The sequence below is a fragment of the Peromyscus maniculatus genome, chromosome 7, assembly GCF_049852395.1.
Source record: "Peromyscus maniculatus bairdii isolate BWxNUB_F1_BW_parent chromosome 7, HU_Pman_BW_mat_3.1, whole genome shotgun sequence".
NCBI classification, from domain to species: domain Eukaryota; kingdom Metazoa; phylum Chordata; class Mammalia; order Rodentia; family Cricetidae; genus Peromyscus; species Peromyscus maniculatus.
The window spans coordinates 31,226,262-31,298,350 of record NC_134858.1 but is presented as its reverse complement, the minus strand read 5'-3'; the positions used below and the strand labels follow the sequence as shown (position 1 = coordinate 31,298,350).

Genomic DNA, 72,089 nt, shown 5'->3' with positions numbered 1-72,089 from the left:
CCTCTCCCTCTTGGCCTCCCAGTTCCTCCTCAATTCCTATCCCATCCAGAGCTTCTCCCTTTCTGTTTCTCATTAGAAAATAAACTAAGACATCTAAGGGATGATAATAAAACAAAACATAGTATGATAAAAAAAAAGAAGATATCAGAATAGGGAAAACAAAGAAAGATGAAAAAAAGAGCCCAAGATAAGGCATGGGAAACAGGTATGAACACAGGGGAAACAGTTATGAACACAGAGACCCACTAGTTTGCATGTTCAGTCATCTCATAAAAATACAAAACTGAAAAACAGTATATACGCAAAGGACCTGTAAGGTAAAATAAAGAAAAAATAGAAAGAAAGAAAGAAAGAAAGAAAGAAAGAAAGAAAGAAAGAAAGAAAGAAAGAAAGAAAGAAAGAAAGAAAGAAAGAAAGAAACGAAGGAAGCAAGCAAGGAAGGAAGGAAAGAAGGAAGGAGGGAAAGAAGGAAGGAAGGAAAGAAGAAAGGAAGAAAGAAACTAAGAGCCCTGGCATGATATTATGAGACAAAGAATCTCCAAAGACACCATTGAGTTTGTTTTCTGTTGGCTGTCTACTGCTGGGCATGGGGCCTGCCCTTAAGAGCAGTTTGTTTCCCCAGTGAGATTCCCTCGGAGGAAACTATTTTTTTTTATTTGCAAGTAGTCATCAATGCCTTGCTTAGCTATATCAGAGAAGCTTCCTCCTGCAATAAAGAGACCCTCAGTCAGACAGGATGCAGAGTAAGAAACCTGGGAACACTCAACCCTAAAAGACATGTCTCCATCAATCCCTCCCCTCAGAGCTCAAAGAACCTTGGACTAGAGGAGGCAGAAAGCGTGTAGAAGCCAGAGGGGATGGAGGATGCCAATAAATCAAGACCTTCTGGACAACAGGACTGGCACACATAAGAAATCAAAGAGTCTGTGGTGGCATACACAGGGCTTACACAGGTCTGCTCAAGATGGGGTCACACACACCCATCCCTAGCCCAGAAACAATCTCCAACTGATGACCACTTGTAAGAGGAAGAGGTTTTAAAAATCAATTTGGGTGTTTATTGTGGTTTTTTTTTTTTCAAAAATGTTGAATGTTCTCTTTAATGATGAATTGATATTAAAATTATGAACGATTTTGTATTTGTTAAGGTGATTATTTGTGTTCCGTCAGTTTTCTATTAATATGTTGAATTGTATTGATTTTTCTTTAGTGGTGAAGTGACCTTTTTTTCTGTCTGGAATTAATACCTGGATGAAATGCTTTATTTCTGCCTTTGATTTTTATTCTTCAAAAGTTTCCCAACCACATTTATAAACTAAAATTGCCTTTATCTTTCATTTTTAAAATTTTAGGACAATCTTGATGCCCCTTAAAGTCATGAAATTTCTTTAAAGTGACTTTTGAAATTATGTTATGAGGTGTTCTTCATTCTGTGGAAAACTTTACGAAACATGTTTTTCTTCTGTTAAAGTTTGGAAACATTTACCAGGAGCCATCTGGGCTTATGGTTTTCTTTTTTGTTTCTTTTACATCCCAATCACAGTTTCCCTTCTCTGCACTTCTCCCAGCCCCTTCCTTCCTCCTGTCTCTCCAATCTGCTTCCCCTCCACTTCTATCTATTGCAGGCTTAGGGTTTTCTTTGGAGAGAAGTCTTGGGCTGAGGATTGACCTGTAAGAATATTCAAACATCTATTTGAGATTCCAGTCTGGGCAACTTGTTCTTCATGGAAAATTTGTTAATGTTTTTTAAAGTTGAAATGAATGAACACAAATAGCTCTGGTTTTCTTCCTTACTTTATAGTGCCCGTATGTGTGTCTTATCATTTCTTCTTTCACAGTCTCACTAAGAGTTATTATTTCATTGGTCTCTTTAAAGTATTAACTTACACATTTCATGACATTTTTGCTGATATTTTTTATCCCTTTGTTACTTCTTTGCTGATACTTTTGTCTTCATTTTATACTTTATTTTCCTGTTATGTGATGTTTCTGTTACTGATTTTGGTCTTTTGTGTTTTCTAATGTATATACATATATGCGTATTTGTATTTGGTTGTAAATTTCCCTGTGAGTACTTAATTTCAGGAGTTTTGCTATAATTTACTTTTCATCTTTATTTACTTTAAAACATATTCTAATTAGCATCAGAATTTGAAATGTATTAATTTTTAAATATTTGAAAAATTTTTTTTGAATTAAGTTTTCCCTTTGCAGGTCGGGCTTGTCTTAAGCTTGGGATTGTCTCCTTCAGTGTCCTAAGTAATGACATAACAGTTGTGTATTGCCACATCCAGTCCTTCGGGGATTTTCTAATTAACATTTGGTAGTGGCTCTTAACTTATTCCCACTATGGTAAGTAAGACAGTATATTCTATATGAAAACAATCTTTCCATAGATTTTCAGACCTGCTTTATAACTTAAAATATGGTGTGTTTTAGAAACATATTTTGCTTGCATTTGAAGTGTAAATAACAAAGTCATCACCTGCAGAGTTCAATGAAAGTAAATCTGGGTAACTTTGTTAGTCTTCTGCTGGTCTTCCTCATGGCTCCTGAATTCTCCTGCTGTTTATAAGGTGGTGAGATAACTTTACAGCTGTGCTGTTTTTTCCCCCTTTTCTTTGTTTGATTTTTTCTATGCATTCACCTTTATATTAGACATGTTAAGCTACATTTTCAAGTACACACAATCAACAATTGTCATAGTTTATGTAGAATGGACCTTTATTGTTACATCTCTAGACTTAGAATGCTTTAAATCTAATTTTTACATGACATTCACTTTTTCAATTATTGTTGCATTAAACATATTTCAAACATTTTACTTAAGATCTTCTTGTGCTCTTTTCTTTAAATTGTGTCATTATAAAGTGAACCTAGTGAGATCTAGTTATGCTATTCAGAATGATAATCCTTGTAGATCAATAAACTTGTTATGCCATGGCAATATGCCATTCCTGGTATGTTTGATTTTGTATCTGAAAAGACATTATCCACTGCACATATATGAATTTTTTTCAGCTCTTTTATCCCTGCTATTGCCTTCTTTTGGAATCGTCAACTAATTTAATTTGCCACATTTAGTTTCCTGACATTTTTCACATATATTATTCCAAAGATGAAAATGGTACCCATTAAATGCCATGCTTTATCTAATCTTAAATTTTTTTCCTTTTCATGATACAAACTGCTTCCTGATCAACTTTGATGCTGTGTGCTATGTTATAATTTACATCTATATCCTAAATTTCACAAACCTTTTTATTATGTTTTGAAAGTTAATAACTGTTTAGTTTTATCTAAGTACTCACTATTTTCTCTTTTTCATAAAGGTCATCCAACTAAATAAATTAAGTTTTTCTATAAAAATCCTGGTTTTAGGATTGATTTCTCTCTAAAATATTGGTAATAAAATCCCTAAGCTTTTTAAGTTTCTGAAGTGATTATTTGGTTTTTGGTTTTGGTGTTCATTTTCATCTCTCCTAGAACTTTATTATGAGGTTCATCAGTGCTCTATCACTTTTGTAGATATCACTACACTGCACTCTGGCAGATGTCATTCTCATGGCTTCTCCTTGGAAGATATAATATCTTTCTCCCATGGCTGCTTTTAACATTTTTCTCTGTTTTCCTTTTTTTTTTTTCAGAAGTTTTATGATATTCTATTCTTTGTACTTAGAACTCAGGGGGTTATGGATCTTCTGGAATCTGCTCATTCATATTTTTAAATCTACATTTTGAAAGATTTTTATCAGGGCATCTTAAAAGTTACTCCTTCCATGGGCACTCTCTTCCATTCTGGTCCACAACTGACAGATTCTAGACCATCCATGATGAAACATCTGTTTCTCCACCATTATCTTCATTTATTTATCTACCTTTTATTCTTTTTCTCTTTTCTTTTCTTTTCTTTTCTTTCTTTTTTTTTTTTTTTTTTTTTTTTTTTTTTTTTTTTTTTTGAGACAGGATTTCTCTGTGTAGCTTTGCGCCTTTCCTGGAACTCACTTGGTAATCCAGGCTGGCCTCGAAATGAAACCAGGTCTTATTTGTGGGAGATTTCACATAAAATTTTTTTTTTTTGCTTTATGTCTTTTCCTTATCTTTGTTTTTTTAATTTGATTATTTTGTTCTTTTGCTTTGATTAGAAACTTTTCATTAGCTTCCTAGTAGCTTTACATGGCTGAATGAATGATTACTTGGATGACGGGATAAAGAGATAGATATATAACTGGTTGGTCTAATGGTAGATGAGAAATGAATGTTTAGGTAAATGCATAGTTATTTAAGAATGAGACAGTGAAATATAGATTAGAGACAGAGTGTAGAAGCAGATTGGTGTGAATTTGAAATCGTCTTTGCAGATCAGTATGTGCCCAAAATTAATTTATTTTTTTGTTGTTTATAGATCTATATATTCATTCACCAACTCATTTGTTCATGTATTTATAGTGTTGACAGTTAAAGTTATGTATGCTTACCATATGCAAAAATTATTTTTGAGCTATGTAGACAAGGCCTTTTTAAAATTCTAAAGATACAACTCTATCAGTATGTCATTTCTTAGATTTTCTTTTATTTTTTTCCAAAAAAAATTTTTTCCTTTTCCTCTTGTACCTCCTAGGAGGATACACCTGCCTCAAAGTTAGTATTCCAGAGCTAATAAATGAAGGTGGTTGATGTTCTCCTACACAAAATATAATATTAAGTTAATATTTTTCTTTCTAGATTCTCATGCATATTGCCTTCTATATTTGCTACTTCTAGGCCCACAGCCTCTCTGGTTGGATTGCTCTATAGTAAAAGCCAGTACGGTTGGAAATGAAATAGTTTTCTCTTTGCTAAGAAAAATATGGGGACCTTGGAACTTAGAAATACATTCTATGCAGTGTTGCTGGAGTTTTCTCCAGTCCTGCCTGGCCCACAGTCAGGAAAAATCTCTCTCACCCGCCAGTCTTGCAGCCGCTTAGACCCAACCAAGTAAACACACAGAGACTTATATTGTTTACAAACTGTATGGCCCCAGCAGGCTTCTTGTTATCTAGTTCTTATATCTTAAATTAACCCATATCTATTAGTCTATAAGTTGCCACATGGCTTGTGGTTTACTGATACCTTACATCTCGCTTTTCATGGTAGCAGCTGGCAGTGTCTCTTGACTCAGCCTTCCTGTCCCCAGAATTCTCCTCTCTGCTTGTCCTGCCTATACTTCCTGCCTGGCTACTGGCCAATCAGCATTTTATTTATATAGAGCAATAGCCACAACACTACAGTTTTTAAAATAATATTTTATGAATTCATTGAGAATGTCACACAACATATCTTGATCATATTTACCTTCTCAACTCCTCCCAAATCCACCACCTTCCCATTCAATTTCCCATCTTTTTAAGTCATTTGTAACTAAATATGATTACATCATTTTCCACTTTCTCCCTTCCAACCCATCACGTGTGCAATACCCCTTGATCTCTCCAGAGTACATAGCCTCTGCCCCTCCCCACCACACACATACTTTTCAAAGTCTTTCAAGTTCAGTTTGTGTTGTTTAAATGCTTCTGGGTGTGAAGTCAACCCCTGGAGCATGGTCAACCCATCAGGGGCCACACCCTTAAAGAAAACTCAGTGTCTCTTTTCCCAGCAGTTATCAAATGCCAAACACCTTCTCAGCCAGGAGTAGAACTTCTTGCCTACATTATCTATTCTTCTATGGTAGTTTGAATGTAATTGACCCCTATAAACTCATAGGGAGTGGCACTGTTAGGAGGTGTGGCTTTATTAGAGTAAGTATGTCCTTGTTGGAGGAAGTGTGTCACCCTGGGAGTGGGCTTTGAGGTCTCATACGTGCTCAAGCCACACCCAGTGTTTCAGTTCACTTTCTGTTGCCCGGTAGATCAAAGATGTCAAATTCTCAGTTCCTTCTCCAGCACCATTTCTGCCTGAACAGCACCATGTGACAATAATGTGACAATAATGGATGCAACCTCTGAACTGTAAACCACCCAATTAAATGTTTTGCTTTATAAGAGTTGCTGTGGTCAGGCCAGCCTGGGTCCTCACAGTCCAGGCTGGTTGTAGACACCCACAGGCCAGCATAGGTCTCCAGAGTCCAGATGTGCCAGGAAGGTAGGTACTATTATGATGAACAAAGTTATAATGGAGAAATGGGAGAGAAAGAGAAGCAGACAGTTCATGTGCTGTGAAAAGAGGCAGAAGTGGAAGAACAGGCTCATTTGGGTAGCCTGCTTGCAACTTGGGGACAGGGTGACATCAGGTTTGGGTTGTTGCCATGGCCATATCTCGGTCTATGGCCTACCACAGCCAGGGGCTATGTTAACATCCATGTCCCATGTTGCCAAAGAAGGCCACAAGGATGCCCAGCATCTATAATACCCCCTGTGGCCATGTTGGTGTCTGAGGGCTACACCACTTCCAGGACCATGCTGACCTAAGTGGCCTATGCTGCTACCAGGGCCATGATGACATCTGGGCCTGAGTTACTGCCAAGGGCCATGTTGGCTCCTACCACAGCCAGGGTCTGTGTTGACGTCCATGGTTCCTGTCACCACCAAAGACATGCCAATACCAGGGGTCTGGGCTGTCACTTGAAGCCATTTGGTGTCTGAGGGTCATGCTGTAGCCAGGGCCATACAATTCTGATTGGTTTGCACTACCATAAGGTGCCATGGTGATGTCCAGGCCAGGGCCAGACTCACCCTTCATTGGCCCTGGCATAGCAGGCCCTGCCCCTTGCTGGACATTTCAGGAAGAAAGCAGGCCCCAACCCTCATGGGGTAGCTGGCTCCTCACACTCAGGGAAGATGGCCCAACCCCTCACCATGGGAGTGGGAGAACTGGTCCTGATGGCATAAGTATAGGAGACCTGGCTCTGCCCCTTGCCTAAGGGGGTCAGTCTCAGAGGCACAGACTGACCAGCTCAACTACCACCTGGGCTTACATTCTCAGCCCTGAGTTGGCAGACCCTAACATCTACTCTATGATCTCATGAAGGGACTGGTCTGTAGCAGGAATCTTAAAAGTTCTTATTAATAAAATCAAACCTGAGGCGAGTTATTGGGGTCCATGCTGGTAGATCAGAGAGACAGAACAAGCCACAGCTATCTCACCTCGCCGGATCCTCAGCTGGTCTTGTCTCCTCAGACTGGAGGCCTCTGAGTCCTCATCCAGAATGGGTCTCAGCTGAATTACTGCTCAAAAGCCTGAATTCTTAACCAGCCAAAATCTTCTAGTTTCTGATCCTCACGCCTTATATATCTTTCTGCTTTCTATCACCACTCCCTGGGATTAAGGGCTGGCTTTCTGGGATTAAAGGCGTGTGTCACCATGCTTGGCTATTTCCAATGTGGCCTTGAACTCACAGAGATCCAGGGGGATTTCTATCTCTGGAATGCTAGGATTAAAGGTGTGAGTGCCACCATTTTCTAGCCTTTGTATCTAGTGGCTGTCTGTTCTCTGACCCCAGATAAATTTATTAGAGTACATAATATTTTGGGGAACACAATACCACCACACTGGTCCTATGGAATGATAGCTTCAGGATCTCCATGACTTGGTGACAGCAGGATATTTGAGAGGAGTTTTGGTGAGGGTCCAGTGATGATAGTATGCCAGAGGTCAGAGACCTTGAACCAGACCAATGATTCATTGCAATGAACATGTGCACCTGGGGCTAATTGGACAAAAGGGTATGCTATGGGAAACACTGCAAATCCAAATGCCACTAAGACAAAAGAAGATGTGTTATAGAGGCAGGAAAGATGAAGGAGTGAGGTATTTTTTTGTTTGTTTGTTTTGTTTTTATTTAAGTTGGGAGGTTGTCTTTGGGAGAAATGCTGCAAGGGTGAGGGGCAGATATGGAGGGACTGGGAGGTGAGTGGGATTGGGGTGCATAATGTGAAATTTTCAAAGACTCAATAAAGTGTCACATTAAAAAAAAAGAGTTGGCCTGGTCATCGTGTTTCTTCAGAGTAATAGAAACCCTGTCTAAGACAAAAATTGGTGCCGGGGGCTGAGATTTTGCTGTGATCAGTCTGACCATTCTTTCGTTTGAAGGAATATGGATCGTGGGACTGTAGACTTGAAAAGTAGTTGAATGCTTTAAGTGCTGTTTAGTGGGCCATACTGGTAAGAGAATGGAAGACAGTGGTGCTGTGTGATCTGATGAATTGATGGGGCCTGGTTCAAAATGGGGACATACTCCAGACTCAGCAAGCAGCTTCAGCCATGTGGTTTGGGCTTTCGAGTCAAGGACAGAAGAAAGGGGTTATGGAATACTCCTCTGTGACTAAGGAAAGCTGCTGAGGCCAGGCATATATCAGAGGTGTCTCTGAATGGAGGCCCAGAGAGGCCTTTGTGTGAAGCTGTGAAGGAAAAGCCTGAATCACTGAAAGATCCCACAGTGTTAGAGATGCCATAGTAGTGAGAAACCTGCCAAGAAAAACAGCTAATGGGAATGGAACCAGCCTGAGAAAGAAGGGTGCTGCAGTGGACAAAGCTGAAAGGAGTTGGAGATCTGAAGAGCTTTTTTACATCGGACATGGCGATGAAGAGTTTGGGGCTTTGCCTAGCTGGTTTCTGGCCTTGCTTTGCTCCAGGATTTCCTCACTATGCTCCCTTCTCTACGTTTTGGAATAGTAATGTATATCCTGTGCCTTTATATGTTGGAAGTATGCGATCTGTACTGTAATTTTGATTTTATAGGGGATTACAGTTAAGAGAGCGCATGAATCTCAGATGAGACTTTGAACTTTGGACTTCAAAACATTGTTGAGACTGTGTTAGACTATAGGGACTTTTGAAGTTGGACTGAATGCATTTTGCATCATGATATTGTTAAAAGCCTATGAGGGCCAGGAAGTGGAATGTAGTTTGAATGTAATTGTCCTGCATGAGCTCACAGAGGATGGCACTATGAGGAGGTGTGGCTTTGTTGGAGTAGGTATGGCCTTGTTAGAGGAAGTGTGTCACCGTAGGGGTGTTCTTTGAGGTCTCATTTATGCTCCAGTCACACCCAGTGTTTCAGTATACTTCCTGTCACATTCAGATCAAGATGTAGCTCCTTCTGCATTCTCAGTTCCTTCTCAGGTATCATGTCTCCTTCATGCCACCATGTCCTGCCATGATGATAATGACTGAACCTCTGAAACTATAAGCTGCCACCCAATTAAATGTTTTCCTTTTAAGAGTTACCATGGTCGTGGTATCTCTTCATAGCAATAGAAACTCTAACTAAAACATCCTCTATGCTGGGGTGTTGGGTGTTGTCTGGCTTGAGCTTGCACAGTCTTGTGCATGTTGTCATAACTGCTCTGTTGTATCTCAAACCATGGTTTCTGCGTGGTCATCTACTACAGCCCCCACCATACTCACTTCTGCAATAATCCTTGAACCTTAGGAGGAAAGTTGTAAGATGGATGTCCTACTTGGGGCTAGGTTCTCCACAGCCCCTTAATCTCTGGACCTTGGGCAGCTGTGGGTCTCTTTGTGAATCACCATCAATTGAAAGAGGAAGCTTCACTGATGAAGGTTGGGAGATAGAGTAATCTATGCTAATAGCACTGAGTCATTAGAAGACAGTTTAATACAATGTTCACTTAGCAAAATAATAGTAGTAAGTTCTTCCCTGGGGTCTATGACTTATCTAGCCTCATATTCTTGGCCCCAATTATGGTACCAGCTATGGGTTTCATCTTGTGGAACAGGCTTTACATCTAATCAGAAAGTGTTTGGTTACTTCCAAGACATATGTGCCATCATTCACCAGTGGGATTATCTTACCTGGCCAGTTGTTATTGTAGTTTGCCAGTTTCACAGGATCTCTTTTTACTCTCAACCCATTTTCTGCCATCCTTACTTTCCCTGGCACCTGGTACCTCTGGTCCCTGATTCTGCCCAAGATTCTGCATGAATATTGATCTGATAGTTTAGTTAATATTTTTATAGTCTCTTAGTTGTGATCTTTCTGCATTTTGCCAAATTGTGATGCTTCTGCCTGTAACAGAATATAGTGGTAGGAGTAAAGATCTCCCAATATTTAGAACCAAGGCTCTAGGAGATAGTCGCTTTACTTTCTATTAACTGGTACAGGCATTGCAGTGCACTTTGAGGCTAATGATGACTATCCCACTGCAGCCCTGCATACCCAGACAGCTTCCTCTTCTGGCTCCCTACCGACTGTCCTCAGTTTTCCCCAGACTGTGTCATAGTTTGTCCTTTTAAAGAGATTTTTCTTATTACACACACACACACACACACACACACACACACACACACACACACTTGATCATAATTTCCCCATTATCCTTTGTTATACTCATTCCACTCACTGAACACATTCTTTTTCCTAAGACATCTCCCTCCGACTTACATAATTTGTTTCATTCTATTTAATGTACTTGTGACCCACTGTGATTAATTAGTGTGTTTTTGTCTGATTTGTTTTGTTCTCTCATTTGTTTGTTTTGAGTCAGGGTCTTGGCCCACAGCCTTGGCTGGCCTGGTACTGGCTATGTAGGCTGATCCCAAACTTCCAATGAGCATCCTAGCTTAGTTTCTTGAGTGCTGGTATTGCAGGTGTGCACAACCATGACTAGCTCCTTTTTTATTCTTTAACACAGATGTCAGGGTGGAGATGGGGGTGGATCTGAAGCTGCTTCCAGTGTCATGCATTTGAGAACTGTCAAAAGTCAGACACATGCAAATCTACAAATGTCAGAGTTTTAACTACCATTAGTCGAGATCAACAGGATATGTCTATACTGCCCACTGACTGGAAATTCAAAGGAAGTAATGACTCCTTAAAATTAGTTTACAGATTCAAACTGGGCTTCCAGGTTTTCACTAACATAGATGTTTGTTGGGTGGTAGACACTGTGTGAAGAAGGAAGATGATAAAAAAATGGTAAAAACTACCATGGTTGCTACTGTTACAGGCATTAGTTTAGATTTCCAAAAACTGATACACTGCTTTTAATTAGATAATGAAAAATATTGTTCCTTAATTTTTTAAATAAAATGAGGTCTCACCCCAGACTTCTCCAAGGGAGAATAGAGGGAGGTCCTAATTGTTTCCTTAAGGAGGTTTGCAGGGAGGTCCTGTTTTCTTAAGGTGGTCTGCAGGGAAGTCCTGTTTCCTTAAGGAGGTTTGCAGGGAGGTCCTGTTTCCTTAAGGTGGTCTGCAGTCACCACTGTTATAACTTTAGTTTCATTCAGTGAGCCACAGAGTAATAGAGCCATAAGTGATGCATGAGTCACAAAAAAACTTTGTTTTCTTTAAATTTTCACTCTCAAATTGGTTTATTTTTATTTCACATAGTTCTGGTTGAAAGTAAAAAAAAATATTTTAATTAAATATTTTTCCAATGAATGATTAATTGCTTAAAAACAAGTAGAGAGGTGAATAGTGCATACAAGAAATCTCATTTTTATGCTAATAAACTATAAAAAGGGTCCCTAGATAAAAGCCTTATGCTAGGTTTGAGTGTCAACAATTATATCACCACTTAATATTAGAAACTGACTAATGGATAATCTAGTGGGAATGGCTTAGATTCATTTGCAATTATTTTTAAAATCCAAATACTTAGACTAAGAAGCAAGTTACCTTTGATATCATAGATTTTCCACTTGTGGTTGGCATATCCCATCCTGCTCTGCACTTGGGGACAAGGAGATGGGGTATGATATGGGTAGGACACCTGGGATAAGCTTTCTCATGATGAATACTGAGAAGTCCATGATTAGAGGTACAAATATTAACAATTGTGTGTTTTACAGTATATATCCACCCATATCCTCAGTAGTTTGCCTAAATGTGTGGTCCACAATGATGTTGGGCCTTCCCTTTTAATAGGCCAGATCTCTAAACATGTAGACAATGATGTTGGGTGGATCTCAGGTATAATACTTGAAAACCCTAATGTCAGAAGATAGAAGAGGACAGGGTGGGGAGCTGGCTAAGAGAACTGTTCTATTTGCCAAAGTGAGGAAGTGAATAAGGGACATGCAAATCCCTGTAGAGCATCTGGTAGATGCTCTCTAATCTCTTCCCTATTCAGACCTCATTTCCTTTCTCAACAATGCCTTCTGCAGCAATCAGGAACCATTCACAGAGACGTTTCTTAGGTTATTTATTATTTGTGCCTATCAGCTTGATGAATAGAGGAGAGGCTCAGGAGCAGATGCACATGACCTACTTTTCTGTGCCAGCCTCTCCTGCCTTTGCTTTCCCCGGTGGGCAGATCTGCAGTGGGCCATTGATTGGGAGTAGCTTTAGATTAGTGGTGACAAAATTAGTCTTCATTTACCCTGTATAGCCCTATTCAGCACCAATCAGGAAGGGCAGCATGAAGAGCAAATATATTTGCCTCTTGCTGTCCCCTCTCCTGTTACACTAAAGGATTACATGTTACCAAGAAATACAAGACAGAGTCTCCCGATTTGCCCACCCTGCCTCCAGCCTAACCAGCATCCTTGAACTGGACTTAATGTCTCTTAGAGAACTTTACTTTTCCTTCTCTTATTTTTAGCTTCAGACTTGTGGTCTTTGTTATTGACCTTGTGAATTACAGCCTCCTGAAGCAATGGGAGCTTTTAGGCCTCTCCGAGAGCCTCTTTATGCTGCTCTCACAGACATACATTCTCACTAAACCCTGTTTCTCACATTCCGGGAGCAAGCAACGTCCATCCCTTTCCAATCCTCTCCTGCCTCCCTGGATTTATGCATTACTTGAGTTCATCACATTCTAGCCTCTGGGTGTATTTCCTAATGAAATTTTAAAATAGGAAGGCCTTCCTCTCTTGGTTAAGGGATCCAATGACTTTTTGTTTTTGTCGCAACGCACCAAAGCTCTTGTGTAACGCTGACAAGAGGAGAGGTTGGGATGGATAGCAGGTGATGGCATTTTGTGTGTCTACAGAGGCAGCCAAGCAGTGAGTAGCCTTTAATTCAATTTTAGGTACAGTTCAGGAAAAAGAAAGCAGGACTAGCTGCCATCGCAGACCATAGAGCTTAAAACTTATGTTCTCTTTGCCCCAAAAATTGGACTTGCAGTGACGTATGGTTGCCAAGAATTTGAGCTCTGCAGCCAGATTATGTGGGTTGGGGAGATTCTAACGAGACCAAGGCATATTATAGGGCTGTGGTGTCTTGCTTAACACCCTTATTCTTTAGTCTCTTGTGGTACAAGGTAGACCTTTATTTCTGCTTCTTAGGTTCCTGAGATTAAATAAGATGGGTTTCAGCATCCAGCACATAGTAAACATCTGAGTCTGCACGAGTCTGGTTCTGCTGATAGCTGCTTTGACCTTGTTACCAACTACAGTAGTCATATTAATCTCACCTTTGGTACATACAAGCAACCATGTAGCCTCTGATGCTCTAGCATCCTAGCAATCCATTGCCAAGTACATTATATAAGGTGCATGTGTCTGGATGGGGGTTGGGAGAGTTGTGCTTAACTCAAACCAAATAGGGTCCTCTATTAAACTTACACTTGCCTGCTTCAGGTGGGTCATGAAGAGACTCAGCACCATAGCGATGTCTTACCAGGTGACTTCTTGCGGGGAAGGATATTTGGATTAATCCTACTATATGGGAGTGAGCAAGCTGATACTACTGGCTAGAGATAAGATGCTTTTCTGGGCAAAGTAGTGATTTCAGGGCTCAGTACCCAAAGTGTCTTCAGACTGTCCACATAGCCACATCCAACTTTTAAGATTCCACATCTTTCCAGTTAGTACTCTAATTTTATAGATAGCTAGAGTGGAAGAGAATTCAATTTGCATTATAGCTTAACTAGTCTGAGATTCTGGGTTTGATGTTTTCATTAATCTTGGCCTGTTGGCTACAGAAAATAAGCACATTCTAGGCAGGTATAAAGTCTTCCAGGTCCTGCATGCAGTGTGTGAGCAGAGAATTTGAAAACCCAAGCACCTCCTCTCACTTACTTTGTTCATGAATATCAGTAATAACAAGCTAATCTCAGTATATTCTTTAGTTTGATGAAAGTGTTCAAAAGCATCACACACTGGTTTATGCAAACCCTGGCTTCTCATAAATGTCCATTAGCAATATCTCTGGGATGATTTGTATAAACCTGTTGCCAGCTCATGCCAGGGACCACCAGTGCTCATTTCACTGTGTGTTAACATTACCTTTAAATGGAATCCGATTTGAAATATCAAGAATCTCTAGAACCATTTCAGAAAATTCAACTTCAAGATTCCTTCCTCAGAAGCACCTTTGGTACCCAAATCTGTCTTAGTCAGCTAAGGATGCCATAATAAAATAACACACACTGGATGGCTTAAGCAAGACAAATGTATTTTCTGATATCTATTGAGCCCAGAAGTCCAATATGAAGGCCGTCTGTGTACTGTGCTCTGGGGAGGCCTGTTGGATCATCCAGGCTGCTACCTTCTCATTTGGTTCTCACTCAGCCTGTTTTCTCTCTGCGTGTATTCTCAGCATTTTCTTTCTTTCTTTCTTTCTTTCTTTCTTTCTTTCTTTCTTTCTTTCTTTCTTTCTTTCTTTCTTTCTTTCTTTCTTTCTTTCTTTTTTCTTTTTGTCTTCTTAAAAGAACATCAGATGCTGGCCATTTACAATCAATTTTATTTGATCCTTACAACTCCATTTCACTTTTATCATCTTATAAGCCATATTTCCAAACATAGTCACATTACAAGTTAGGACTTCCTCTGTGAATTTAAGGGGATAAAGTTCAGTTTCTGAGAAATTAAGATGTTTCAGTGGGTAAAAGCACTTGCCACACAAGACTGGTTACTCGATGTTAACCTCTAGAGCTCTAGTGGAAGAAGGGACTCCTAAAAGTTATCCTCAGACCTATGCATACACACACACACACACACACATACACACACACACACACACACATACACACACCACTCTTTCTAGCACACACTAATAAATAATCTTAGAAGTTCAGCTCATAACATAACAATGTGGTGCAATGTTTTGATAATCAATGAAAGTGATTATTGGTGTGTCACTACCTCTAGGAGATACAGCTGTGTTCTGGTGGCTGTATACTTTGAAAAAAATCCCCATTGGAACCAATGGAACTTGAGGTCTTGACTTTTGCTGCAGGAAAGAATTTCAGAATAAGTTGGTATGCAGCAAGTTGGTATCTGTTAAGATAAAGACAGCACATACTTAGATTCAAGTAAAACATTAACAGAATGAGGCATTTGCCTAAGGGCCTTGCTATGTGATTTGGGGGTTTCTAATGTTGTATTGCTTGAATATGATTTGCAGCCATGTTCAAGGTTAAGCAAAGCTTAACACTTACATTAAAAATCAGCGCTGGTTTACTTATTTGTCTTATTGCAAAGAAATTCCTTCATTAAGTGAAATTGCAGTGTGTTGATGAGGAGTGCTGTTCAGGTGTAGGAGTGAAAGAAGCTCTAAGAACGTCAAGGGTCACCTACACCTTAGTCGTCAGCGTGGTTGTCTGCTTTTTTTTTTTTTTTAACACTCTTACTTGAAGCATCTTCCAGGAAAAGGACATTTCCCTCCATGCATCATGATGTCCATGGAGACAGTCTTCACAGCTGTTTTAATTTTGCCAGGTGTGATGAAATTCTTGGCTCTCAACCATTAGGAAACATGAAGTGAGGTTTTCCTTTCCTTCCTATGCCCTCCCATTTTTCCCATCCTACTTCAGGTTAAATCTCTTTTCAATAAATCGTTGGCAATGTCTGAGGCTCCTGATCTTCTGCTTGTTTGTTTGAAATTTTTAAGATTTATTTTTAATTATATGTATATGTATTTTTCACATGTAGATATGTGCATTCGAGTACAGGTATCCAAGGAGGACAGAAGCACCATATGCCCTGGAGATGGAATTACAGATGGTTGTGAGCCACCTGGTATAGCTGAAGGGAACCAAACTTGGGCCTTCTGCAAGGGCAGTTTCTGCAGCTCCATGACCTCTCTTTTTAAACAATTATTTTATCAATCATAATGGAACAAGTAGTGAAGCCGATGTTAACAATATACTTGAATATACTTGCCTGACAACTAGGGACTATTAGGTCCATGGCTTGTAGGTTTTCTTTTTATTTATTTTTTGAAGGTGTCATACATGCCTACAGTGTATCTTGATCATATTCACCCCTCATTTCCACCCTCCATCCTCCAGCCCCCTTCATATCCATTCATCATATGTTCCTCCCAACCTTATGCCCTCTGTTTTAAAAAGTTAATTAATCAATTTTAACCAACTGAATCCAATGAGTACTGTTCATATATGCACAGGTATGGGGCTATTCAATAGGGCATGAAGAATCTACCAGGGACCACACTCCTAAAAAAATGACTCCCTCTCCTTGCAACTTTAAACTGCCAATAACACCTCAGGGAGGGGTGAGTCTTTAGGAGCCTGTCCCCACTTTATACTGAAATTTTGAGTGGCTTGGTCTTGTGTAGGTAGCAATAGCTGTTGTGAGTTCATATATGCAACAATAACATTTTGTGCAGAGGACAGCATGTCACAGAATTCCTCCCTGTACTTCAGCTTTCATATTCATTCTGCCCTCCTTCCATGATGTTCCCTGAGTCTTGGAACAGGGAGGTGATACAATTGTACCATCTCTAGCTCTGAAGGATGTTAGGTAGGGTACTGGGAGAGAAAATTCACCAATAGCTCAATAGTCTCATCTAGCATCTCACCCTGCATTCTAAAACACTAACCTGCCAGGCAAGATGTGCTCACTGGTCAAACAGTGGTAAAACAGAATATGGGATAACCAACTGCTCTCTTGGTTGGATCTCAGGCTTGTTATACAGGAAGGAATTAATGCCTGGTATTATAAACATACTTAAAATTCATAGTTAGGGATGTCATAGGCCCTAGGGAAAAACCTATAGATATTATTTTTCTAAATGGTCTTGTTGTCAAACTATCTTCTAAATATTTATGTTTCTATCAATAAACATGTGTTCTCATATGCTTAGTCTGAGAAACTTCTTATTGCAATTCCTAGTGGTTAACATAGAGATTCACTACTTCTCAAAGTGGTTAGAATAAAGACTTGAATGCTTATTCATCCCTATGATTTTGATTAGAGAATGCTAGATTTTCAGATCTCTATTATTAGTTTTCAACATTTATGTACAAAGTAGAAATTAACATAGAATGTCATTACATTCTCAGGTATGACTCAGGATGAACTGAAAACACTTCACTTGTTTTGACTGCATCATGACTGCAAGTTCAATAACTAAGTAAAATTAATCATGATTATAATATGTCAAGGATAAACGAGAGTTTACCTCATGCCACACTTTGAATACACATTTTCATAAATAAACCATGTTTCTTATAAAGAAATCTTACATAAAACAAACCATAGCTAATATCCAGCTCTTCAGTCCCAGCTACTTGGAAGACTAAACAAAAACATTAAAAGTTCAGGGCCAGCTTAGACAACAACATAGTTAAAGAATGACTTCAAGACCAAATGGCCCTTACACAGCTTGTGTGTGAAACAAATCCACACAGGTTAAGGGCCAATTCCAGGGTGTAAACACCTCACATTCCCTCATTTGCTGAAAGAATTCTTGAAAGAAAATGCGTTTCCTCACATTCCCTTGTGATACAAAATTCACACATTGTTTATTTCATATGATACTTGGAATCCAATGGCCTCCCTTACTGTCTGCCAATACATTTTACACATTTAAAAAGAAATCAGTCTTTGAAAAGAAACTATGCTGCATTTGCCTATCAATGTCTGCCTTTTCCACATAACTTCTTGTGTTCTCTGTATATCATCAAAAGGAAGCACGCTTTTTCTAGAAATCACCATCAGCAGTAAACTGACACCTCCCCACCCAAAGCTAAGGTATTCTATAAAACTGTGGTTCTCAACCAGTGGGTCACAACCTACATAGGGGTGGCACGTCAACCATCTTGCGTATCAGATATTTACATTATGATTCATAACAGTAGCAAAATTATAGTTATGAAGTAGCAACAAAAATAATTTTATGGTTGGGGATCACCACAACATGAGGAACAATATTAAAGGGTCATAGCATTGGGGAAGTTGAGTATCTCTAACCTATATTCCTATCCTGTACTTTATCACTTTTCCATCTTGAGATTCTTTTTCTGAGTGGATTCCACATCTTTTTGGTTGTGTAATTTTCTAAATATAGCCACAGACTTCCAAAACATGTTCTGGTTCTCATATTCCTCACCTTCTTCTTTAGGACAAGATCTCACATATCAAGACTTGCCTCAAACGTCATATGTAGTTGAGAATGACTTGAGCTTTTGATCTGTGAGCATCCTGAGTGCTGGGGTTATATCTGTATGCCAACACACACAGTTTGCATGGTACTGGAGACTGAACTCAGTGCTTGGTGTATGCTAGACAAGCACTCTTCTTTAATTGAGCTCTATTCCAACCCTCTATTTATTATTGGGCCAAGCTGCCCAGAACTTTTGCATATATCCTATAGCTGATTAGTTTTGGTCCACATGACATAAATTATAATTATCTGGGGAGATGTAACCTCTGAAGGGTTACCTCCATCAGACTGACTTGTAGGTGTGTCTGTGGGGCATTTTCTCAAGTAATGGTTGATGTGAAAGGGCCCAGCTCACTGTGGGCAGTGCCATCCCTGGGTCTGTATAATAAGGCGGACTGTACAAGCTATGGGAACAAGTCAGTAAGCAATGTTCCTCTGAAATTTCTGTGGGGAGCTTCTTCCTTGGGGTCCCACCTTGGTTCCCCCAGTTATGGACTATAACTGGTAAGATAAGTAAATTTTCCCTACCTTTCCAAACTGTTTTTGTTCAGTGTTTTATCACAGCAACAGAAAGAAAACCAAGACTTTTTGCTATAGCCAACCTACTTGCTGGTCTCCTTATTCATTTTCAGTACACAAATGAGAATGTTCATTTAAAAGCTGAAGACCTCATCATGTTGTTACATGCCTCCAATAGCATTGCCAGCATCAGTGGCATTGCAGCTCACTCGAAATATAATCAAATTCCTCACCCAGCCGCAAGTGGCTGGCCTCTGTCTCTAACCCGTTCTTCTATCTCTACCTACATCCACTTACCTACATCCACTTACCTACATCCACTGCTCTAGACACACTGGAGGTAGCTCCCTCTCTTGCTGTTCTCTGATATATCAAGGCAGACCCTGCCTGTGACTGGGCCTTTGTCTAGTTTCTTCCCTCACCTCACTTAGATGCCGATGAAGATATCATCTGGTCAAATAGGCTGCTAATGTCACCTCCTTTTGTGAAGCATCCTGTCCCATCCAGTCAGTCTGGGTTACGTCCTGCCCTTTCTCTTTGATAGATTTATATATTTTCTAACCTTATAGAGTTAATCCTCTCTTAGTGTATATTGTTGCCTATACTTGTTTTCTGTTTCATACCATATAGCCTCTTAGAGAGCAGAGATCTTGTATTTCTCTTTACATCTATATCCCTGTGACTGGAAATGTTTAAGATAGAGATTTTGACCTTGTGAAGCAGTTAATGAGTAAATCAATGAACATGTTTACTTGTGAGTATAGGAAGTATGTGTATTACAAAATTTACATGAAGTAGACATAGAACTTCCTTTTAAAATATTTTTATTAATTTGTTCAGAATTTCATACAGTATATTATGATCATACTCACCCTCCACTCCTCTCCATAATTCCTCTTAGATTTACATACCCTAGCTCCCCACCCCCTCTCAACTTCATATCCTCTTTATTTTCTTACTGAATCCAATTTGTGACACCTATGTATTTCTAGATTGAGGGCAATCTTCTGGAGCCTGATTAACCTACTGGATTAACACACCCTTAAAGAAGACTGACTCGCCTCTCCCAGGAGCCATCAACAGGCAATGGCTCCTCAGTCAGTGATGGAGGGTCAAGAGCTTCTCACTCCTCCCTGCCAGAACACTGACCAACTTGATCTCGTGCATGAACATGTCACAAAATTCAAGTGAAAGTCCTGACATTTTCTCATTTTTATGAATGGACTGATTTGTTCACCTGGATATAGTCTAGAATACAGAGAGGTCAAAGGGCAGCGGAGAATTCCCAATCCTTTCTGTTCGGTTAGCTTGCTTTGTACAGCAGTTCAATTACATGTTCTCTTAAAAATACTTTTTTTGTCTCCAGCTCATAAAATCTTAAAAATACAAGTAAAGTCATGGATAATTCAACACTCAGGTGGGTCTGGCTTGCTTCTGATGCTCTGAATCTTGTTGGTCCTTCCCCACACTCTTTAAAGTCTGACACGTGTAAACTAGCCTCTTACATGGCATTTGACCTCTAGGCCAGCTTATCTCAGGATGAAGTATTTTTTTTGTCCTCTTTGAAGCTTCTGGTATCTCTTTTTATCTCCTGGCCTTTCGTATCTGAGCTTGACCTCTTGAGTCAGGTTCTGGCCTGCTTTGAGTCACTCTCCTATTCCTAACTGTGCATTCCTTCCCCTTCTGATTTCCATAGCTACAAAGAAGGTCACTTCCCTCATCCTGTCTACATAGACAACGTCTTCAGGGCTACTCACTAACGCTAATGAGGAAAAGTGGTTGAAACAATTATTATTTTATTTTATAATTTAGAATATTAAAATTAAGTGGGAAACAAGTATAAGACAAGCTTAGAAAAAAGAAGACTGGCCACTAGACTCACTATTATTTTCATTTTACCTTTTATCAGAAAAACACAAGAATGTCATTTTAAAGTATTATTTTTTATTTTTTTTAAAGATTTATTTATTTATTATGTATACAGTGTTCTATTTGTATGTGTCCTTGCAGGCCAGAAGAGGGTGCCAGATCTCATTACAGATGGTTGTGAGCCACCATTTAGTTGCTGGGAATTGAACTCAGGACCTCTGGAAGAACAGCCAATGCTCTTAACCTCTGAGCCATCTCTCCAGCCCAGAAGAAAGGCAGTATTATTTTTAATGCAGGAAAAAAACATCTATTGTCTATAAACCTGACCTTTATGTGATACTTAAACTTTCTGATTTATAAACTCATGTGTCAAATGGAAGGATTTTCTGATAGACCAGATAGAGAGAGAAAATTAGACCCAGGAAAGCCTTAATGACAAATTTTCATCTGTAGTGTTCTAGATTAAGAATGGCTCACTCATAGTGGAAGCAAATTCAGTTCTAGTATAGAGAAATGTTGGTTGTAATATAGTCTTCAAAGTTCCAAATGGATGGTGCACCAATAAAGAAGCCAGCAAAACAGACAGGGAAACAGACCCAAGAGAAAGAACAATCAGAAAGGGTAGATCGTAAAATCAGACCTAAAACCATTATAAAGATTTTAAGAATAGCTATAAAACATAGTGCATATGTTAAAGATAATAAAAAGACTATTAAAATACATTGAAGAACAATGGACAATTACAAAAAGACAGCGTACTTGGTTAGGAACCAAACCTAACAACTAGAGAGGAATAAGATAATCACTGAAATAAAAATTTACTGACCTGGCAAGATCACAGATGTGGGAATTAGTACTCATAGAAAGAGTGAAAGAAATAATTTAAAATATACCATAAAATATCTTTGAAAGCAATGAACTGCATGAAAAATAACAGACAGAGAGAATAGAGTGTCCTTGTTTGAGGAAACGATCCAAGAAACAGGAGAAGAGAAGCAATCTCCAAGGAGTAAATGACCAAAACTGTTCCATGATGAATGAAAGAGACGAAGTCTCAGATTTAGGAAGACTAATGGATCACACACCACAACATATACAACAGTCCACCTCTGGAGCCCTTAATAGGAACGTTTAGAACAGGAAAATATATCTTGAAAATCTGAAAAGTATTTCCAAGGAAAGACAGATTCCTTTCACAGGGCTAAGCATTTTGTTGACAGATGACTCTCAACAGGAACAATAGGAGCCAGGAAAGACTGTTGAGAAGAAGCCGTGACATCCCAGAAACCTGTCTTCTATAGACAGAGGCAAAAGAAAGATATTTTCAGGGAAAAACAGAAAATGCTCAGCCAGAATCAATCTATTCAAGGAATGCAAATTCATTTCCTTTAGAAAGATGAAACGAGGTTGTAGAAAAAAAAAAGGATATATTTAAAAAAAAATGGAAAACACATTTACGAATGTCCAAAATGACAATAATGAAGTTAAACAAGTGACAGCAAGCTGATGTGTGAGGGAGGAGCTATGTACTGGGTTAAGGGCTGAAGGTGTGTTAACATTTCTAGTGTAACAACTAAAATGAATCAGATGTGAAGTTCCTGAACTAAGAAGGGAAAGTAAAACAGGACACAGACTTTACATCCTGTTGATTGCAGAACATGAAGTGGGGAGGGGCCAAACCATGGAAAGCGAATATAAATGTAAGAAATAAAATGAGGGCACAAACTATGTTAAATCACTTAGTAAGTGATGCCTCTCTAGTTGAAAAGCAGCCTTTTGCAGAAAAGAATATTTTAAATAATATTTTTCTTTGAAAATTTCATGCATATACACAATGTGTTTTGTTCATACACACCCATGCTTCTTCTCTCCAACTCACCCCAACACATTTTTCAAATCCTATTCCCTTTTTAAGATGAAATGCATTGCTTCTAGTCAGTGCTGCCCTTCTACACATAGGTGTGTATGGTCTAGCCACATATGCAAACATAAGCTACCCAAATTTACTGAACACTAATAAAACGGGAAGGAACTGTCTAAGAAAATACTAACAAAAAGACTTTCTGCTATGTTGTTATCAAACAAAAGAAAGTTTGTCTTGAAAAACAATTCTTCAGACAGAGTCATTTTATATTGTTTAAAGCTGAAATTCATGGGGAAGATCCTCAGGTTGTATGTTACAATGGCATAGTTTTATAGTTTCAAAGCAGTCCTTCCTAGAATTGTCAGTGGAAAGTGAGAAACTAACCATTGTAGCAGAGAGTTTAACATTCCTATCTCAAAAAATCAATAAACTAAGCAGATGGTTTCACAGTATGAGAGGAAAGAAATATGTGTGTATAGAAGACCATACCCAATAACTAGTTAGTACACTTTCTTATCATATAAGCACAGGATCTTTTAATATCGAAGAGTCATCATTATTCAATCCATTATACTTAACTCCATAAGATTAGGTGGATACATATGAAAGGAGAATAATTATTTCTTATTTGCATGTGGTAGTTCTTGCGTCAGGATCTCATGTAACTTAGGCTGGCACCTAATTTCCTATATACCCAAGGATGGCCCTTATTTCCTGATCCTCCTGCCTCTGTTTCTTCAGTATTGGAAATATAGGTATGTGCTAATACACCCAGGTGAGTATAATTCTAAAAACAAAGGACTGCATTACTTGAAAGTATATCATAAAATAAGTTATGACTGAAGGAGAGATTTGGGAAATCATAAACAGTGAATGAAATGATTATAAAACCATTCTTATGAATTTTCTGTTAAAGTAGTAATTACAGATCTTTAAGTTAAATATTTGTAACAACAAAAAAACAAGTCTCATATGTTGGAGAAAGGGGTCAATTCAAGAAACTGGAGTTAAGTAACAATAGCATAAACTAAATGTGAAGAAAGAGAAGTTAAGAACAAAAGTTAATAACATTGAAAATTAGCTCAAAACAGAAGGGGCTTACACACCAAAATTTGGTATGTAAAAGCATAGTAAAGTAAGGAAAGTCCAATTGGAATAATCAAGATTTATTTTAAAAGACAAATGACATAAGAATAAATACAGCAGAATTTAAAGAGAAATAACCCACAGAACTATGGGCAAAAAGGAGAAAAAAATGGGTCAGAAACAAATTATGGTTAAAAGACACAAACTAAAGAAATTAATAGTTTTTTAAACTTCCTGAATAGAGAATGATGAGATAATTCTGATCATTTTCCATTTCATTCAAGAACAGGAAAATGAAAAATATTTTTTAAATAAATTTCAAAAGTTGAAAAACATAAAAAAAGAAATCCTTTGCAAACCAACCACATTCCATGACACAGATTCAAAGCATTCAACAAAACAAGAGATAACAACCCCGGCAGTGAAGCTAAGGATACAGTACAGTAAGTCAAGACCAAGGCCAGCCAGACAGTTCAGTTCACTAATACCTCAGAGGAAAACCACACAGGGATGTCAAAGGAGGGAGTAAGAACTATGGGTAAAAATAAGCATATGCTCATTTTAGAAGTCATAACTACTTCCCAAGAGGAACATTTGAGTTTGATTAAAGACACTGCTTTAATGGACTAAAAACTAAATCAGTTGTAGGGACAGGGAGTGGGGGAAATGAAAGCATTCTCTTGGAATGCAGGAAATGTTCAGGATGTCGAACATTAGAGTTCAGTTTCAAGTCACACATGGGTTCTCATACACACACACAAACAAAAGAACCTATTTAAAAAGTTAAGAATTAGGAAGACGGACAAATTTTCCATTATTTGTAGATGGCATAACTGTCCTTTTAAAAAAAGACAAAAATCAATCAAACAGGCTGAAGAGATAGCTCAGCAATCAAGAGCACTTGATGCTCTTGGAAAGGACCAGAGTTCAGTTCCTAGCACCCACAAGGTAGCCCACAACCCTCTATAACTCTAGTTTCAGAGGTTGCAATGCCCTCTGCTGGCCTCTATTGGCATTGCAAGCCCATATAGATGCAAGCACTCATACACATTAAAAGCAAATCTTTTAAAAGAAAATCAAGTAACCAAATAGTTCAAAGTAATTTAGCAATTTTATTATATTTAAAATCAATAGAAATGAACACAAATAGGATTATATGTTAGGAAACACTTTTACACAGGCAATAAAAATAAAACAAATCATTCTTAAATTTAATAAAATGCAAGAAACCTACAAGTAAATATATTTGAGGTCAATGTAACATAAAAAATTTGGTCAGCCATTGAATCAGCCTGGGGTAAATGCCTGTATCAACACACCTTCAAAGTGCCCATTCCTTTATTTTCAGCTCAGTTGTTATGACGCAAAATGAGCATGCCCGGAGGGATTCTGTTCAGCATGCTCACCTTACAAACATATGCTCTATGAACTTTAACTGAACATGCTCAGAAGTGGGCAAGTCCCTAAAATGCTTTCCCATATATCCATGTATGGGAAAGCATACATAAATACATACACACACACACACACACACACACACACACACACACACACACACACACTCATGCTCCCTGTATAAGTCACCTTTTTCATTACTGTGAGAAAATGCCTGACAAAAGCTACTTAAGAAAGACAAGGTTTCTTTGGGTTCACCCTTGGAGGGTTGTTGTGTGCCAACATTCATGGAAGGCCCAAGTAAGTGTTCACTAACCCCAGAGAGGGAATCAATGACAGACTGAAGTCAGGATACCAACAGAATATGACTTGGTGAACTATTGAGTTTCTTGGAATTACTTACGGAGTATGGATGAAGGGCTATTCTCAGGAGCATGGTTGACTCAAAGGCAACTGCATCCTCAAAGGCCCACTCCAGCATGGGCGATGACTCATTGGAATCCTGAAGCCTCTGCATGACATGCAGGCAACTAAACAGGTTAGAGTGCCCTCTCCCCTCAGCAGTCCTTACTGCTTACACAGCCTATGGAAGGGATGGGTCTTGTGCATCAGGTAAGTTTCCAGGACTTTCTGAGACTTGTAAACTGTTTATTTTGTTTATTATTTTCTGAAGGGTTTTTTTTTGCATGAAAATTTTTATATTCAATTTTACTTAAATAACATCTTTTCATTAATTGTGCATAATGACAGCAGTTTTCCCTCCCTCTTCTCCTCCCATCTCCCCACTCACCCACCCCACCACCACCTCACCCTCACCACCTCCCTACCCCTGCTTTCCACCTACCCCTCTCTTCTTCCATTCCTATTCTCAGTCTCCATTCAGAAAGGGGCAGGTCTCCCACAAGCTTGAACAAAGCATGGCACATCAAGTTGACACAGGACCGAGCTTCTCTCCTTGCTTCAAGGCTAGGCAAGGTAACCTAGCATGGGGAAAAGGTTCCCAAAAGCCAGCTAAGAGCCAGGGAGAGGTCTTGATCTCAAGGCTAGTAACCTTACAGAGAGACCAAGGTACACAACTGTCACACACAGGTAGAGGGACTAGGTTGGTCCCATGGAGGTTCCCTAACTGTTGATTCAGAGTCTGTGAACTCTACGAGCTCAGGTCAGCTGTTTCTGAGTTCTCCCATCATGAACTTGACTGCCCCCCACCCGCCCCCGGCTGGTACAATTCCTCCTTGCCTTTTTTCAGCAGGATTCCCAGAGCTCAGCCCAGTACTTGACTGTGGATCTCTGCATCTGCTTTCATCCATTGCTTGATAGAGTATCTCTGATGACAATTAGGGTAGTCACCAATCTGATTACAGTAGATGTCCAGTTCAGGCACCCTCTCCACTATTGCTTGGAGTCTTCACTGGGGTTATCCTGTGGATTCCTGGGGGGAAGGGTTCCCTGGTGCCAGGTTTCTCCCTAACCCCAAAATGTGGCCCCATCAAGACAACTCTTTCATTACTTTCCCCCTCCATCCTGCCCCCAACCTACCTCCTACTCCCTCAAGTTCCCATCCCTCCATCCCCTCCTCCTCTGCCCCCAGTTTACCCAGGAGATCTCATCTATTTCCCCTTCCTAGGGAAATCCATTAATGCCTCTTTGGGTCATCATTATTTAGCCTCTCTGGGGCTGTGGATTGTAGGTTGATTATTCTATACTTTACTCCTAATATCCACTTATGAGTAAGTACATCCCATGTTTGTCTTTCTGGGTCTAGGTTACCTCACTCAGAATGATTTTTTCTAGTTTCATCCGTTCGCCTGCAAATTTCATGAGGTCACTATTTTTTTTTTTTACAGCTGAGTAATACTCCATTGTGTATATGTACCACATTTTCCTTATCCATTCTTCAATTGTGGGGCATCTGGGTTGTTTCCTGGTTCTGGCTCTTATGAATAATGCTACTATGAACATAGTCAAGCAAATGTCCTTGTGGTATGCTTGAGCATCCTTTGGGTACACACCCAAGATTGGTATGCCCGATATTAGTATAGCTAGGTCTTGAGGTAGATTGATTCCCAATTTTCTAAGAAACTACCATACTGATTTCCAAAGTGGCTGTACAAGTATGCATTCCCACAAGCAGTAGAGAAGTGTTCATTTCACTCCACATCCTCTCCAACATAAGCTGCCATCAGTGTTTGTGATCTTAGCCATTCTGACAAGTGTAAGATGGTATCTCAGGGTGGTTTTGATTTGCATTTCCCTGATGACTAAGGATGTTGAGCAATTCCTTAAATGTCTTTTGGCCATTTGAGATTCTTCTGTTGAGAACTCTCTGTTTAGATCTGTACCCCATTTTAAAATTGGTTTATTTGGTATTTTGGTGTCTAGTTTCTTGAATTCTTTATATTTTTTGGAGATCAGCCCCCTGTCAAATGTGGGAATGGTGAAGATCTTTTCCCATTCTGTAGGCTACCATTCTGTCTTATTGACCATGTCCTTTGCCTTACAAACGCTTTTCAGTTTCAAGAGGTCCCATTTATTAATTGTTACTCTCAGTGCCTGTCCTATATTGAGGTGTTGTATTCAGGAAGTGGACTCTGTGCCTATGCACTTAAGGATACTTCTTATTTTCTCTTCTATCAGGTTCAGTGTGACTGGATTTACATCAAGGTCTTTGATCCACTTGGACTTGAGTTTTGTGCATGGCGATGGATATGGATCTATTTACATTCTTTACATGCACACATTCAGTTATGCCAGCACCATTTGTTGAAGATGCTTTCTGCTTTTCATTGTACAGTTTTGGCTTCTTTGTCAAAAATCAGATGTTCATTGGTGAGGATTTATGTCAGGGTCTTGAATTTGATTCCATTGATCCACGTGTCAGTATTTATACCAACACCAAGCTGTTCTTATTACTATAGCTCTATAGTAGAGCTATATCAGGGATGGTGATGCCACTGGAAGTTCTTTTATTGTACAGGACTGTTTTAGCTACCCTGGGTTTTTTTGTTTTTCCATATGAAGTTGAGTATTGTTCTTTTGAGGTCTGTGAAGAATTGTGTTGGGATTTTGATGGGGATTGCATTGAATCTATAGATTGCTTTTAGTAAGACTGACACTTTACTATGTTAATCCTCCCTATCCACGAACATGGGAGATCTTTCCATTTTCTGATATCTTCTTCAATTTCTTTCTTTAAAGAAATGGCTTGGAGGGTTAAGAACCCTGGCTACTCTTCCAGAGGAACTGAGTTCAATGCTCCACCCCCACCCTGCCTGCTGCAACCAAATGGTGACTCACAAGCATCTGTAATGAAATCTGGTGCCTTCTTCTGGCATGCAGGCAGAACACTGCATGCATATCTTCTGAGTTTTAAGAAGCCTCTTGGTAGAACTTTCTGAGCTTCCCACCATGGTGGAATGTTTCAGTTTAGAGGAAAGTGCTGCACTTCAAGCACATGGCACTCTTGGTGAAGTCATGGCAGTGGGAACACCAGGTAGCTGGTCACATTGCTTCTTTTGAAAAGGAGCAAAGAGGGGTGGAGGCTCACTTCCCCCTTTTTATTCATTCTGGGATCTCTGCCCATGGAATGGTTCCACTATATTCAGTATGGGTCTTCCCTACCAAAAAAACTAATAAAAAATAAAAACCTCTCAATAGATACACCCAGAGGTATGTATGTTTTGGGGGTGATTCAAAATCAACTCCTTCATGCTAATGGTGAAAATCAACCACCATCCTCAATAAATAAAATATCTATGCTTCTTTTGTTCATGGAGGGTGTTACTTTGGAAATAATTCTAATGACACAATGTTTTCTTTATTTGCTATCCGTAATACCTATTTTTCCACTCCAATTTCTGGTTGAGTTTGTTATGGCTTTGTGCTCACCAATATACAAACCAATAGTATTTACTCCCATTAGTAAAAATCATTAAAGAAGTGTGAAATAAGTGGAGAAATGCTAGCAAATAGAATAAATATAATAAAAATATCAAATCACATCAACCCTTAGACTGAATGTGATTCTTATTTAATTTTCACATGTATGTGTGATGTGCTTATATGTATTTGTATTCACATGTTTGTGGGTGCATGGATGTGTGACTATAGAAGATTAGAAGCACACGTCTTCCTCTATGACCTTCTACTAAATATGAATCAGAATCTCTCACTGAACCCAAAACTTGCCGGCTAGTCTTGTCTAGCTATCCATCTTTCTCTCAGATACCTTGTGGCTGCTTTCCAGGACGCTGAGAATTAAAGGTGCGTTGCCAAACCACTTGATATTTACATACTGCTGGATACCCCAACTACTCCTCCTGCTCAGATAACCCACTAAGCTATGCTCATAGTCCCATGATTTCTACAAAGTTTCCTTTTTTAATGACATCTGAAAAGGAGACTCTAGTTTGCATTTTAAAAATGAAATACCAATACCTAATTTCCCTTCTGTCATGAACTAATTATCCCAGAGAAGTTGACAGTAGAGCAGAAGGAATAGACTCATGCAATTAGGTGTGGAAACCTAAACTACAGAACTGTCACTGTAGGGCTTAAAACAAAGGCGTCGGCCTCCAGAGATGGAGCAGTTCATTATTTTTTGGAAATCCAAATGCCATGACGACCCTATTGTGAAACACAGAGCTCTAAAGTTTAGGAGAGAACTCCAGGGAGATCTTTTAATATCTCATAAAGGGAGGGCATTGTGAGCAAGTCCCAAAACGCCACCGTAAAAGAACATTGATGAACTTTACACCATTAAAGGGGGAAGTTTTTGTTGGTCAGAAGACACCAGAAAGACTGAAAGGACATTGCTGGCCCAGAAGAACCTGTTCCCTGTGCAGGGCAGTGAGAAATGGGTCATCTACAGATCACAAGGACCACTTCTCAGGGTAAACGGGTTAACAGGAAAGTATCCTAAGAGAAAAATAACCTAGAAACTAGGGGATGATGTTAAAACAAACAATTCATTTGTTCATAAAGAAAATGACCCATGGCTTCCGCAAGATAAGGAGAAGAAAATTAATACTATACTATACTATACTGACATAGATATATAGGAGGATATAGAGATAATAAGATAAAAGGGTAGATTAATGAACCTACTTTTAAAGAACAACTTGTTTAAAATGTTTTACATTGGTATAGATTTTAGTTTATGTTTAAAATGTTTTACATTGGTATAAATTTTAGTTTATTGATACAAACTTAAAGTTAATTTTGTTATACTATATATATATATATATTTCTATTCTTGTTTGAGATATTATGTTTATGTAACTCATTTAAAATTGTAATGGATAATTAAAAAATAGATTAATAATTAGTCATCTATGATAATCATATTTGTAGCCATGTTAGTTAAGTCTTTTAGGTATACATAGATATATTTCAGATAGATAGGTAATCTTCAAACACTTCATAGACCTAGAGAATATGGCATTTAAATAACTTAGAATTCTGTTGACATGAGACACAATTGCTCCTGGCTGCACCAATTTGATTCCGAGAGAATGTTGGGCTTCTAAGACATTCCCATTTGGATGTTTGTCTTCTTGGCACAAAATGGCCTACTGGGCAAAGAACTGCCCTTGCCTTGATGGCTGACAGTACGAATACAATGCTGTCCTTTCTGGACAAGCGGGACACAAGGAAAGCGACCACTGTACTCTGCCAAGACAGGGTAAGATGGTCTTTCAGAATTCCTGCTTCTAAAAATGGTCTGTCATATACTCTAGGCCTGTAGTCAATTTAAATGCACCAACAATGCTGAGAAACATTAGGTGACTGTCCAGGCTGCCAGCTGTCTTGGTCTACTTTTGCAAGATTCCCGAAAGTTGCTTGCATCCATCTACCATTTCTCAGGTACCATTATGTTCCTTCTCAGGTCTTTGATGTGGTTGAAGACTAGATAGTTGTAATTTCCTCAGTTATGATAAAAGATACGTTAGATATAAAACCTTAAACTCACAAATATAAGATAGATAGGACATCTTCTTTAATATTGTAACTACAATTCTTGCTCGATAATTGTTATGTGTAATTTTACCATGTTAAAGTTAAAACCTTCCTTTAAAAAAAAAAAAAAAGAAAAGGGAAAGTGCTGTGGATATCGTTCTAAATAAATAAACACTGATGGCCAGTGACCAGGCAGGAAGTATAGGCGGGACAAAGAGAGAGGAGAATTGGGGAAACAGGACGAAGGAGGAGAAACACTGCAGCCACCACCAGGACAAGCAGCATGGAAAGACGCCGGTAAGCCACCAGCCATGTGGCAAGGTATAGATTTATAAAAATGGGTTAATTTAAGATATAGGAACAGTTAGCAAGAAGCCTGCCACGGCCATACAGTTTATAAGTAACATAAGCGTCTGAGTGATTATTTTATAAGTGGATTGTGGGACTGCGGGGCTTGGTGGAACCTGGAGAGAAGCTCTCCAGCAACACTATACTATACTATACTATACTATACTATTCTGTACTATACTATACTATACTGTACTATACTATACTATACTATTGATTTTAAATTGCTATTGTAGAATATTTTAATACTACAATAACAATTTAAAATAAAATATTCATCTCGTTAGTCTCTGTGACAGTGAGTAATGACTTTGCAGAGAAATTTGAAATCTCTTCCACTACTAACATAACTCTTTGAAGAGAAGTGTGAGGAAGTCTTAATATATGGGCTGCATATACCTTATAATCTCACATCACGCTACCAGCTAAGTTAGACAACACTTTGTGTGTGTGTGCAAGAACAATAAGTAGGAAACATCATTATAGCATTTTTTTTAAAGATTTATTTATTTATTTATTTATTTATTTATTTTTTTTTTTTTTGGTTTTTTTGAGACAGGGTTTCTCTGTGTAGCTTTGCGCCTTTCCTGGAACTCACTTGGTAGCCCAGGCTGGCCTCGAACTCACAGAGATCCGCCTGGCTCTGCCTCCCGAGTGCTGGGATTAAAGGCGTGCGCCACCACCGCCCGGCAAGATTTATTTATTTATTTATTATGTATACAGCAAGAGGCCACCAGATCTCATTACAGATGGTTGTGAGCCGTCATGTGGTTGCTGGGAATTGAACTCAGGACCTGTGGTAAGCAATTAATGCTCTTAACCACTGAGCCATCTCTCCAGCCCCATTATAGCATTTTTAATAGGACTTTCCAAAAAATAAAAATAATATGTATTTGAATAGTTCCATAAATAATTCTGGTGCATTCTTGATAGAAATATTACAGAGCACCAAAAAGGAATTGCTTACTTCATCAACAGTGCATCCATCAGAACTCTAGGTGGAAATAAATGCCATGCCTTAATTGGGTAATATGAGTTCAGGACAGGAAAGAAAGTACTTACAAAGTAGGGCATATGAGCATAGTAAGGCCAATGAGAGCATAGATTAACTTTTCTTTACAATAGAGGGGACTGAGGGTGAAAATAATTGCTGACACTGAATGTGGGCAACTGTGAGCAGAGAACCTTCTCACTGTGCTTGTGGCTTCTAACCTTGGAGATGAGTTACCCCAAGGAAACTGGACAGGAGGAGGAGGTAAGATAAATTGTCCTACCTCACCCCTTCCTCCAGTTATCTGTCCTAAATACCACAGCCTTTCCTCAAGGGTGAAAAGATAAGATACATTCGTCCAGTGATTCCAGTGAGCAGAGAAGATATGTGGAGAGAAGGTGAGAAGAAAATCATGGCTCAGAACAATTCCAGGGCAGGAGGATCCTGGCAGCCAAGTGAAATGCACTTCCAATGGGTCATCAGCTGTGTCCTCAGGATGATGATTTCAGGTAGGCCAGGACTCAAGAGCACTGACCCTTAAGATCATCTGTGCCAAGGGCCCTGTGAGCTTTGTTGGGGCAGACTTGGCTGCAATAAAAGTCTGGCTGGAACTCACTGAAAAGAAAAGGAGTGGGTGTTGGAAAGAGACCACAGAGAACAAACTTTGGAGGGGTGTTCATTCACTGAGCAAAAGGGCTAGATAAGAATTATCAAAATATGTCACAGGGATTTTTTTGATCCCTGCAAAAGAAAGTATTTAGCAATCTCTTTGTAGTTGGTTTTTGAAAACTAGAAACAATTTACACTTTTCCTTCTTTTGTTTTAGTCAGGTATTTATTGTCTTTCCAGAGTTGGATGAGATACAGTATATATATATATATATATATATATATATATATATATATATATATATAACATTTTAATGATGCTGGATATTAAAAACATAAAGTTGATAATTAATTTCCTGGATAGTGATGAGGCTTTTATTTTGGAAGCTCTGTGCTTTAAGATTTTGCTGCAGTATGAAAGGAGGTGGTTTAAAAAAAATCACTGTAAGAAATTCAATAGACATTAAATATAAATTAAAGATTGAATTTTGAAATGATTAGCACTGTATGTTCTTTTACTAGTAACATTGTATTCTTTCCCCACTTCTTCATGTAGGCATTCTCTTCCATGTGCCTGTAAAATATTAAAATATTAAAGTAGTCTAAAGAAATGAAACTACTAAATGCGTATTCTTTTTACTGTGATACCAATAAAGTTTAACAATGTCACCTGGATATTGCTGTCAAAGGAAATAGGGGACCTGACTAGTCATCCTAGGGAGGACCACAGTCTTGTGCAAGTCACATTAATCTTTGTTTGTACACACTTCCTGAATTTTCATGTAAAAGACTTGTCAAATGTTTGCTACCCATGGAAAGATTCTAAATGAAACATGGTTTTTTCTATTTTAAACATATATACCTATTGATGCATATGTATGTATGTATGTATGTATGTATATACATAAATGTATAGACATAAACACTGGTATGCCCATAAATTTACGTACCTTGGGTATATGTGAAGATGTGCATAAGTATGTGATGTATTTCTTGGGAGCATGGTTTTCCAAATAAGACTTAGTGACTCTCTCTCAAGTAAGCTAATCTAGATCTTCACAAAACATCGAGTTTCCCTGATGGATATACCCAGTACAAGAAACTTGGGGTTACTCAAAAGATTACTTGAACTTAACATAGACTTCAAGTAGTATCACAGCTAGTAACTTAAGATGAAATGTGAAAGCAAATAGTGATTCATGTTGTTGGTTGAAAAGGAAGCATTGTCAAAAAGAACAGTTGCAGACATTTAAAGAAGGGAGTTCAGTTTGTGTGGGACATAAGAGTGGGTCTGTAGAGATGAAGTAGCCTTTAACTTGTGTCTTAAAGGACTGTCATTTTGTGGACATTTAAAGATCAGTTGCTGGGAAGGAGATCTTGAACCTTGGAGCAGGAGGATGTGAATTCCTGTGGGAGAGGTTAAATTGAAGAAATATTGTAGATTTGGAGCATAGTTAACTCCTCCACCTTATTATTTGATGATGTTCTCCAGCTTCATCATTTAATTGCTGTTACTAGCAATTGAGCATGAGTACTCAGGATGGGCTGGGGATGTAGCTCGGTTGGTATAATACCTTCTGAAAATGCAGGAGATCCTGGGTTCAACCCTCAGCACTGCATAAAAACACATGTAATGATGTATCATAATCCTAGAATTCAGGAGGTGGTGGCAGTGGGTCAGAAGTTCAAGTTTGTCCTTGGCTAAGTACTTAGTGTCTCAGGTAGGTATGTTTTAAATAAAGCGCTTGTTGAGATATTTACTTTAACTTAAGCAAATGGCATATGAATTGACATCATTATTAATTAGCATATCATCACATGGGATTACTTATATCTGATATATTGTATATATAACATGATATGCCATTTCTGAAAATTCTCCTGGCCTACCTTCTCCATCCCCAATCCCTTATCTCAGACATGACTTTCATGAAGTCTTTCAGGTGTAACATTTAGACAACATTCATATCCGAGAAGAATCTATATTGCTTCAGGGTGGCTCAGTGGTCTAAGGAGCTATGTTCTGTACCTGCATTGCTCTGTCTCTGCATTCATTGACATAAAGAAGAATATCAGTTTCTATAAATTAGTCTCCTGCCCATTCATATTCTGCCCCTCCTTCCAATATTAGTGATTTCAAATTATTTTTTCTTAGTGAACCTGTTAACACTTTTATTCAAATCTCTTTTTTATTAAATAATAAATAAAACAAAATGAAAAAGCATGCAATATATGTAAGAGATAGTATAGCCTTTATTATCCTTATGTAGGGGGTATGTTATACAAGTGAGTGTCCACTTGTGTAAGTGTGTACACAAACCCATGCCCCAGCATACATGTACAGGGCAACAGACAACATCAGGTGTATCAGTCCTTATATTACACCTTGTTTGGGACAGGCTCTCTATTGTTCACAGCTATTCCACCAAGCTTGCAGGCCCATAAGCATCTAAGGACTCTCCTGTCTGCATATCCCATCTCACCACAGGAGCCCTGGGATTACAGATATGCACTGTTGGGTCTGGCTTTATGAGGCTTCTGGGGATCTGAGCTCTGAGTTCAGGTCATCTTCCTTGCATGGAAAATTCTTTATCAAGACACCATGTCATCTTCCTCTCCCAGTGTAACTTTTTGTTTCTTATTTTGCTGTGTTAAGGACAGTGCCCAGAACCTTTACACAGATTTGAGCACTTTATCACTGAGTTGTATCCCCTGCCTGGCTTGTCTTTCTTTCTTTGAGTGGGACCGCACTATGTAGCTCAGGTTGGCATTGAACTTGCAATCTTCTTGCCTCAGTTTCCCAAGTACAGGAATACAGGCATGCACCACCATGCTCAGATAGTATGACTTTTGACATTAATTACACTCATCACCAAGCCCACTCCCATCTAACCTCTTCACAGACTATCACTCTATGTTTATTTTTATTTTTCTTGGTTTATACTCCTAAGACATATTTATAACTCCTTCTCCATGATTTTAAACTTGAGGTACATAAGCTTACAATGAAAGTGGTTTTCTGCAGCTCACTCTTCCTGCTCAGTTTTCATATGTGAGATGTATACAGGTGGTTATATGTTGCTATAATTCTGTCATTTTACTTTCAGAAGAGAATTTTTATATAAAAAACAATTTATATGCCCATCCCGCTGTCCATACACATTTGCATTAATTCTAGTATATCCACAAAAGTGAGTAGCACTGCAGTGTATATTATTGAGCATATTTTCTTATGCATGAGAATTTCACTAGTGCAAAGGCAGGGGGTATTTCTCTAAAGAGCCAGAATTTAATACCTTGTGCTTTCCAGGCTACACAGTCTATGTCACATGCTCTTTGTTGTTTTTGTCACCACCTGTAAGTGTGACAAATATCCCAAGCTATGACTAACATAAATACCTTCCGTGGACTAGTTTTGACTCAGGCCATCACTGAGAGGCCTCTGCTCTATGGTAATAACTGTGAGTTATTTTAGAATGATTCACACAGTAAGTTAGACACTGTATATGGCAATCCATCCCCACATATATGCAAAAAATACAAAAGTGATTCATGGCATTATTTCTACACTTTTCCTCCATGTTGTGACTCTTCTGTGCCTTAAGATTTTTAAGGAAGTTTTACAGTCAGCTCTTAGAGGTTGACCTTCAATGGTTCCTGATCTGGCCACTCTTCTTTACCATGTAAAGATAATGTTTCTCCAAAGTGGAGTTAATCTACTCTCCCTCCTGAAGTGCATGAGTTCTTTCATACATGTAATTCTGTCTGAATCATATACTACAACTCTTTGCTAGAAAGTATTAGATCTGATTTTGAAAAGAAAAACTTTAGTTTTGGTAGCATAAACATCACCCAGAGGCTGTCTCAACTGTCTTTAAGTACACGGTTGAGTGGCATGAGGCTCACTGAATTATTTTGCAATTCTCACTCCCAACCATCTCTAGAAATCATCCTGGTAAAAGTGAAAAACCGTATAGGTTTAAACAATGATTTACCCCTCTCCCTCCTGGCAGCCCCTGGCAATCATCCTCCTACTTTCAATCTGCATAAATTTGATTACTCTAGGGACATCTCACAGGAAGAATCATGCAATGTAACAATTCATTCAGCATACTGTCCTTGAGGTCTCCCCATTGGAATAATGTAAGTTTTTAATTATAATTTTTCCAAATTTTGATGACAATGGTCATATTGTGTTTTTTACTGTTAATAATTTCCTTTCAGTGGTTTTGTTTTCCTATTCACCCCTCCCTCCAACTAACTTCTGCCCTCCCTTATGTTGCTTTCCTCCTATTCTTCTCTTCTTTCATTTGATTTATTTATATAGTTTGTATTTTTATCTTTTAAAAGCATATTTACACTGCAAATAGTGTTTCTGAGCTGCAGCTACCAATGGGTTATGATGTTTTGCAACTTGAATGAAAATGTCATGGACTTGAGACACCTCAGATTTCAACTTGAATATCTTGGAGCTTCCACCTTCTTAAGGAGGCAAGTCTGATTTTCTGACATCCAGAGTGGGGTCAAGACACCATTCTCTTCCCTTTCTAGCTCTCTATGGGTTCTTGGAAGACAATACCTTTGGTTTAAGGAAGCTTGGATGCTAGTATGACTGAACCTGCAGAGTCCCTGACCTGCACAAAACCAATTCCACATTCTCTCATTCTGTATTGATTTCTATTTAAACATCTTTAAAGTTATAAAAGCATCAGATACCCACAAAGCCTAGAATCACCTGCCCTAAACCCTTTCCGAATGCCTTTTAATATTCCCATTTTTCTTAGCCCTGTTTTCCTATGCTTTGCCAGCTTCATTGATTATAGTCAAATTTACCTATTTTTCCTTAATTTTAATTTGTGTATTTATTACATGCATGCTGTGTATAATGTTTAAGTCAGGTTAAAATTATATAACTTTATTAGTATCCAGGCCTGCACCTTTAGGCCTTATCTCATAGCCTGAAGCAGGCTATGCCTTCCTGTATCTCTCTCTCTTGGATGCAAGTTTAAAAAGCCCTCTGTGTTGTGACTTGACAGCTCTTAATTTAGTGGTTCCCAACCTTCCTAATGCTGTGACTCTTTAATACAGTCCTCATGTTGTTTTGACCCCCAACCATAAAATTATTTTTGTTGCTACTTCATAATGGTAGATTTGCTACTGTTATGAATCATAATGTAAAATATCTGATATATCCAATGTTTTTAGGCAACCCCTGCCAAAGGGTCTTTTGACCTCAGGTTGAGAATCACTGTGTTAATTTATGATATTTGACTTCTCCATGCTCTCTGTAACATACACTATGTTGAACTCAATCATGTAATGGGAAACTTCCTACCACCCTAGAAGGTTATTAAGCTCAGACCTTTCCTGTGTTCTAGGGATAGGTCCCTGACTACTAAGGGTGTCTGCTCTGGGATTCAGTCCAGAGATGAAGGTGGCTCTCTGAAGAAATGTATCTGGCATTTCCTCTTAAGGCAGCTGTCTCTCACTCCTCCTGTCTCTCTTTAATTAACACAATTAATGAAACTCCTATTAAGGTTGGAAAGGGAAGTCACGCCTTCCCTGTAAGGCTCCAACATATTTAGAACTCCATATATTGCATTGTTTTTGTCTAATGCTCTGTTTCCCATATCTAGGTCCCATCATGGCTTTGAAGCCCTCTGACTCTAATAAACCTCATTTCTGAAGGAAATCCACATTAGCTTCATTTGCAGAGCACTGCTCTGTTTTGCTTCCGATATTTAACAGTCTCCTCAAGCACTTACAATTTCTTTATGATGAGATCTTTTGAAATCTACTCTTCAGCTTATCAAAACATTCAGCACATAATTGTCATCTGTAGTCACTGTGCTATGTAATAGTATACCACAACTTAATAAATTATCTTATAGTACAAGTCAGCCTTATAGATAGATAGTTTGCCGCTATCAGATGTCTGTCTTCACTGTGGTTTTGGTTCTAAGATTTCATATTTTCTTGCCAACATATTGAGGCACATAAAGATGTTTTATTCATCATATTTAGTAATCTTGAATGGATTATTCATCAGATTACCAATACTGATGTAATGAAAGACATAATTTAGCTCATAGGTCTTGCCTAGCTTACATAAACTATCTTGACTCAGACTACATAAGAAATGTTAAGCCCCTAACCTTTCATTTGATGAATCTCACTCATCAGCCAACTGCAGAAGTATTATACTTTGAAGTATTAAAAGTAAAATATTGTCTATTATCATTGAAATCTTACATTTCATTATGGTTTTAGCACTATGCATTACTGAAGCTGGTAAGTTGTTTAAAAAAAGTAGACATGCATTGTGGTGATAATCTAATTGTACTGAATTATTATTTTGATTGTATGTTAATAAATAAAGTTGTCTGGGAGTCAGAGCTATTAGAGCCATAGCAAGAGTGTGGCGGTGGTGGCACACGCCTTTAATCCCATAGATATCTGTGTGTTCAGGGTCAGAGCTATTAGAGCCATAGCAAGAGTGTGGCGGTGGCGGCACACGCCTTTAATCCCATAAGATCTCTGTGTGTTCAGGGATACAGCCAGCATTGGAGACATATGCCTTTAAGACCTAGGGGGCTGTACATTCAGACAGTGACGAGGCAGTCATGTGTTTGGGTTTACAACCAATGAGAAGGCAGAACAACATACTTTAAAAATACGAACCGACAGGAAGTAGGTCTCTTTTCGCGAAGCTGGGACAGCAGGAGGAAGGGTGAGATTTTACCTCTGAGCTCTGACTTCTCGGCTTTCTCTTTTACATTGTTTCTGTGTTTCTTATTTAATAAGACGGTTGGTTACATCTACATCACCACAATGCATTATTTTGTTAATTTTTCCTGAAGAAATGCAAGCAACTATTTAAATGCCCAGATTGAGACCAATGACAGAGATTGAGCTTGTTGAGGTCAATGAATTCATTAGGTGGTCTTACAGATAGTTGAGGGGTTACTTACAGGGGTGTTAGTAATCCCACTCATCATGAATTTTGACCACATGGAAGATGCATTATAGATTCCTTCTTTCAATCAACATTTCTTTTATTCTCCATTATCTCCCATGATAACTTTCAGTTGGGGGAAGGGATAATAGCCAGAATTTCAAGCAGGGTCCTTAAATTCTCCAGGAAGGTGAGTAGCTCCCATAGATCTGACTATCACTGTATTTTTTCTGTCCTTGTCCTGGCTATTGCAGAGCTCAAAAATATCTTGTTATGACCAAAGAAGAAAGTCACACATAACATATGTATGCATCCACATGACCAACCATCTCATCATTATTTGAATATTGCATCTTTGAAATTATACTACTTGCTAAAATTTTGTCTATGATGTCAGTCAGTCAGCATTCAATATTTTCCAAACTTTCTTAATCATTTATGGACATGTGAAGGGGTTCAAAAGAGTGCTTTTTTCCCCTATATACATATTCCAAGCCACGGCTGAACAAGATAACTCTTAGCCTTATGTTTTAACTCTCATTAATCCACCTTTTTTGTTTAAAGGCATGTCTTTCACATTTTTGTGCCCTCAAGTACAGTGTTAATTAAAGTGCTGTCTGCTCTTTCTGAGTAGAAGAAAATGATGTGTCTTTGAGAGAAAATGCTCTGTCAGGTATGCTTCACTTAGGTAAGCTTCAGGCTGACACATCAGTGCCATTGCTTGTGAGTTCAGTGTTAATGAATCAACAATATCATACCTCCTGAAAGAAAAAGAGGGAAATTGAGTTTCCTCATGCTGACCAGGAGATACAAGGAAATCAAAGCCTTCTCTTAGGGTTCGTAGTCTCATTAGTAAGAGAATTTAAGAACAGACTCAAACAGAAGCTAGAGGACAATTGTATTAGTGTTTACAAGAAAAGCCTAGGGCAGGGGAAGCACAAGCCCAGCAGTTGCTCATGGGAAGGAAATGGAGAAGAGCAGGAGAAACAGCCAGTCCATTTGGGTTACAGGAACACAGGGGTCAGCCACACGGAGGTAGGAAGCCTGTGGCAAGGAGGAAGGGAAACTCTAGAGGAAGAATGAAGACCATAGGAAAATGATCTTTTATTTTTCTCTCTCTCTCTCTCTCATACAGGTCTCACCCTATACTTCAGGCTGGCCTTAGAGTTGCATCACTCTTTCTGCCTCAGCCTCCACAGGGATGGAATTACTGGCATGAGCCACCACACCTACCCATCTTCTTTTTCCTTTGGGAATATCTTTTAGCTCTACATCCTGGATATTGTTTTTAGTTTCTTTTCCAAGTCTTCTACAGACTTTTCTTTGGTTGTCTTTGTTTGCATTTTATGTTTTTAAGATGTTTTCATCTTTCTTCATCCTGTCTTGTTGATACAGTAGTCATTGGAAATATGCTATAATACACAAACAGCCATTGCCATACATATAGATTTAAGAGAATGCATATTCTGCTCTTATATACTATGTTAGAACATGTGGACAAAAAAAATATACTATGTTAGAACATGAACCGGGTGGGCATGCCCACCTGCTCCTCAAATTGCAACGGAAAGTGAATTTTACTTTGGATTGCTAATTACTACACAGCTACTTTTACCGGATGGAGAAAGGTGTGTAACATGCTTTATCCTTGTTTTTTTTAAAAAAAATCTGAGCCAGGTGGTGGTGGCACATGCCTTTAATCCCAGCACTCGGGAGGTAGAGGCAGGCGGATCTTTGTGAGTTCAAGGCCAGCCTGGTCTACTGAGGGAGATCCAGGAAAGGCACAAAGCTACACAGAGAAATCCTGTCTCAACCCCCGCCAAAAAAAAACCCTCTGAAAATGACTTAAGTGTAGCAGGCAAAAAGTAGTTACCTTCTTATTCTCTTATTTATCAGCACAATTCCCTAGAAGGAAAATTGGATCTTCTCAGCCATAAATCATCTTTCATTCTTCCCTTGCTTTCTTTCTTTTTAATTAATTGCTTCCTTTTTATTTTAGCATTTTAAAACTCTTTTCAAACTGGGATGAAATGTTACAAGAACAGTGCAATGAATGCCTGCATGGGAGTCCAGTCTGCAGATTCTTGAGTAAGTTTCCATGTTGCTTTCCAAAGTGACAATGCTACTTTATATTCCCAACAGCAACATGCAAGAGTTCTGTCCTAGCTGGAACTTATTTTTCGTCAGTTTGATAAAGGCCATTCTAGCAGGTGTGGGTGATATTTTATTGTGGTTTTGATTTGCATTACTCTAACGATTAATGATGCTGAGCATGTTTTCATTTAGCTTGTGGTCATTGGTATGTCTTCCTTAGAGAAATATCTGTCAGGCCCAGTGCCCATTTTTTAATCAGATTATTTGTTTTCTTGCTGTTGAGCTGTTTGTGTTCCTTATGCATTTTGTCTATTAATACTTTGTCAGATAAATGATTTCTAAGTATTTTCTTTCATCCTGCAGAAGGGAATATTTGCAAGTTATATACTTTTATTCATTCTCTCCATTTATTTCCTTGATCATGATTATCAACACAAAATCAATTTTAATACCAAAGGAGAATAGAGATATTTTTACTAGAGCCAAATATGAGTGACCATGGCATGGGGACACAGATTCAATCTACCATAAATACCATGTTCAGATATAACAACAGATGTATGAGTTTCTTATAGTCACAGAACAAAAGAAAGTTAGTAAGTCAAGGTCCTTTTCAAATAAACTGTTGAGAAAATTCTAGAAGATGGAGAAATATCTTCTGTGTCTCAAATCTGATGACGATTAGTTTTTGGGTTGTCAGAAGCCTGTGGTTTGTTAATATATCTCCCTATGGTTTTATCTGATAGTCACAAGGATATGAAGTCAGACACAGATAGTCAGTGAGTGGATGGTATCATATCTGAACAGTACTGGAATCATTCCAAGGGTCTGCTGAATCTTTAATGTAGGTGTGGCTCTTTTTTTTCTGAAAATTTCAGGTCACAGGATTTAGTAACCCCATTTCCAGCTATACAGTCGAAGGAAATGAAATCAGTACGTTGAAGATATATCTGCATGCCCACGTTCATTGCAGAATTATTAAGATGAGTAGCTAAGGTAGAGTTAACCTAAATGTGCATCAATAGATGAGTAGAAGGAATGGCAGGTAGTGGTTAGAGCCAAGGTGTAAACAGAAAAGGGTAAACAGGATTTGAGACCTATTGAAAATCATGTGGCTATATTCACTAATAAAGCACATTTCAAAACAAGAATAAACTTAAAAAATTTTCACCAGAAAAGCGATAGTTACACAATGTGATGGATATCTGAGCTTCCATTTCATGTTGAATAAACATATCAAAATACATTATACCCATGAATGTATAGTTATGAGTTGTCAATCAAAAGTAATATCAACAAGAATAATAAAAATGTTAAATAGACAGGGAAAAATATCCAAGATACATTGCTAAATTAAAAAGGCAGTTTCAGGAGACCATATGAAATATGGCATTATGTTTAAAAAATCAATATGTGTCAAAATCCATCGACCACTAGGATCTGTGCCTTGTAACAGTGGTTTTATATAAATATGAGGTAATACACTTAAAATGAATGTGTGTATGTATGCACACATTGGTCTGTACTAATATGCTAGGGTTCACGACAGAATGCCACAGACTAGGTGAGTGCACCATAGACTATGGTTACTGACTGTCTTAGTTACTGTTCTATTGCTATGAAGAGACACCATTTCCAAGGCTGCTTGTTAACAAAAGCATTTAACTGGGGGCTCGCCTATAGTTGCTGAGGGCTAGTCCATGATTATCATGCCAGCGAGCATGGTGGCAGGCAGGCTGGCGTGGTGCTAGAGCCATGGCTGAGAGCACACATCTAATCTACAAGTTGCAGTAAGAGAACACCACTGGTCCTGGCATGGGCTTTTGAAACCTCAAAGCTCCTCCAATGACATACCTCCTCTAACAAGGCTGCACCTCCTAATCCTTCCTAAACAGTCCACCAACTGTGACCCAAACCTCTAAATACAGGAGCCTATGGTGGCAGTCTCATTCAAACCTTCACACTGGCGGTTCTGGAGATCAATGTAGATCGATGTAGATAGGGTTACTTTCCTGAGTTCCCCTCTTTCCCTTGTAGTGGCCCCCACCTAAATGTGTCCTTCCCCTGCTTTTCTGTTTTGTGCCCAGTTCCCTGGTGATTTTTCAATCATCCAAATGTCTTATTTTTATAAGGATGCTAGTCAGACTTCTTCAGGCTCCATCACCCAAACTCTCTTAAAAGTCCTGTCACTGTGTATACAGAAGTTGCCCTTATTTACCCTTCCATTTTTCATTATTACCCACACTCTAAAAATATTAAATGGAAATTTCTAGAAAAAACAGTGAGGGAGTTTTAAGTTGTTAAGTAGGGTAATGATGTCTTGTTCTGTTCTGCTCTGTCTTTTCTTGAACACACACTGTCTCTTTATCCAGTGTTTCCATACTGGGTACCGAACCTAGTCCTTAGTTATGGAAGTAGTATCCTCAGTTATTAGATCCACTATTGTAATTGTGTAGTGTCTGTTCAAATGACCTTTATTTTACTTAATAGCGGGCTCAAAGCATCAGAATCTCACACTGGTAGCTCAGATATGCTAAAGAAAAGCCATAAAGTGCTTCCTTTAAGAGAAAAGGTAAGATACTTTGAAGGAGACAGCACACTCATATGCATTTTATTATAATTGTTGTATTTGCTATAATTATTTTATTTTATTACTTACAGTTGTCAACTTCTTACTTATAGGTATGTATGCATAAGAAAAATACTATAAACAGAGATTATGAGAACTGCAATTTTAAGCATCCCTGGGGATTTTGGAACTAAGTTCTTCAGATAATAAAGGACCATACATATACTAGGAGTTAGAAATTGACAATACAGTTTAGAGGAGACATACATTTCAGTTTAAAACACTCAGTTTCCCCAGTGTTAATATCCTGGCACATTGATCTTATTGCTCCTTCTTCTTACACATATTGTTGTATTTTTCCTCATCACTGGGAAGAAAGTTTCAGACACGTGTCTTATTACCTGTTAATTAGTATGCCAATGTGCATATGCTAAAATAAGTAAATGCTCCCAGAAAATGACAGTATAACCATCAAAATCAGAAATCAATACTGAGATTAATATTGTAGTCTAATTCAAAGAGAAATAAAATTTTCTGTTCATCTTCAAATATCTTCTGAGCATTGGTAAATCTATTTAAAATCCTATACAGTCTTTAGTTGTCAGATTTCTTTGACAGCCTTCAGCCTGAAAAAATAATGTCTTTCATCTTTTGCTTGTCTTCTTGAGTGGATACTTTTGAATAGTACAGGACAGTTGTTCTTAGAAAGTCCCCCAATGTAGGATTCTGTGATGGTCCTCAGGATTTGATCTGGATGAGACAACTTGAGCAGGAATTCCACAATCATGAGCTCTGTCCTCTTGTGCACCACAGTAGAAGATACACAGAGACAATCTGTCTGCTTAGTGATGTTACTAAATTCTACCATGTGTGAACAATAGCATCTGCCAGATTTTCCACTCCAAGGCAAATCAGGAAGAATTTTTATATATAAACTAATTTTACTGAGTGGACAATGTATCTAGTGGTAGACATTTTTCCTGCCTTGTTTCATTATTTATTTAGCCAATGTGACTCAAACATTCCTGTTCTACTTAAGGTACTACAGTCTGTTGCTCTCATTGTTCATTCTGAAGTTCTTGATTTTAAACAACTCCCTGTCCTTTTAGCATGTCTGCTTTGTTCCACTGGACAAATGCTTCTGTAACACATCCCATTTGTCTCATTGCCCAGATAAAGATGGATAGAGAAGAAAGACACGTAGCAGGAAATGAGGCCCAAATGTTTCATGCAGCATGAGCTCTATCATTTATCTTTTCCTCACTATACCCTGTCCCTGTTGCCCAGTCCTATGAGTGGAGAGCCAGGACCAGGTCCAGACTTGACCTGAAAGAACCAGCTTCACAAACAGTGTATTTTCTCCTAAGACTCCGTATTTCTACTCTCATTGAAAACATTTGGCTCCTTATTTTCTAATGATATTTCTCATTTTCTTCCTACACTTCGCTTTCACTCCTTACTGAAAGACTGAAACACTACTATTGAAACTTAGTTAGTATTGTTATTGGTAAACAAAATCATAATTTCATCTTTCCACACAGTGTTTTATAACTGCTTACCTCACATTCTGATAAAGGAAAACTAAGAAGTATTTCCCTCTAATTGAAAAAAAAAGAAACTAAATGTATTTATCAATATTTATGAGTTCATAGGTAATCAGATGATCCATGTAGGAGCTCTTAGGCATTTGCCCATTTATTTGAATGAAAGGTCAGTTCCTGTTTCCCATTTTAAGATTATATGCCAGTATGAGGCTTGGGCAGATATTCTCCTTTTATGTTGGACATACTGCCTTCACTCTACTAGGGTTATTTAAAAGCCTTGGTAAAATAAACAAGTTAAGACACAAATGTTCTATACCTGCAGAATGTCATAAATGTTACAGAATGTGAAACTTCAAGTCAAGACTTTGTAAGACTAAAACAGTCATGTCCAACCATCACCATCATCATCACTATTATTATTATTATTATTATTATTTCTTCTAAGAGAGAAAAAGTGAATGAAATACTCATTTGCCTCCCAGGAAGGCAAATATTTTTAGAGGGCTTCAAAGTAGCAGGGAGCTTAGTTAATGGTGAGGAAAGTTGGGCTACATTGTGATAGCAATAACATCTAAGTGATAGCCAGGGAGGGGCTCCTCCCACTCATTCCTGTATCCTGCTTCAGATATTAACAACTGAGATGACTCTTTGCTGACATATTTGCAGTGGCAACCAAAGGCCATGGTACTTTAGCCTGTGCCCACCAATCAGTTAGCTAACTACTACTCATGTTCTCCTGTAACACCAGCAGAATGTTATTATTTTCCTACACCCCCCCAAAAAAATAATTTTATGTCACAAGGAAAAGCTTCAATTGTGTGGCTAGAGTTTTGGCATTAAAATACTGTCTACATTTAAAGAATTGTATTTATTATCAATAATTATTCCACTGGTGCATTTGGGAAGGGAGGGATGAAAGTGGTTTTTATCTCATTAGTGTGTTTTCACTGTTAACTATTTGTAATATCGGTTCCTTTTGATCTCCCTTTGATTATAGTGTACAAAGCTAATAGAATCTGTTATTATTTCCATTAATAACTAAGTATCTCTTGTGGTTGACAAGGCAATTTGTTATTATCAGGCTTCCTTTGTGTAGTGCAAAGAGGTTTACACCCGCTCTCCCACCCAGCTCTTGTAAAACAACGGGTGTTTATCTGCTTTTAGCAGCCTGGAGGTGCTGCTCTCCTCACAGGGACTCTGAATGGATGGCGAGGAAACACCTTGACAGAGAGTTGGAGAACGGCATGTGAGGATTCCTGTCTGGATACAGCTTCCACCTTACAGGCAAATCTGGCCCATGAGCCCCTGAACCTGCCACTGCCCTTGGCTTGCTTGGCTCAGATTGAAGGGGAGTAGCATCAGGTCGAGGAAAGACACAAACGAAGAGTGCTGAAGCAGAAGTTTCTCTTGCATTGAGCCAGGTAGACTTTCATCCCACCTTCCGCATTCGGAGTTTCCTGTCTTCAAGTTCTGGCAGATTATGAAGGTGAAAGATTCAGCAACTCAATTGGCTTTATTGTCAAGTTTCTATATTTGTCTTGAATTTGTGTGCCTCTGCCTTCCTCATTCCCAGTGACTTTGAGATATTTGACAAACTTGACACATACAGAGATAATTCCCTCCACTTTCAAAACGACTCCACCTCCGAGAATAACTCAGAGTTTGGCTCATTAAAACAGAAATGACTGAGTGGAGTTGAGTTCAAGATATGACAATTTCCCATCTTTCAAATAGAGTAGGTGGCCTTCAAAACACAAATGTTTCCTGAAGGGCCAAGTTGACACTCTGGCTGTCATTCACAACAGATGCTGTGCACACTGTATTCTTGGAAACCTCCCTGGCTTATGGATTTAACCAAAGCACTGATAACAGCAGCAAAAATAAGAGGAGGGAGCTTTCCAATGTGGCAGTTGCAGACAGCTGTTGGCAGCTGCTCCAATTCCCCCAAGGCAAGTCTTGTCTATGGATATATGAGCTGGTGCAGAAATAGTCACAATAGTCACAGGTGATCTTGGCATGTGGCCATGAAGTGCTGTGGGCATCGTTTCAGCACGTGTCTAAAAGATCTAAATGAAAAGAATGAATTAGGCAAGTCAAGTGGCCCTACCAGGTCCTCTGGGAGCTGTGTTGCCCTTTGAGGTAGTTGAGGAGCATTTTGTTGTTTTTAACATGAAGGATTCTGAGTTCATGGCAGAGGTCTCAGAGATAGAAAGGTAAATAGTCTTAGTAGACCTTGACCCTATGTGATCCAGCTCTTATTCGACTTATCTCAATAACACCACAGCTGGACAGCACATCTTGTGGTTGAGGTTAGACCAAGATGTACTCTTCACTGCTAAATGCTTGGAGCCCAGGAGCACCTTCAACTAGCATGGGGAAGGCCCCTTGTATGCCCCCACATATGCTGAGGCAGGTTCATTCCTTCCTATCAGCAGGAAGTAGAAAAGAATCCCCCTCACCTGAGCCTAATTTTGGGTCTTCCCTGAATTAAGAGCTTTGGGCATGACTTCTGTTTGTAGTTCATGCCATAACTCAAGATTACTCCTGTATTTTTGCTATCTTTAAATGTTAAAGCAAGTAAGAAGGAGGTCATTTGCCTGAGGATGTCCCTGTACTTGGAGTCTTTCCATTAGCAAGATGAAACTTAGAGATATTTCTTATGACTTTTCAAAAAATGAGCCTTAACCATGCAAGCAGTTGATTATATAACTAAAGACCTCCAATGAGCCCATACCAAATAAAGGAAGTACCTCACTGTAGTCAACGCAGTCATTTCTTCTCAATCACTGCCAAAGTTGCTGGTAGAACATTTCAGAAACCTCTCAGTTCTGAGTTTCCCAATTTATTCATGGAACTTCACTCACTCTGTTGGAGAGAGGTGGGAAGGGAGAGAGAGAAAGAGAGACAGAGAGACAGAGACAGAGACAGAGAGATTGAGAGAAAGACATACACACACAGACAGAGAGAGAGAGATAATAGGATTTCTGGTATCACAAACAGGCAATAAGGCAGACACTTGAAGACTGCTAGCCAAGACAAATCAGAAGGTCTTACTCTCAATCTCTTGGCTTGCTTACACAAACTAGAATTAAGTAATTCTTACATTTTATGTACATTCCTTATATTTCTTCTGCTAGGAAAATTTAGTGATTTCTCTCATTCAAACAAATCTAGACCAGCCATATTTTGTTAGGGAATGGAGGGCAAACAGAATTCTGCTCACAACAGCTGACTCTTCCTTGTGAGATTCTGATCCACACTGAAATGGTTTGAATATAAGCTGTTATGGTGGTTTGAAAGAAAGTGGCCCATAAAGAGAGTGCCACTATTAGAAGTGTGCCCTTGCTGGAGGAAGTGTATCACTGTGGGGGCAGGCTTTGAAGTCTCATGTATGCTTAAGTCATGCCCAGTATCTTAGTCCAATTCCTGTGGCCTGTGAGTCAAGATGTAAGAACTCCCTGCTTCTTCTCTAGCTCCATGTCTGCCTGCATGATGCCATGCCCCCTGTAATGACAATCATGGACTAAGTCTCTGAACTGTAAGCAAGCTACCACAATTAAATGTTTTCCTTTATAAGAGTTGCCATGGTTTTGGTGTTTCTTCACAGATATAGAGACCCTAAATAAGAGAGCTACCTCTTACAGTACCCTGAATTAAACCCTTTACCACCAGCTCTCTGTGGCACTATTTTGAGAATATGTAAACTTTAGGAAGTGAAGCCTCATTGGGGGAAGTGAGTCACTAGCATTGTATCCTTGGGGTTGGAGGACAATATCCTATTACTGATCTATCATCTCTTTCTGCTTCCTGACCTGTATCAGGAAAGTATTCCCTTCCATCACATGCTTCTAGCACCACCATGTTCTTCATTACAGACCCAGAGTCATCTGGAGCCAAAGGCTGGACTGAAAACTTGGAAAATTTGACGTAAAATAAATCCCTCTATGTTCAACTTGTATGGGTTACAGCTATGCCAAAAAGAAAAAAAGAGAAAAAGAAAAACTCAGCCACCTATTATTTGACAGGGTACAGAAATCATTGCCAGCCTTGGGACTCATTCCCCACACTTTTACCACCAGGACAGGGAGGTCAGCAGCCAAACCTGTCAATTACTAAGCAACAGCATTAGGCACTAGGCAGGGAAGCCATGTTCCATTCATTGCAAGGTGTGGGATTTATCTTCAGGGAAATCTCCACATGGTTCTCGATGTGACTCACTTTAGTATACTAGGAATCAGTCACGATTTGTTAATTTAATTTGTCCCCTGAAAAGGAGAAAGTATCTATTAATTGTGTGGTACTGGCAGAGATTTTTCAGTTCATAAACTAAAGTTCAACTACTTACTGATCATCCAACAGAGCAGATACCATCATGCTAATACCAAAAATGAAGAATCACAATCAATCAGGGATGCTCTTTAATATCCTCTAAGTAAGATCATGTCTAGGATGAGAGCAGTTCTTAAAACCAGCACTGAGAACTTTTACACTAATGAGGACACACTCATCCCTTTCCCTTGTTAATTTCTTTTTCTTGAAAGAAGAAACAATGAAGTTCAACACAAATCAGACTATAGGTCATTTGGAGGGTAATACATTTTTTTTACATTAAATGTCTGACTTTTATGGTTTTGAGTCATAATTGCTGTAGGAGGTGTCTGGGTGTGAGCTAGAGGGAGGCTGACTATTAAATGTAGTTATCTGGCTGAGCTCCTAGGACTCTAAGTGGTAGAGACTTAGTATCATGAATGTTTGGCCTTAGCTTAGGCTTGTTCCCAACTAGCTCTGATAAATTAACCCATTTATACTAATCTATGTTCTTCCCTCTGACTCGTTACCTCTCCTCCACACTGTACATCCAACTCCCTCCAAGTCTCACTGGCTTAATCCCATGTGCCACAGTTTTTCCTGTGTTCCTTTCTCTCCCTGGAAGTCCTGCCTATCCTCTCCTGCCTAGCTATTGGCCATTCAGCTCTTTATTAAACCAATCAGAAGGTGCCTTAGGCAGACACACATCTTCACAGAATACAAAATGGTTTTCCCACAACATATCATATCTTGGAAACACTTTGGTCTGAGCTCCCAGTCTTATGTGTCTACCACCATCTCATAGATGGTTCCCAGAACATTCAGGGTTGAGTACATAAGACTCTTAAGTAAGATGTAGGCTTGCACACACTATCTTCACCTACTTTTGCCTACTCCCTACTCCCTTTTAGCTTCCACAGAAGCTAAAACTCACAGAGAATAGGAGCTTTAAATGACAAAGTTGCATCAAAAATGCCTAATAACATTTTTCTATAGAAAGTAATCACCCAATAAGTGTTTGTTGAATTGGACTCTATTTGCAATACAAATTTCAGTTAGGTGAACATTTTTTTTAACATGGTTAGGAAAGCATCCGGCTTCCCTTTACTGAACAACCAGATTACATTGGCAATGGAGTACAACTGCCTAGAGGTTTAAAAAAAGCACAAAAGCTGCAAGCATTTTTGTGACAGCCCAGTTCTGAGAGGACAGATGTGAAATCATAAAACACTGAAGAATAATGTATTCTGGCTGAACCAGACCTGTGCAGCCTTCCAGGAGCTCCTGTTATTAGCCAAGCTTGTCAAGAACTAATCATTAGCTTTCAACTTCTGGAAGGCTACTCTGAAAGTTTACTTTAACCTTAACATACACAAAAATGTTTGTATTGCTAACCACTGATAAGAAAACTATTAGCATTCATTAAGTGCAGCCATAAATCTCTCCCTCTAGAAAAACAATATTGCAGCCTTCCAACTGCCATAATGAATTCGGTGTTTAATCTCTCCTTGGGAGAGTGTCCTGGCTTCAGACTTCTGTTACAGTCACACTACTGAGAAAGCACAGCATTCTGGGAATGGGCCTGATGCCAAAGAGGTTACACTGCACACAAATTCAGTTCCAGAGTGCCTTCAAATTACTATTAACTGAGAAGCCTTAATTTTGAGAAGAAACTGGAAAGAAATGTGACTTATTCAGACAGGGAAAATTGACCTTTATTGAGCATCCAGTAGATAGTCCATTGCTGGGGCTGCATTATTTTTGCATTAGTTCAATTTCTCCTTATACCCAGTCTCCATGCTACAGCTGGGTCAAACCTGTGGCATGAGTGGAAGCACAAAAATTGACTTAGAGGCCTAAGATTTGAGATCACATGTAGACATGCATAACAGTTTGAATTTAGCTCTCTCTGCCTCTAGAGCAGTGGTTCTCAACTTTCCTGATGCCGAGACCCTTTAATATATGTTCCCCCAGGTTGTGGTGACCCCTAATCATAAAATTATTTTCTCTGTTGCTACTTCATAACTGTAACTTTGCTACTGTTATGAGTTATAATGTAAATATATGTATTTTCCAGTGGTCTTAGGTGATCTCAGTGGAAGGGTCATTCGATGGTCAAATGGGTCGTGACCTACAGGTTGGGAACCACTGATGTAGAGCACAGCATTGATATGCTGCTGGTGGCATTGCTGTGAATAGTATTTTGATTCAAGAAAAATCATGGAGGCCTGGATCACTGTTTCTGTTCCTATTACAGTTTATAGAGTTAAGTCTTTTGTTTGCTTTGGCTGGCACAATGTTCTGGGTTTTCCTTTGAAGAATGGTTTCCCTAGGCTGCAATATTCTTAAATCTACCCCCACCCTGGGAGCTCTGCTTTATACTTCAAGTTCCCTAGATGGCAAGCACCTGGTGCTCCATGTCATCTGCTGTAGCTGCACAGCTGAGCTATGAAGCAGTGGGAACCAATGGCCCGGGGACACGGAAGCATTTCTCCACAGACCAATAAGACCAAGATTCACCCTGATGTACTAAATTATCAACCAGATGTGAGAGCGCCTGTGCAGTGTATAACTCCTTGTCTTCCTTTTCCATACATTTCTTGTACAGGAATCTGAATTTCCAGCCTCTTTGAGCATCTGGGTTTCTAAGGCAGATGGTAAAGAATGATCTTCATTTCCAGGGGGATCTGAGTTTCACAAAAAAGGAAAAGAAAAAAACAGCTTTTCTAAGTCTGAACATGTGTCCCATAGGCAATGTCATGTAGAGACCACCCGGAGCTGGGGCCTTCCACAGGCCCTTTACATTCTGGAAAAAGATGGAGTTGAGGTGTTGAAATGGGAGTGCTGAGCACTGGGGAGCAGTACTTTGTATATTCATGTGAGGAAATTGAAGGTCACCTTAAGCACGGTGTCAGCATCTAGAACATTATCCTACGAGTTGAGCATCTGGTCTCTAAAAATTCAAAATCCCAAACACTCCACAATCTGAAATTTTTTGAGCAACTACACAATGCCACTGTAAAAAACAGTGGCACTAAAAACATTGTAGAAAACTAAATTTTTGCCCTAAATAATTTTTATATCTAGACTTGGGTTCTACCACTAAGAAACTTTATTATGTAAGCAACTACTATGAAACCTGAAAAATGTTGATGTTTAAAGAACTTCTTCTCACAGTACTTAGTTAGTTAGTTAGTTAGTTAGTTAGTTAGTTAGTTAGTTAGTTAGTTAGTTTAAGAGAGGTGCTCACTACATTGCCTGGGCTTAACTCAACTCATGACCTTCCTGCTTCAGGCTCCCAAATGCTGCAATTTCATGAATGCACTATTGTATCCAGGTAGGTTCAGGCATTTTGGCCAAGAGATAGATACTCAACCTTTATACAACACACTGTGGACCTTGTCTTCTAGATTAACAAGAAAGGCAACACCCTGGTGAGATAAAAGCCAACAACATGGCTCATATTTCAGGAAACTTAATTGAAATGGGCATGTGAGAAACTGTCTTACAAATTGTTTTAGAGGATGCAGACCATCTGGAAGGGAAAGGGAAGGGCGGCTGATGGTGGCAAACAATTCCATGTGCTTCCAAGGGAGAATCTATCTGCTCAGTTTTGTTTGGACAGCAGTTCAATCCTGAGTCAATTCAGAAATGTGACAGTGGAATGTCAGCTTTGAATAAGCCTTCTGCTTTCGTGTGTACGTGTGTGTCTGTGTATGTGTGTTTGTGTGTAATGTACTGTACGTATGTTGTGTATGTATGTATGTACTATATGTGTATGATTATGTGTGTGATATATATGTGTGGCGTATGTATGTGTGGGGGGGTGGTATATGTGTGTGTGGGAGGGTGGTGTACAGTGTGCTTGTTGTGTGTATGTTGTGTACCTATGCATGTATGTACTATATGTGTATGATTATGTGCATGATGTATGTGTTTGGTGTGTGTGTGTGTGTGTGTGTGTGTGTGTGTGTGTGGTGAATGCACATGTGTTTGTGTGCAGATACAAATGCCCATGCATGTGTGAAAGGCCAGAGGACATGGTCCTTTTTTATTGCTCTCACCTGTATTCCATGAAGAAATAGCCTCACGGAACATAGGACTGATCTGACATCCAGCAAGCCCCAGAGGTCCTCCTGTCTCTGTTCCCCATAGCCCTGGGTTTCTAGATGCTTGAAAACATGACTAGCTCTTCACATGGTGTTGGAAACTCATACTCAGGTCCTCATGCTTCTGCAGCAAATACTGTTACCCTGTTACCCACTGAGATACTTCCCCACCCCCTGCTTTTGTTAAGCTGTATATGCTCAGCTTGCTTGAATACATCTACATAAATATTCTATTTTGTGAAGAATTGAAAAGGACATGGAGAATTCCCATTGAAAATGAATCATCATAATTATTTTATTATATCTGCAATGTTTTTTCTCTACCTGATTTTGAGTCATATTTGTATTTTTTTTATTCCCTTAAGAATGAGCTGATAGGAATATCCATGTACTACAAAGAGAAAAATTGGTGTTTGTGTGTGCATTAGAGAAAGAAAGAGAAAAAAATTCTTCAAATGAATTAAAAATAAAATCTGTGTGATCTTATCTGCCTAATAAACTATGGAAATGGTATTTTAGCCTCAGCAGGAGTTTAACTATTTGCATGAGTTTTCAGTTCCCTTAAGGGACTTCAAAAACTCTAAATAAGTGAAAGAAGATTGTTGGTTTCCTCCATAAGAGCTGGCTGGATGCAAGCCACAGCTGAAGATGAGAGAAATCAGAAAGGTCAGGCTTGGAGAGCAGCCAGAAACAGCTCAGATTCTGTGGCTCTTTTTGGATCCTACACCTGGTTGCAGGGCAGCGACTCTATTCTCTGGCTTATTTTTAATGCTTCTTTACTGATAGAAGACATGCATTAAGAAAAGAAAGATGTCAACGAGTACCCCCATGATCTGAGACTGGTGTGGGCATTCATTATTTTCAAAACTAGTGAGTTACCATAACACCTGTAAAGAGTTGTCCCCAAATTCAATTATACAATGATTTTTGATAAGGTTTTGAGACGGGGGTCTTCAGAAGAGTAGAGGATCTACTCTTAGATGTTACCTAACAGGGTACAAAGAAAACACATAACAGCAAAAACAAAAACAAAACCAGGTTTAGATCAGCTAGCATTATGGAATGATGGGGATTGCTCCTAGTAAGTTTGACTTCTGTCTCATATTCATCAGGTAGCAGCAGTCACCTGATACTTGCATACTGGAATCTCACAAGACATCCAATTCAGTGGTTTCATGTCTTGTTTTATTAATCCAATCAGCTAAAGATTCTGAATATAATTTAATCTGAGCATTTGCACATGGAACCATGGAAACTTCATTGATTTGATTTTGGTTTGTTCTAAGGGGTTTCTACATTTATTCATGATTCCCAAACCACCCAGCTACATTTTCTTTATTTACAGTGTTAAATTAATCTAATGTATGGATGATATTGAAGTTGAAGGAACGTTGCATCTCTTGGGTACTTTCTCACATTTGGTGAATAATGAAAATGGCAAATCAGATCTGTGAATTGTTACAGTGACTTGATAACAAAAGAAAAAAGCAGAAAGAAGAATGCTCCCCTTTTTCCCAACCACCCTGTGAGCTGCCCCCAAACATTCCTGTACTGGTTAGTTTTTATGTCAAGTTGACACAAGCTAGAGAGAGACATGTGGAGGAACTTGAGAGGCTGTCAATTGAGAATAAACCTCCATAATATTGGGGTGTTGGCAAGCCTGTAGGATATTTTCTTAATTAGTGATTGATGGAGGAAGGCCTGGCCCATTATGGGTGGAGTCATCCCTGGGTAGATAACCCTGGGTTCTATAATATGAGAACTGAGCAAGGGATAAGGAGCAAGCCAGTAATGAACACCCCTCTGTAGCCTCTGCATCAGCTCCTGCCTCCAGGTTCCTGCCCTGCTTTGAGATCCTGCCATCACAGCTTTGGATGATGACCTGTTATATGGAACTATGGAGTGAAATAAACTCTTTCATCCCCAAGTCACTTTTGGTCATAGTGTTTCATCACAGCAAAATAGCCGTAAGACAATTACAGAGAGCTTTTAAAAACCATTATTAAATGATATTAAAAAAGCTATTAAACTGACTTCTAATATGTTTTCTGTACTTTTGTACCAAAATCATATGGTCCAATACGTTAATTCAGACTTATTCTATGATATTTATTTAGTCTTCAGAATTTACAAGGAATTAAATAATCTAAGCATGTAATCCTCTCCAATTTTTCAAGCTTACATTAATTGCTTTTCTTTTCTTTCTTTTTTTAATTTTTGGTGCCTCTTTCTCTGTCTATTCTCCATCTCCTTTCTGTTTATAAAACACTTACTGAATTATAACCATATGTGAATACTTCCTAAAGTACAGTGCAGGGAAAAAACTCAGTAGATAACAGCTATCAACCTAAAAGCTTCCTCTATATTTTCCCTACCTTCTCTTCTCCTCAACACCACAAATGCAGACAACCAATCCAATATTATTTGATGACACTTCTATTATTTTATATTTATGGTCTAATACATCATGTATTCTTGCAGTCTATTGATTTATTTCTGAATAATAATGTGGTGTCGTTATACCACATTCTCGTTATCAATTCACATCTTGTTGGGCTACAAAATGTGTTCATATTTCATCTGTTATACATAAATCTGACATCAATATTCATAACAAGCCTCCATAGGTCCATCAGATTTCAATTCTCTTGGATAAATACTAATAGCATAGTTGGATGCTGTGTTGGGTAAATGCTTAACATTTTAGAAAATCAACAAGCTGTTGTCCAGAAAGGTTGGTATTCTTTTCTATGGACTCCATGAGAACTCTAACACAAGACATCACCCCATCCCCAGCCCTGGATATGGCTTCTGTGCAAGGTCTCAGATATTCTAATAAGAGTGTGGGAGGATTTTCCTGTAGTCTTAATTTACATATGTCTTTTGACTACTGAGGTTTTATACCCTTATATTTACTTATTTATGATCCTTATCTCTTTTTCAATAAAATGTTTATAAATTTGGGTATTTTATTGGCTTGTTTGCTTTTTTATTATCAAATTTTGAAATAAAATCTTCTCCTAATCTGATTACAAGACCTTTACTGTTTATATGATATGCAAATACCTCTCCTCAATCTGTTGCTTTCCTTTTTAGTCTCTCAGCAATGTGTTTCAAAGTGTTGTTATTTTCATAGTAAAACCAAATTTACAAATGTTTGTGAATTGTACTTTTAATCTGTATATACAAACACTTTAGATATGTTATAAAGATCTTCACTCCCATTTTTGGTATGTCTTGTGATATGTGATGTGATGTGGTGTGAATGTGCTTGGTAGTGTAGGTGTGAGCATGTGTTTATGTGCAGGTACATATCTGTGCACATGCATGTGTAAACGAGAGGTTGACAGAAGTTTCTTCCCTTGATCATTTCCCACCTTTAGTCTTTGAGATAGGGCTAGTCAATGGACCTGCAGCCCATTGATCCAAACAGACTGAGTGGCTAATGAGCTTCAGTGATCCATATGTACCTATCAACACCAGTTGTGAGGACACAAGTATGTCTTATCATGCAGAGATTTTACATGGATTCTGGGAAACTGAGCTCAGGTCCTCACATTTGCATAAGAAGCATTTTTTTCTGACTGAGACATCTCGTCGGCCTATGTCTGTTTTTCTATACATTCCAAAGTTTAAAACTTTACATTAGGTCTGTGATTAATTTTGAATTAACTTTTTTCTCAATACACACAGACAGAGTCACACACCCACACTATCAAGCACATTCTCACCATACCACATACCCCCTTTAATTTGGTTAGAGTACATTATTTGATTTGATTTTAATCATGCCATTTCACTATACATTAATAAATATAAGAGCTGTAAAATAGAATATTTTATTTTAGGGTTGTTATTTTTTGCTCAAACAACAGTCCCATTATTTTTCTCTAACTTTCTTTTATAGAATCTACAAGAGTAAACCTAGCAAAGTCTCCTAGTAATGGGGGATATGGAGCCTGAAACGGCCATCTTTTGTCACCAGGGAAGGCTTCAAGGAGGGATTATGGCACGAACACATCCATAAAACATTCAACCTACAGTTTGTCCTGCCTGCAGAGTGTTCTGGGACTGAAGTCTAGCAGAATCATCAAAGTGAACAGAGAGACTTCACCCAGCAACTGATGGGAGCATATATGTTATGGCTGAGTAGCTTGGTGTTCCCATGGGATTCTTTCTTTTTAAAAAAATCTTTATTATTATTATTATTATTATTATTATTATTATTATTTATTTTACAGTACTATTCAGTTCTACATCATAGCCAGATTCCCTTGTTCTCTCCCTTCGTGCCCCTCTCCCCTTCCCCCCAGCACACCTCCCATTCCCACCTCCTCCAGATCAAGGTCTCCCCCGAGGACTGGGATCGACTGATAGACTCAGTCCAGGCAGGTCCAATCCCCTCCTCCCAGATTGAGCCAAGCGTCCCTGCATAAGTCCCAGGTTTCAAACAGCTAACTCATGCAATGAGCCCAGGACCTGGTACCACTGCCTAGATGCCTCCCAAACAGATCAAGCCAATCAACTGTCTCACCCATTCAGAGGGCCTGATCCAGTTGGGGGCCCCTCAGCCTTTGGTTCATAGTTCATGTGTTTCCATTCATTTGGTTATTTGTCCCTGTGCTTTATCCAACCTTGGTTTCAACAATTCTCACTCATATAAACCCTCCTCTTTCTCACTAATTAGACTCCCAGTGCTCCACCCGGAGCCTAGCCGTGGATGTCTGCATCCAGATTCCTCAGTCCTTGAGATCTACATGAACAGCCTGGACATGAGTGGGAGCAATGAAGGGCAAGGGTGGAGGGAAAGAGAGCGGGAGATCCTAGCTGGATCAAGAAAAGAGAGGGAGAATAAGGAATAGGAGACCATGGTAAATGAAGACCACATGAGAAAAGGAAGAAACAAAGAGCTAAAGAGGCCCACAGAAATCCACAAAGATACCCCCACAAAAGACTGCTGGCAATGGTCGAGAGACAGCCGGGACTGACCTACTCTGATGATGGGATGGCCAAACACCCTAATAGTTGTGCCATAAATCCCATGGGATTCTTAACAGTGGGAGCAAGGGCTGTCTCTAACTCTTTTGCGGATACTTTTCCTCCTACTGGGTCACCTCATAGAGTATTGATATGATGGTATGTACCTGGTCTTATTGTAAGTTGTTTTGCCATATTTGATTGATGTTCCTGAGAGGCCTGCTCTTTTCTGAGGGGAGGTGAAAGAGGGATGGATCTGAAAGAGAAGGGAAATGGGTGGGGGGAAACTTGAGGGGGGAGGGAGGGGAAACTACACCTGGGATGTAATATATGAGAGAATAATAAAAATAATAATAAAAAGAAATATATTTATTGTCCTTTGTGTATATATTGTGGCTTCAAGTTTTTTGCTTTTATGGGATTCCTCTGTGTGAACATATGTCTTTGTGTCTATATGTTTTTCTTGTGCTTTCTTTGTCTCATATTCTTTTTTTTTGTTTTGATCCACTCTGAATTGTTTCTGTTTTATCTTACTTTTCAAATATTATTGCCTAGATTTCTGTTTTCTTTTTTAATGAAATACATGTCTTTATTTTCTAAAATAAAAAGTAATATACAGATTCAACAAATTAGCAAAACGTGTTTTACTTATTCATAACACACAATTTAAATTCAATAATTTATATTGAATTATTAAGGTACAAGACTGTGAAGATTTAAATTAGGTACCATAGTTTGAGTGGCTTTTTTTTTTCATTTTCTTTTTTTTCCTTTTATTAAAAACAGATTTTTTTCTCACATAATATATCCTGATTACAATTTCTCCTCACTCTACTTCTCCCAGTTCCTTTCCACTGAATTAATTTTTGTAGACCATCTAAGACACAAATCAAATCATATTTTGCATATTGAATTCCATTATTCCAAAACCTTTATTTGAAAGGTTGTAACTTTTCAACTATATTAAGTTTTCATCTTATCAAAAATTATATGTATCAAAAGCCATTATTTTGGACTTTTCTGTTTTGTGCTATTAATGTGCTATGATCACTAGGACAGTGCTTTAGAGTCAGGTCAAGTCGGTCCTTATACCTTATTCTTTTAGAGTTGCTTTGGATAGTCTATGCCCTTTGCATTTCTCTATTTATAATCAGCTTCTCAGCTTCCTATTATTTGAGAACAAAGGCAGCAGATATGTCTAGCTTTTCTTAAAGGAATATTAGTTCATTTTCTCAGATAGGATTTTTAGAAAAATTTCAGGAGCACAGTAAAAGTGAACAGAAATATGATAGGAATAGAAATTATTACAATTCATACCTACATTTGTCCTGTTTATTCATTGATTGAGGAGATGCTGAGATTTAACCAAGGGCCTCAGAGACACTAAGCAAGCCTCCTACCACTGAGTCACATACCTGGCCCATCTGTATTCTTATAATCATAGACCCTCTAATTATCAGCATCCAGGATTGTACATTTGTTAAAACCATTTTACCTACATTGATAGATCATCTTGACCTAAAATTTATAAACTTTCATTAGGTTACATTCCTGGCGTCATACATCAGGACAAATACACAATGACAAGTGTCTACCATTAGAGTATCATAATGACATCATTCCTCTAAAATCGTCCTCTCCTGTGTCTGTTCCTCACTTCTGTCCACCTATCCCCTGGTAGACACTGAACTTTATCCATTCCTCACTTGATGTACATCTAGGTTGTTTCCAGGATCTGCCTATTACAAATAAGGCTACTATGAATATATTTGAGCAGGTGTCCTTGTGGTATGATTGAGAATCCTTTGTGTATATGCCCAAGAGTAGTATAGCTGGGTCTAGATTGATTTTCAGTTTTCTGAGAAACTTCCATATTGATTCCCAAAGTGACTGTACAAATTTGCACTCCCACTAGCAGTGGGGAGTGTTCCCCTTATTCCACATGCTCCCCAACATAAGCTGTCATCAGTGTTTTTGAATTAGCCATTCTGACAGGTGTAAGATGGGATCTCAGAATTCTTTTGATTTGCATTACCCTGATAGACAAGGATGTTGAACATTTATTTAAGTGTTTCTTGGCTGTTTGAGATTCTTATGTTGAGAAATTTCTATTTAGATATGTACCTCATTTTTTAATTGGGTTATTGGGTCTGTTGGTGTCTAGTTTCTTGAGGTTTTTTTTTTTTTTTTTTGGTTTTTGGAGACAGGGTTTCTCTGTATAGCTTTGCACCTTTCCTGGATCTCACTCTGTAGAACAGGCTGGCCTCAAACTCACAAAGATCCACTTGCCTCTGCCTCCCGAGTGCTGGGATTAAAGGCATGCACCACCACAGCCCGGCCTTTTTATATATTTTTATAAATCAGCCGACTGTCAGATGTGGTGGCGGATGAAGGTCTTTTCCCATTCTGTAGGCTGCTGTTTTGTCCTATTGATGGTGCCCTTCTTCTTAAAGATTTTCAGTTTCATGAGGTCCTATTTATTAAGTGTCAGTCTTATTATCTGTGCTATTGGTGTTCTGTTCAGGAAGTTGTCTCTTGTGCTAATGTGCTCAAGGCTATTTTGCACTTTCTCTTCTCTCAGGTTCAGTGTAACTGGATTTATGTTGAGGTCTTTTGTCCACTTGGACTTGAATTTTGTGCAGGGGGATAGATGTGGATATGTTTGCATTCTTCTACGTGCAGACATCTAGTTTCAGCAGGACAATTGTTGAAGATGCTTCCTTTTTTCCATTGTATAATTTTAGCTTATTTGTCAAAAATTAAGTGTCCATAGCTATGTGTATTTACATCTTGGTCTTCATTTTGATTCCATTCATCTACCTCTCTGTTTTTAATGCCAACAGCATGTGGTTTTATCACTACAGCTCTGTAGTAGAGCTTGAAATCAAGGATGGTGATAACCTCTGGAAGTTCACTTATTGTACAGGATTTGTATTTTTTTAGGTATCCTGGGTTTTTTGTTTTTTTTCTATGTGAAGTTGAGTATTGTTTTTTCAAGGTCAGTAAAAAATTGTGTTGGGATTTTGATGAAGATTGCATTTCAAGTAAGGATTACTTTTGGTAAGATGACCATTTTTACTATGTTAATCCTAATGATCCAAGAGAGACCTTTCCATTTTCTGACATTTTCTCTAATTTCTTTCTTCAAAGACTGGAAATTCTTGTCATACATGTCTTTCACTGTCTTGGTTAGAGTTACACCAAGATATTATATGCTATTTGAGATTATAGTAAAGGGTGCTATTTGGGGGGGTGGGGTTTTAGCTCAGTTGTAGAGCATTTGCCTAGCAAGCACAAGGCCCTGGGTTCGTTCCTCAGCTCCAAAAAAAAAGCTAAAAGGTACTGTTTCTCTAATTTTTTTCTCATCCCATTTGTCATTTGTATATAGAAGGGATAGTGCTTTTTTTGAGTTAATCTTGTATCGAGCTATTTGACTAAAGATGTTTATCAGTTGTAAGAGTTCACTGGTAGAATTCTGGGGGTTGCTTATATATCATCTGTTAATAATGATAATTTGACTTCTTCCTTTTCAATTTATGTACCTTTGATCTCCTTTAGTTATCTCATTGCTCTAACTAGAACTTTGAGTACTATATTGAATCTGTATGGAGCGACTGGACAACCTAGTCTTGTTTCTAATTTTAGTGGAATTGCTTTGAGTTTCTCACCATTTAATTTGACATTGGCAATCAGCTTGCCATATATTGCTTTTATTTTGTTTAGATATGTCCCTTTTATCACTGATCTCACCAAGACTTTTATCATGAAGGGGTACTGGATTTTTGCCAAAGGATTTTTTAGCATCTAATGAGATGATTATGGTAGATTACATAGACAGATTTTCATATGTTGAACTATCCCTGTGTCTCTGGGTTGAAGTTACTTGATCATGGTGGATAATCTTCTTTATGTGTTCTTGGATTTACTTTGCCAGTATTTTATTGAGTGTTTTTTGCATAAACATTCATGAGTGAAATTGGTCTGTAATTCTCTTTCTTTGTTGAGTCTTTGTGTGGTTTGGGTATCAGGGTGACTATGGCTTCATAGAAAGAATTTGTCAGTGTTACTTCTGTGATTTTGTGGAATAATTTGAGGGATATTGGTATTAGCTGTTCTTTGAAAGATTGCTAGAATTTTGCACTAAAACCATTTGGCCCTGGGGTTTTGTTTTGGTTGGGAGACTTTTAATGACTGCCTCTATTTCCTTATGTATTATGGGTCTATTTAAATTGTTTGTCTGATCTTGATTTCACTTTGGTAAGTTTATCTGTCAAGATATTTGTCCATTTCTTCTGGATATTCCAATTTTTGAAGTACAGATTTTTGAAATATGACTTAATAATTTTCTGGATTTCCTTAGTGTCTATTATGTCCCCCTTTTTTATTCTAATTTTGCTGATTTGGATATTCTCTCTCTGCCTTTTAGTTTATTTGGAGAAGGTTTTATCTATTCTGTTGAATTTTCTAGATGAACCAACTCTTCATTTCATTGATTCTTTGTATCATTCTCTTTGTTTCTATTTTATTGATTTCACCTTCATTTTGACCATTTACTGCTGTCTGCTCCTCTTCGGTGTGTTTGCTTCTTTTTGTTCTAGAGTTTTCAAGTGTGCTTTTAAGTTGCTAATATGAGATCTCTTCAAATTCTTCATAAAGGCACTTGGTGCTATGAACTTTCCTCTTAAAACTGCTTTCATAGTGTTCCATAAATTTGGGTATGTTGTGCATTCATTTTCATTGAATTCTAGGAAGTCTGTTTTCTTTCTTTCTTTTCTTTTCTTTCTTCCTTCCTTCCTTCCTTTCTTTTCCTTTCTTTCTTTCTTTCTTTCTTTCTTTCTTTCTTTCTTTCTTTCTTTCTTTCTTTCTTTCTCTTTCTCTCTCTGTCTCTTTCTTTCTTTCTTCCTTCCTTCCTTCCTTCCTTCCTTCCTTCCTTTCTTTCTTTCTTTCTTTCTTTCTTTCTTTCTTTCTTTCTTTCTTTCTTTCTTTCTTTCTTTCTTTCTTCCTTATCCAGTGGTAACTCAGTTGTGAGTTGTTCAGTTTCTATGAGTTTGTAGGCTTTCTGTTGCTGTTGAAATCCAGCTTTAATCCATGGTGGTCTGACAAGATGCAGGGGGTTATTTCAATTTTTTTGTATCTGTTGAGCCTTGCTTTGTGGCTAAGTATGTGGTCAATTTTGGAGAAGGTTCCATGAGGTGCTGAGAAGAAGGTGTATTCTTAGGTGTTCAGGTGAAATGTTCGACAGATATGTTAGGTCCATTTGAGTCATAATATCTATTAATTATGTTATTTCTCTGTTTAGTTTCTGTCTAGATAACCTGTCCTTTGATGAGAGTGGGGTATTGAAATCTCACACTATTATAATGTGGGATTTGATGTGTGATTTAAGCTTTAGTAATGTTTCTTTTACATATGTGGGTGCACTTACCTTTGGGGCATAAATGTTCAGATTTGAGACATCATCTTGGTGAATTTTTCCTTTTTATGAGTGTGAAATGCCCTTCTCAATCTCTTCTGATTAATTTTGATTAAAAGTCTATTTTGTTAGATATTAAAATAGCTACACAAACTTGCTTCTTAGGTCCATTTGATTGATACCTTTTACTCTGAGGTAACACCTGTCTTTGTTATTGAGGTGTGTTTCTTGTATGCAGCAGAAGATGGATTCTGTTTTCATATCCATTCTGATAGCCTGTGTCATTTTATTGGCAGATTGAATCCATTGATACTGAGTGATATTCACATCCAATGATTGTTAATTCCTGTTATTTTGTTGTTGTTGGTAGGGATGGTGGTAGTGTGTGTGTGTGTGTGTGTGTGTGTGTGTGTGTGTGTGTGTCCCTTCTTTGCGTTTTGCTGATGTGTGATTATCTATTGCCTGTGTTTGTGTGGTTGTAGTTAAAACCTGGGATTGGAGTTTTCCTTCTAGTATCTCTGTAGGGCTAGATTTGTGGATAGGTATTGTGTTGATATATTGTGCACCCCAGTAAAGCTTAGCCAGGGATCAGAGGAGAGAGCCAGCCACTAAATTAGACATAGAGGTTAGGCAGTGGTGCCACACACCTTTAATCCCATCACTCAGGAGGCAGAGATCCATTTGGATCTCTGTGAGTTAAAGGCCACACTGGGCTACATGAGAGGAACAGAACCAGGCAGTGATGATATGTGCCTTTAATCCCAGGAAGTTATATGGCAGGACACAGAAAGATATATAAGGTATGAGGAAACAGGAACTCACTCTCTAGAGACTGAGGATTTCATAGAGGTAAGCTAGTGGCTGTCTGTACTGCTTCTCTGATCTTTCAGCTTTCGAGGTAATATTTGGCTCTGGGTTTTTTGTTATAAGACCTTTTAAGATTCATGTTATAAGATATATTTAAATTTGACTTTGCCATGAAGTATCTTGTTTTCTCCATCTATGGTGCCTGACATTTTTGCTGGGTATAGCAGTCTGGGCTGGCATTCATGGTCTCTTAGAGTGTGCAAGTCACCAGTCCAATACTTTCTGAATTTTAGGGTCTCCATTGAGAAGTCGGTGTAATTATAATAGGATTGACTTTGTATGTTACTTGGCCTTTTTCACTTGCCACTTTTAATACTCTTTCTCTGTTCTGTATGTTTAGTATCTCAATTATTATGTGTACAGGGGATTTTCTTTTTTAATCCAATCTATTTGATATTCTGTAAGATTCTTATATGTTTAGAGGCATATACATTTTAGGTTGGAAAATTTTTCTTCTATGATATTGTTAAATACATTCTCTGGGTTTTTAAGCTGGGATTCTTCTCTTTCTTCTACTCTTAATAATCTTAGATTTGATCTTTTTATAGTGTTCCAGATTTCCTGGATGTTTTGTGTTAGGAATTTTTTGATTTAACATTTTCTTTGACCAATGAATCTACTTACTCTATTGTGTCTTCAATAGATTCTCTCCTCCATCTCTTGTATTTTGTTGGTGATGTCTACATCAGTAGTACCTGTTTGTGGCAGGGTCCTTTGAGGTTCCCTTTGGGGAAGGGGGTAAGTAGCTGTAGACTCAAGGACAAAGACTGTGAGAGGATGTTGAAATAACAAGCTCAGTTTATCCAGGAAGATGCAAGCCTTATATACCTTCCACCCCAACCTAGGGGAAGGTCTGAAGAATATGAATCTGCTGGTATAATATGGCTTCCTCTCATTGGTCAAAGTCATCTCAGATCACATCTCAGCTACTGTTGCTAAGGCATTCAGGCAGACCAAGGCTGGCTCTCAAGAATTATCTTACGTGCATGCTTTCATTACTGGTTTGGGCCAGCTGGCCCTCAGACCTGTAACAGCTGAATCATTTCACAACCAGATTTTCCATTTCCAGGATTCCCTCTGTTTGTGTTTTCTTTATTGCTTTTACTTATATTTTCATGTCTTGAACTGTTTCCTTCACCTCTTGTTTGTTTGTTTTTTTCTTGGCTTTCTTGGCATTCTTTTAGTGATTTATTGATTTCATTGAATTTTTTTTGTCTTTTCCTCAATTTCTTTAAGGGATTTTTTTTTCATTTCCACTTTAAGGACCTCTGTCCTCTTCATAAAGTTATTTTTAAGGTTGTTTTCAGCTGCATTGGATTGTTCAGTTCTTCCTGTCACTGGATACCTGGGTCTTAGTACTGCCATATTGCCTTTTCTGTTACTGACTGTGTTCTTATGCTGGTGATTAGGCATCTGGATTTCGGGTGATTATAGGTCTATGTGTTGATTCCTGCATTTGTCTTTTTTGGATGAGTGGGTTTTTTCCCCCCTTGGTTTCTCTTTTCTCTCTGGTCTTCTTGCCTATGTAGTTCTAGTGCCTAGCAAGTCTTCAGGTCTAGTAGGGTATCTCGGCTAAAGTTTTTGGTGCCTAAGTTTTCTGGACCAGCTTCTTGTAAGGACAATGTCTTCTTTTGAAGTTGTAGCTAGGGTATAGAGCCTGGGTGTAGTAGTGCAGTCTAGGGATGTTTGACTGCCTTAAAGGGGCTAATCAGATTGTGGGTGGTGTCTTTCCTGGAGTCCCTAAGGCCAACTTGGCTTTAGGTAAACCTTCTGGGTCTATGGGCACTAGTATGGAGCCCAGGCAAAGGGGTATCACATGCATATTACTAGTCTGTAATCTTTTCGATGTATTTGTTTCAATCATGATCATTTTCTAATCAAGTATCTTGTTTTCAAGTTGTTGACATTTAAAGGTTCACTGTATGGTTTTGGCAAGTTCTTTTTGGGTGTGCCTTTGGAAAATACACTCTCCCCATCTGTTTACTTGATAATGTTTTAACAGAATATTAATATTTAATTTTAATGAAGTTGTATCTTATTTCTTTCTTGGGGTAGGCCTTCTGTGTTGGTGTCATATTATAAAATTTTTTGGCAAGTCAAGGACTGTGGCAAAGTCTTATAAACACAGCACTTGGGAGGATGAGGTGGGGGGATCACGAGTTTGAGGCCAGCTTCGTGGACACAGATATCCATGGACATCTAGAAGAGCCCATTACCTTCTAGGAGTTTTAGTTCTCATTTCATATTTAAGTCTATGAGCCATTTGGAAAGATTCCTGTGACTAGCTTACAGTCTGTCTAGATAGAAATTTTGTCATGACGTTGTTCCAGTACTATTTAGTTAATTTTAAAAATTTAATTTAAAATATTTGGAATTTAATCCAAGGGCTCACACATGAGAGACAAATTTTCTATCACTAAATTATATACTCAGGCTTCTTTTTACATTTCTTTATTTAGGTAGTTTTATGAAATTTACTTTTAGACAATTTCATACATGTGTATAATACATTCTGATCACTCTCACCCCCATGCTCCCATACACCCCATCACTACCAATAATCTTTTTCCTAAATTCTAACATCTGGCTCAATTCTGTGATGCATGTAATTAAACAAGAGCCATCTCTGTGACCATTGGATGGGAATTCTCCTTTGAAGCCTGGTGGAGTTATCAGTGGCCACACAACTGATGACAGCAATTCTCTTCAATAGTAAGGGGGTAGCATTTATGAGTCCCTTCTCTTCAATGCCTGACCATTGACAGGCCTGTTCTTGGGCATACCCAATACAAACATCCAGAGCTGCTTTGAATTTTTCACAATGGCCATGTTATACCCAAACGATGACCTTTCCCCAACCTTCTCCCAGGCTTCTGGTTCTTACATTTAGCAGGAATTTAGAACAAATGTCTTGTTTATGACTGAGGATTCAGAAATCATTTGTTCCAAGAAGCTTTGCAACCATGAGTGTCTATCTGTACTCACCACATTTTAATTTCAAACAGATGGTCACTAAGTTGACCAGGCTGGCCTTGAACTCAATCTATAACCCAGGTAAAACTTGAATCTGAGATCCTCCCAACATCATTTCATAAAGAAATGTTTGTTCCCTTTTGCTCCTTTGTCAGTATTTGTCAAATTTTGACTAGTTGTGTGGCTCTGTCTCTTAGATCTTCCCCATTGATTTGTTATCTTATCAAATGTGTACTGTCTTCATTGCTACATCTTTGCAATAAATCTTAGAGATGGGTAGTGCCAGTCTTTTGAATTTATTTTTCCCTTAATATCATATTGACTATTATGACTTTCATATCTCTCTAAACAAATGTTGGATTCAGTTTTTCAATATCCACCAAAAAAAATTCTGTTTTTTAAAACTAGGATCACATTGAGCCTACAGATCAAGTTCAGAAGAACTAATAGATATTTTGACAATATGAAGCTTCCTATCCATGCCCGAGGAATGTCTCTCCATTGTTCTTTGAGTTTGAACTCAGAATTTCATATTATTCCCCAAATACATATTTGCTAGATTTATAACTCAGTGTTTACTTTTACATGCTGACTTAAATAACATTCTAACTTCATATTTCAGTGGTTCTTTACATGTGCACTGGAAAGCAAATGACTTATGTATATCAATATTTTATTCTGTGAGCTTTCTATAATTGTTCATTAGTTCTGGATTTTTGTGTGAATTTCTTTGGGATATTCTTTATAGAATCTGCAAATATATGAATTACTATTTTTTTCCTTTGTATTTGAGTACTTTTTATATTTCCAAAGGCTTTTTTATATTTCTAAAGACTATCCTTTAGTAAGTTCTAAGAGGACAAAATAATGACAGTACATACAACTCACTTTAGTATTTTAAATCCATTAAAGGTTTCATCATAGGTGAGGGCACTTCATCAGATTAAACTTAATAGTGTCTTGAATCACACCCCTCTCAAAATCCATCTCCCCTTCCATATTCCCCATTTTCTTTATTCTTTCCATTATCACTGAGAGATGGTGGATAAAGGCACAGTCACCTAAACAGAAAATGGAACAATTAGAGAAGATGCAACAGTAACTCCCTAGCCTGTGATTAAAAGAAATAACTCACTGTACTGGAAATAAATTCAGTGTTCTGGTTTCATGCTGAGAAATCAAGCAGGGCCTAGATGGGGAAGTCAATTCTCTCATTTGGAAAGGCTTCCTACTGCTCAAGACACAGTCATGAATCAGCCTTTAAAATATTTTTCAAGACTCACACAGTGTATTCATATTTCTCTCCTCCTCCACCCCTTTGCAGATCCCTTTGTTCATCCCCACTTTGAAGCAAATATTCAGATCTTCTCCCAGTTGTATAATTATATTATTAAGCATAAACATCAGCTTAATATTAGTGCTAGAAGATGGAGATTATATATTATACTGTGAGGAATGAAAACTAGGTCTTATTACACAGACAGTCTCCAATCAATCAAAAGCAATTACATGGAGAGCAGTGATGGGAAGGTGCTAAAACCATGTTACTGTTCAATAGAAAAGAGCAAGTTATGATTTATATCAAGAATATAGTCTAGGGGATTAGCATGATCACCATGTATTTAAAATGCCAAATTTAATCCAATAATTTCATTTTTCAAGGGAGGAAAATAGAACTCAGAAGGTCAAATGACTTCTCTAAGTCTTACGGTTATTGTTGGTAATATTAAAACTCAAATCCAGCGCCATTCCTCACTTCTTGAGCAAATTACTTATTCTTCTCTGATCTACCACATCTTAAAAGTCCAGAATAAAATGCAAACTGTTTTGAAATATTAGAGTAAAATTTTCTAGTGAACTAACACTAAAATTCACCCCCCCACCTTTGTTGTGGGCAGAGCTGAGAGTTTCTGGAGTATGAACCCCAGTTTGGCTTGCATTATTCTCATTGGGCTTCAATTTCCTTAGTTTTAAATGGAGTTCATTATGTATATAAATTCAAAGCAGTTGGGCCAGGACCTTATGCAGTTAGTGCTCAATAAGCGCTTACCCATAATTATTACTTTTATGATGGTGAGAATACATTTATTCAAGGTGATGCTTTTCAAAATGAATCGAATCTAAATTAATTACAACAGTCTCTCCATTATTCCTTTTGAGGTCCTTTAATATGTGAGATGTCACATGAAATATAAACCTATTAGCCTCATTAAAATTGCAGCAGAATACTTTGACAATCAAATTATGCAAAAACCAGAATGATCTCGATCTGTCTAAGACTTGTGTGTATTCAAGTGTTTTACCTGTACTAAGTACAAGCTTTAGAATGACATATATTTCGATTCCAAAGAATCGGGTTCTCACTAACTGGAAATATTATTTAGACCTATCATTGCTTTCTATTTTTTCTTAGCACATTTAGGGGGATTCTATATTATAGATAAATGGAGAGAACAAGGCTGAGCAAGTAGGAGATATTCCCAAAGCTGAGGAACAGAAGTGGTGTCTAATAGTTTCACTTTTAAAGACTAATAGTGTAAGATCCCTCCCTTCACCACCAGAATTTTTTGAGCTCTGAGAATATTCTGTGAGTCACTAGGTGATCACACATGAGACCACACCTGTGTAAGGTGTTGACATGGACTCTCTGGAAATGAGCTGTCTTATTCTGAGATTATCCTTGTATGCTGTAGGGAATACACCTGCTCAATGAAAGTCTCAGCAGCAGATCTGGGGAAACACAGCCCTCCACACAGAGAGCTTTGCTTCACAGGTGTCTCAGCTCCAAGGATTCTGAACACCTTGGTGGTTGCTCTAATTGGCATTCTGCCTGAGTATCTCATAAGCATACGTCCCCATTTTTGCATGGGCAAACTGCAGGTGTTTCCAAGGCTGAGTGGGCAAAGAGAGCCCAGTCATTCAACATACAACATTGCAACAGTGTGGTGAATTTGATTTTAAAATTGTGGGAACATATGTTAACTCATGTTGGTGATGATATAAAGCCATCATTTGTATACTTAACTTCTTCAGTACTGTTTTTAAATTGAATCATTTCCTGGCTTATTGAGTTACAGACCTGGCACTTGTCTACTTTCTGATTAGTGGATGCTCTGATTGAACCACATGTTGAATAATTCTGCCGATGCCAAGGTATGGCTTTGCTCAGCCAAATTTCCAAACTGTGTCTTTTTACAGTCATTTGAGAGGTGTGAAAAGCCAGCTTATTTCTTTGTTAGCAAGCATTCCAGTGACTATTCTTAAAAGTTATTAGTGATAATTTAATAACCTTATTAAGGAGAGAATGGTGACTCTAAAAAATGTGTAGTTTGAAGGCCATTTGATGG

General features: G+C 38.3%; 1 long non-coding RNA gene across 3 annotated transcripts; it reads left to right on the top strand.

The window, feature by feature from the left end:
* Window positions 1-29,767: 29,767 nt before the first annotated feature.
* On the top strand, window positions 29,768-59,044 carry LOC121830784 (uncharacterized). 3 transcript variants are annotated; one of them, XR_013052674.1, is made up of 3 exons: window positions 29,768-30,711; window positions 41,888-41,976; window positions 58,420-59,044. It is a non-coding gene; the product is annotated as an uncharacterized LOC121830784 (long non-coding RNA). The 3 variants fall into 3 exon arrangements; XR_006074003.2 differs by lacking the exon at window positions 29,768-30,711 and adding an exon at window positions 32,184-32,834; XR_013052673.1 differs by lacking the exon at window positions 29,768-30,711 and having other exon boundaries at window positions 39,771-41,976.
* The last annotated feature ends 13,045 nt before the right edge of the window (window positions 59,045-72,089 follow it).